The following is a 72,089-nucleotide window of genomic DNA, read 5'->3' as shown; positions in this document are numbered from 1 at the left end:
GCTGAGGATACCACTGTTATTGCTGATGAGAATGCTAGGTTGAAGACATTGCTTGAAACAGGGATGTACAAAAGTCTGAAAGGGCATCAGACATTATGTGATGTCCTTAAGAAGCAGATTCTGAACCGAAACCCTAGGAAAGAGGGTGTTGGGTTCATGAGGAAAATTAATGCAGATGGGTCTTACTGGAAACCTGAGCAGTACCCCAAAACCACATGGGTTGCTGCAAAGGAATCCTCAGCAGATCCATCCAGTCTGTCTGGCTTCACTTGTGCTAACCCAATTATCATTGATGAATCCTTTGATGCAAACTATAAACTGTTTAAGAATCAGAATGATGAAGTGTTTGCCAGGTACATTGGTACTAACTGCAGGAATGGACCGCCTATGAAGAAGATCTGGGTTCCGAAAACATGTCTGGAAAATCTTCCGGTGAATGTCTTCATGACACCTCACTTGAAGAAGACAAACCTCAGACCAAAGGCTCCATATGGTCCAAAGGCTTCGTACAGACAGAGGACTCACCTGAGTCACACTAACGCAAATGTTTTGCAGGGGAACCATACTCAGGCATATGAATATGAGAGTGGTTCATCGAACTGTCATGTTCATATGACCAAAAATTATTCTGCTTATTCCTATGAGTATTATTGTCCACCTGCTAGACTGTTTGTTAAGGTTTCAAAGCCAAAATTCTCAGATGCTGCACTTAGACTTATAGCTTCTAAGCCACCCTTGATGTGGGTGGTTAAGAAAGCTTAACTCTCTTTTGCAGGGAAAGGTCTCCAGCACAAAAACAAAATCTTCTGATGCTATTGCTGGGGACCATAAAAATCTTGTGGGGCGCAAGATAAAATGCCCAAATGGCATCATTATGTACTTCGTTCCTGAATCGCATGCTACTCTCCCCATTAGTCCTAATCTGGATCTAAGTTTTCATAACCCACTGGTTCGTCAAATGTTTATGCTTCACAACACTCTTCGTGAAGCCTATCCCCCTAACTGCACTGTAGGGTACGATACCAGCGACTTCAAAGTCTTCAGAATGGATTATTGACAGTGGGTGTACAAATCACATGACTGGCAGAAGAAGCCTTCTTATGGATTCAACTTTACGTCCATCCGACAAGAGCCACATTACATTTGCTGACACTGGTAAAAGTAAGGTATTGGGTCTAGGTAGAGTTGCAATCTCAAAGGATCAACACATGGATAAAGTTATGCTTGTTGAATCCCTTGGCTTCAACTTAATGTCTGTCTCAATGCTTTGCGATTTGAATATGATTGTAATGTTTGGCAAATATCGCTGCCTGGTGCTAATGGAATCTGACAAATCTCTAGTGTTTGAAGGGTATAGGAAAGGTGATTTGTATGTGGTAGATTTCTCAGCAGGACCACAACTTGCAGTATGTCTTCTTGCAAAAGCTTCAGAATGCTGGCTTTGGCATCGAAGGCTTGGGCATGCTGGCATGAGGAACCTCCACACCCTTGAAAAGAAAAAGCACGTCATAGGCATCGAAGGCGTCAAGTTCAAGAAAGATCACTTATGCGGTGCCTGTGAAGCAGGGAAGATGACAAGGGCAAAACATCCTTCGAAGACAATCATGACCACTACTCAACCCTTCGAATTGCTTCACATGGATCTTTTCGGTCCCACTCACTACTCAACTTTTACTACTTCTGCATGCCTCTATGGCTTCGTAATTGTTGATGATTATTCTAGATATACTTGGGTGCACATAATCCTTTACAAGACTGAAGTGCAGGATGTCTTCAGACGCTTCGCAAATCGAGCTATGAACAATTTTGGCGCCAAGATAAAGCACATCAGAAGTGACAATGGCACCGAATTCAAGAATACTGGCCTTGATACATATCTGGACACCTTGGGCATCACACATGAATTCTCAGCTCCATACACGCCACAGCAGAATGGCGTCGTCGAACGCAAGAACAGAACACTCATTGAGATGGCCAAAACAATGCTAGATGAATACAAGACTCCAAGAAAATTCTGGACTGAAGCCATTGATACTGCATGCCATATAATCAATCGTGTTTATCTTCACAAGCTTCTGAACAAGACATCCTATGAACTCCTAACTGGCAAGAAGCCAAATGTCAGTTATTTCAGAGTATTTGGCGCAAAATGCTGGATCAAGGACCCACACCACACCTCAAAGTTTGCTCCAAAGGCACATGAAGGCTTCATGCTTGGATATGGAAAGGACTCGCACTCCTACAGAGTCTTCAATCTCTTCCACTACAAAGTGGTTGAAACAGTGGATGTGCGATTTGATGAAACCAATGGATCACAAAGAGAGCAATTGCCAAATGTGCTAGATGAAGTTCCAGCAAATGAATCAATCAAGCTTATGGGAACTGGAGAAATTGTACCTTCTGAAGCTCAACCTGAAGAAGAACTTATCATCTCAGCCCCTGATCCACATGAAGACAATGCTCAGACTGAAGATATACCTTCAAATGACCACATAGATCAGCAAGAGCAAAGTCTTCGCACCACACACCCTCGTGTTGCAAATGAAGTACAAATTGACAAAATACTGGACAGCATCAATGCACCTGGTCCACTCACTCGTTCAAGGGCAACTCAGCTAACAAACTTCTGTGGGCATTTCGCATTCGTCTCAATATCAGAACCCAAGAAAGTTGAAGAAGCCTTCATGGAACCTGAATGGATTCAAGCTATGCAAGAAGAGCTTCAACAGTTTGAGCTGAATAATGTATGGGAACTGGTTAAGCGCCCTGATCCACGGAAGCACAACATAATAGGCACCAAATGGATATACCGCAACAAGCAAGATGAGCATGGTCAAGTTGTCAGAAACAAAGCTCGTCTAGTTGCTCAAGGATATACTCAAGTGGAGGGCATTGACTTCGATGAAACATTTGCTCCTGTGGCTAGGCTTGAAGCCATACGCATACTGCTGGCCTATGCAAATCATCATAACATACTTCTATATCAAATGGATGTGAAAAGTGCCTTTCTCAATGGCAAGATTGAAGAAGAAGTGTATGTTGCACAACCACCTGGCTTTGAAAATCCAAAACATCCTGATATGGTATACAAGCTCAACAAGGCACTGTATGGCCTCAAAGAAGCCCCTAGGGCCTGGTATGATACACTCAAGTACTTTCTGAAAAGCAAAGGCTTCATACCTGGTTCCCTGGATCCCACTCTTTTCACGAAGACATGTGATGGTGAACTGTTTGTGTGCCAAATATATGTGGATGACATTATCTTCGGCTGCACCAATCAGAAGTATAGTGAAGAGGTTGGATACATGATGCAAGAGCAATATCAGATGTCCATGATGGGGGAGCTGAGGTTCTTTCTCGGTCTTCAAATACGGCAACAACGCAACGGCATCTTCATATCTCAAGAGAAATATCTTAAAGAGTGCCTGAAGAAGTTCGGTATGCATGACTGCAAAGGCTTCACAACACCAATGCCAGCCAAGCATCATCTGGGTCCCGACGACAATGGTAAAGAGTTCGATCAAAAGGTATACCGCTCCATGATTGGGTCTTTGCTTTATTTATGTGCATCTAGGCCAGATATCATGCTTAGTGTTTGCATGTGTGCTCGATTTCAAGCGACACCAAAGGAGTCGCATCACTTAGCTGTGAAGCGAATTCTTCGATATTTGGCTCACACCCCAACTCTAGGATTATGGTATCCAAAGGGCTCAGAGTTTGATCTGGTTGGATTTTCGGATGCTGATTATGCTGGTGACAAAGTTGATCGCAAATCTACATCAGGCACATGTCATTTTCTGGGACGATCACTTGTATGTTGGTCTTCAAAGAAGCAGAACTGTGTATCTCTCTCCACTGCTGAATCTGAATACATTGCTGCTGGATCTTGCTGCGCTCAGCTTCTGTGGATGAAGCAAACACTCAAGGATTATGGCATTCATCTGAAGCAAGTGCCACTTTACTGCGAAAACGAAAGCGCCATCAAGATTGCCAACAACCCAGTTCAGCACTCGAAGACAAAGCACATTGAAATTCGTCATCACTTTCTCAGAGATCATGTTGTGAAGGAAGACATTGATATCATACACGTCAACACTGAAGAGCAATTGGCAGATATCTTCACAAAGCCCTTGGATGAGAAGAGATTTTGCAAGTTACGGTGTGAGCTAAATATCTTGGAATCCTCAAATGTCCTGTGATCAGGCACACATCCTAACACTTATGCATATTGATGACTTAGATGTGCAACACACGAAGTAGCGTATATCTTCAATCAATGAAGACATACATTCTAAGTGTGAATACATTAATATGGAATTTGACTTCGGAGCGCCACGATAATTGTGCGCCGTGTCTGGGTCTAATACTTCCTATACGGTGGGTAACGCCACCACCAAATGTTCCATTTTGAAGTGTTTCTCTCATGGCGTTACCTCTCAATGTCTTCACAATTGGTTTGGCTTCATTCTCTGTATGTTTTCATGATTATCTTCACTACGTTGATTATATGGATATATATGTACTGATGTTCAGTCCTCTACAGCATTCACTTATAGCTATGTCTTCTTGGTTGAATCTTTTTGAACTAAGTGAATGTGATCGGACCCTAACCTCTCTATGCTTTCTATCTCAAACTCTATCTCTCCAAGTCATATGCATTCTGTTGAAACTGTCGAATGTCTTCACCGTGTCCTTGTCAGCTGAAGACATTAAGACAACCATAAAAGTCCGTTTTTAATGCTCATTCCTCCACATAAGATCCGGAGAAGAAGGAACGACCGCCCGACAATTTAGGCGTGCGTGGGACATGGAACAAATCCCAATATTCCTCTAACTGGCCACGCGTGCCTCAAATGCGAACCGCCAGTGCCCCAAATACACGATTCACTGCGGTCATTATCTCCTTCTTCCACCCTCGCACGAACCCTAGCGCCACCGCTAGCACTCGACGACGCCGGCGACGAAGCGCTTCACTGCCGCAACCTCTCCGACGCCGTTTTCACGCCGACAGCAGACATCGCTCTCTCCGCCGTCGCCGTAGGTGTCTTCCGTTGCCAAGTTAGGGCACGGAGGATCGAACTGCTCGGCCTCAACTCTCACTTCGTCTAGCAGTTCCAAGTGTGGTAAATAAAACCTCCTTTTACATCTTCTTTTGATCCTACAGTTCAGTCACTTTCTGCCATAAGAAGTTTCTCTTCACACCAGTTAAATCTCTCGCTGCATCTCATAACATGCCTAGTATATTCACTTGTGCTTCATAAAGTAGTTAGATTCCTCACTTGTACTGATCTATGGGTTCGTACAAATCTGGAACCAACCTCTTATCTATAAGTGAATGTCTTCGCATAATGAGGTCAATGTCTTCTAAACCGATTTATCTTCAAAATCTTCTGAGAATGCATATGACCTCTTCCCCTTCCCTCGCACCTTAATGCTGTCACAGGTACATGTCCGTGGGAGAATCCTTTGGTTCTCATAGTCTGCATTCATTTGCAGAGTACTTGCAGCATCACATCAACTCGCCTGAAGCCAGTTCTAGCAAAAGGAAGCCTTTGAAGCCTTTGAACATCTTGAAGCCTTCCAAGTTATTCATGGCTTCAGAAACAGCAGCAAGGAAGGGAGGCAGACAACGACGTGGTGGAACGTCCCAAGATCTGCCTGATGAATTGGCAGAGATGTACAAAACTGATCCTGAAGAAAGCTATGGTCAGCGCAAGACACGAATCCAATGGATTCAAAGATATTGGGCAGAGAAATGGTTCCACTACCGCTTCGTCACTCAGGAATATGCGGAGAAGTGCGCCATCAAGAGACCGTGGGGAGATGTACTATACAAAAATCTCGTACCCAGGTCCAGAGACGAAGCCATTGCTCAAGGCTTCTATCCATGCATGGTGAGAGGACCACAGCCAGCTGAGGCACATCCGTCATCACTTCTCTGGTGCCGCGATGATAATCTCTTCAAGCGCAACTTTCAGTTTGCACAACAGTCAGCGAAGATAAACAAGAAAAAGTTTGGGCTTGACTTCAACCCTGGTCCCTCCTCACCAAGGGCAGATGGCACACGCAACGCCGATCCCAATATCATCGGGCCGTATGCCAATCTTGCAGGCCTCATCACTCGCATCCTAGTCCAAGGGACCGCTGTGAATGACCCTCCAGCAGATACTGAGTCAGATGACGCCCCTGCTGCTCCGAAGCCAAAGCAGAAGAAGCCAAAAGCACCAAAAGCTTCAAAGCCAGCCGCTTCTCCCAAGATCGCAAGAGTGAAGCCTTTGGCAACTGCACCTCCTGAAGCCAGTGTGCAGTCAGAAGGATTATCACGAGTGTCCAAGCCCCAAGAAGCCAAGAAGCCTCAGCCACTCATAGGCAAAGAGCTCACAGCTGCTGACATTCTGCGCTGCGAAGCCATTGATCTCTCAAGCGATGAAAATCTTGGAGATGATGCTCTTGAGCAGCTCATCAAGAGCAAGGAGGAGGCTGAAATCTTCAACAATCTGCCTCTGTTTGATGTCGCCATCATCCACAACTTCATCGATGAATGGTTTGACACACCAGACATAAGCTTCAATGATCTGCAGCTACCCATAGGCCTCAGCGTTGCCTTTCAAGGTGCAATCGCTTCAGAACTTGCAATAGCCCAGCGAATTGTAGAACTCAAGCAGAAAATTGATTATGAAAAAGCTCAGTTCAAGAAGCACGTGGCCAAGCTCAGTGTGCAAGAAGTGAAAAACTTCAAAATCATGTTGCATGAGCTGAAAGAGAGCTTCCTGAAGACGCGTGCTGAAGCTCAAGGCTCGCGAGAATGCATGAAGACTTTGGCTAATCGCTGCGTGCAAGCCTACAATGAGGCAGAAAAGCGCAAGGCACTTGGACGTCCCGGCATTGACCCCAGGATGGCCGCGAAGAAGAAAAAGAAGGCGGCTGTGCCCGAACCTGAAGCGCCAAGGTCAGAAACTGCTCCGATTGTCTTTCCCGCTGCAACGACTGGCTCGAAGCCAAAGAGTCGATCAACCGCCTCACAGCACAAGAAGACACGGACTGCAGAGGCTGAAGCTAAGAAGAGAAAACATTCTGAAGCCTCTCCTTCTGAACCCATCATCAAGAAGCGCAAGACCAAGAAATCTCCGGCTGCTCCCACAGAGCCCCTGATAGTTGAACCACTCTGCGTCCGCTATCCTGACGCAGATCGTCAGATGACAGTGCATGGGCCTGGCTGTTGGAAATATGCCCTAGAGGCAATAATAAATTAGTTATTATTATATTTCCTTGTTCATGATAATCGTTTATTATCCATGCTATAATTGTATTGATAGGAAACTCAGATACATGTGTGGATACATAGACAACACCATGTCCCTAGTAAGCCTCTAGTTGACTAGCTCGTTGATCAATAGATGGTTACGGTTTCCTAACCATGGACATTGGATGTCGTTGATAACAGGATCACATCATTAGGAGAATGATGTGATGGACAAGACCCAATCCTAAGCCTAGCACAAAGATCGTGTAGTTCGTATGCTATAGCTTTTCTAATGTCAAGTATCATTTCCTTAGACCATGAGATTGTGCAACTCCCGGATACCGTAGGATTGCTTTGGGTGTATCAAACGTCACAACGTAACTGGGTGGCTATAAAGGTGCATTATAGGTATCTCCGAAAGTGTCTGTTGGGTTGGCACGAATCGAGACTGGGATTTGTCACTCCGTGTAAACGGAGAGGTATCTCTGGGCCCACTTGGTAGGACATCATCATATGCGCAATGTGACCAAGGAGTTGATCACGGGATGATGTGTTACGGAACGAGTAAAGAGACTTGCCGGTAACGAGATTGAACAAGGTATAAGGATACTGACGATCGAATCTCGGGCAAGTAACATACCGCTAGACAAAGGGAATTGTATACGGGATTGATTAAGTCCTTGACATCGTGGTTCATCCGATGAGATCATCGTGGAACAAGTGGGAGCCATCATGGGTATCCAGATCCCGCTGTTGGTTATTGACAGGAGAACGTCTCGGTCATGTCTGCATGTCTCCCGAACCCGTAGGGTCTACACACTTAAGGTTCGGTGACGCTAGGGTTATGAAGATATGTGTATGCACTAACCCAAATATTGTTCGGAGTCCCGGATGAGATCCCGGACGTCACGAGGAGTTCCGGAATGGTCCGGAGGTAAAGATTTATATATAGGAAGTCCTGTTTCGGCCATCGGGACAAGTTTCGGGGTCATCGGTATTGTACCGGGACCACCGGAAGGGTCCCGGGGGCCCACCGGGTGGGGCCACCTATCCCGGAGGGTCCCATGGGCTGAAGTGGGAAGGGATCCAGCCCAAAGTGGGCTAGGGCGCCACTTCCCTTATGGCCCATGCGCATAGGGTGAAGGGGGAAACCCTAAGGAAGAGTCCCAAGGAGGGAAGGCACCTCCTAGGTGCCTTGGGGGGGAAGGACTCCTCCCCTGGCCGCCGCCCCCTTGGAGATTGGATCTCCTAGGGGCTGGCGCACCCCCCCCCCCCTTGGGATTCCTATATATAGTGGGGTAGGAGGGCCTCTCAAACACACTTTTTGCCTTTGGTGCAACCCCTCCCTCTCTCCCCGTTACGTCTCTCTCTCGTAGTATAGGCGAAGCCCTGCTACTGTGACGCCCTGCATCCACCACCACGCCGTCGTACTGCTGAATCTTCATCAACCTCTCCCTCTCGCCTTGCTGGATCAAGGCGTGGGAGACGTCATCGGGCTGTACGTGTGTTGAACGCGGAGGTGCCGTCCGTTCGGCACTAGGATCATCGGTGATCTGAATCACGACGAGTACGACTCCATCAACCCCGTTCACTTGAACGCTTCCGCTTAGCGATCTACAAGGGTATGTAGATGCACTCTCCTTCCCCTCGTTGCTGGTTTCTCCATAGATAGGTCTTGGTGATACGTAGGAAAATTTTGAATTTATGCTACGTTCTCCAACAGTGGCATCATGAGCTAGGTCTATTGCGTAGATTCTATGCACGAGTAGAACACAAAGTAGTTGTGGGCGTTGATTTTGTTCAATATGCTTGCCGTTACTAGTCTTATCTTGATTCGGCGGCATCGTGGGATGAAGCGGCCCGGACCAACCTGACACGTACTCTTACGTGAGACCGGTTCCACCGACAAACATGCACTAGTTGCATAAGGTGGCTAGCGGGTGTCTGTCTCTCCTACTTTAGTCGGATCAGATTCGATGAAAAAGGTCCTTATGAAGGGTAAATAACAATTGGCATATCACGTTGTGGTTTTGCGTAGGTAAGAAACGTTCTTGCTAGAAACCCATAGCAGCCACGTAAAACATGCAAACAACAATTAGAGGACGTCTAACTTGTTTTTGCAGGGTATGCTATGTGATGTGATATGGCCAAAAGGATGTGATGAATGAAATATGTGATGTATGAGATTGATCATGTTCTTGTCAACGGAATCACGACTTGCATGTCAATGACGAGACAACTTCAAGAAGACACGATGATGGAGATCATGATGATGGAGATCATGGTGTCATACCGGTGACAAGATGATCATGGAGCCCCAAGATGGAGATCAAAGGAGCTATATGATATTGGCCATATCATGTCACTATTATTTGATTGCATGTGATGTTTATCATGTTTATACATCTTATTTGCTTAGAAACGACGGTAGTAAATAAGATGATTCCTTACAACAATTTCAAGAAGTGTTCTCCCCTAACTGTGCACCGTTGCTATAGTTCGTCGCTTCGAAGCACCACGTGTTAATCGGGTGTGATAGATCCTTTCGTTCACATACAACGGGTGTAAGAAGTTTTACACATGCAAAAACACTTAGGGTTAACTTGACGAGCCTAGCATGTGAAGACATGGCCTCAGAACACAGAGACCGAAAGGTCGAACACGAGTCGTATGGAAGATACGATCAACATGAAGATGTTCACCGACGATGACTAGTCCGTCTCACGTGTTAATCGGACACGGCTTAGTTGACTTGGATCGTGTAACACTTAGATGACTAGAGGGATGTCTAATCTAAGTGGGAATTCATAAGATGAACTTAATTATCCTGAACATAGTCAAAAGGTCTTTGCAAATTATGTTGTAGCTCGCGCTTTAGTTCTACTGTTTAGATATGTTCCTAGAGAAAATTTAGTTGAAAGTTAATAGTAGCAATTATGCGGACTAGGTCCATAAACTGAGGATTGTCCTCATTGCTTCAGTAGAGGGCTTATGTCCTTAATGCACAGCTCAGTGTGCTGAACCTCGAACGTTGTCTGTGGATGTTGCGAACATCTGACATACACATTTTGATAACTACGTGATAGTTCAGTTAAACGGTTTAGAGTTGAGGCACCAAAGATGTTTTTGAAACATCGCGAAACATATGAGATGTTTTGAGGGCTGAAATTGGGATTTCAAGCTCGTGCCCACGTCAAGAGGTATAAGACCTCCGACGATTTTCTTAGCCTGGAAACTAAGGGAGAAAAGCTCAATTGTTGAGCTTGTGCTCAGATTGTCTGAGTACAACAATCATTTGAATCAAGTGGGAGTTGATCTTCCAGATAAGATAGTGATGTTTCTCCGAAGTCATTACCACCAAGCTGCTAGAGCTTCGTGATGAACTATAATATATCGAGGACATATATGATGATCCTTGAGATATTCGCGATGTTTGACACTGCAAAAGTAGAAATCAAGAAGGAGCATCAGTTGTTGATGGTTGGTGAAACCACTAGTTTCAAGAAGGGCAAGGGCAAGAAGGGATACTTCATGAAACGGCAAATCAGCTGCTGCTCTAGTGAAGAAACCCAAGGTTGAACCCAAACCCGAGACTGAGTGCTTCTGTAATTAGGGGAACAGCCACTGGAGCAGAATTACCCTAGATACTTGGTAGATAAGAAGGCTGGCAAGGTCAATAGAAGTATATTGGATGTATTATGTTAATGTGTACTTTACTAGTACTCCTAGTAGCACCAGGGTATTAGATACCGGTTCGGTTGCTAAGTGTTAGTAACTCGAAATAAAAGCTACGGAATAAATGGAGACTAGCTAAAGGTGAGCTGACGATATGTGTTGGAAGTATTTCCAATGTTGATATGATCAAGCATCGCACGCTCCCTCTACCATCGAGATTGGTGTTTGCGTTGAGCATAGACATGATTGGATTATGTCTATCGCAATACGGTTATTTATTTAAGGAGAATAATGGTTACTCTGTTTATTTGAATAATACCCTCAATGGTCTTACGCCTAAAATGAATGGTTTATTGAATCTCGATCGTAGTGATACACATGTTCATGCCAAAAGATAGTAATGATAGTACCACCTACTTGTGGCACAGCCACGTCAGTCATATCGGTATAAAACGCATGAAGAAGCTCCATGTTGATGGACCTTTGGACTCACTCATTTTTGAAAAGTTTGAGACATGCGAACGATGTCTATTGGTGTATATGCATGAAGAACCTCCATGCAAATGGACCGTTTTGTACTCGCTTGATTTTGAATCACTTGAGACATGCAAATCATACCACATGGGCAAGATGACTGAAAGCCTCGTTTCAGTAAAATGGAACAAGAAAGCAACTTGTTGGAAGTAATACATTTTTGATGTGTGCAGTCCAATGAGTGCTGAGGCATGTAGTGGATATCGTTATGTTCTTACTTCACAGATGATTTGAGTAGATCTTGAGTATATTTACTTGATGAATCATGAGTCTGAATTATTGAAAGGTTCAAATAATTTCAGTGTGAAGTTGAAAGATCGTCGTGACAAGAGGATAAAAGATCTATGATATGATCATAGAGATGAATATCTGAATTACGAGTTTGGCACAAAATTAAGACATTGTGGAAATCGTTTCACAACTAATACAGCCTGGAACACCATAGTGTGATGGTGTGTCCGAACATCATAACTGCACCCTATTGGATATGATGCATACCATGATGTCTCTTATCAAATTACCACGATAGTTTATGGGTTAGGCATTAGAGACAGCCACATTCACTTTAAATAGGGCACCACGTAATTCCGATGATATGACACCGTATGAACTATGGTTTAGAGAAACCTAAGCTGTCATTTCTTGAAAGTTTGGGGCTGCGACCTTATGTGAAAAAGGTTTCAGGTAGATAAGCTCGAACCCAAAGCGGATAAATGCATCTTCATAGGACAACCCAAAAACAGTTGGGTATACCTCCTGTCTCAGATCCGAAAGCAATAAAGGATTGTTTCTAGAATCGGGTCCTTTCACGAGGAAAAGTTTCTCTCGAAAGAATTGAGTGGGAGGATGGTGGAGACTTGATGAGGTTATTGAACCGTTACTTCAACTGGTGTATAGCAGGGCACAAAGAGTTGTTCCTGCGGCACCTACACCAATTGAAGTGGAAGCTTATGATAGTGATCATGAAACTTCAGATCAAGTCACTACCAAACCTCGTAGGATGACAAGGGTGCGTACTACTTCAGAGTGGTATGTAATCCTGTCTTGGAAGTCATGTTGCTAGACAACAATGAACCTACGAGCTATGGAGAAGCGATGGTGGGCCCGGATTCCGATAAATGGCTCGAGGCCATATAATCCGAGAGAGGATCCATATATGAAAACAAAGTGTAGACTTTGGAAGAACTACTTGATGGTCGTAAGGCTGTTAGGTACATATGGATTTTAAAAGGAAGACGGACAATGATGGTAAGTATCACCGTTAAGAAAGCTCGACTTGTCGTTAAGATGTTTTCCGACAAGTTCAAGGAGTTGACTACGGTGAGACTTTCTCGCTCGTAGCAATGCTAAGAGTCTGTTGGAATTATATTAGCGATTACTGCATTATTTATGAAATCTTGCAGATAGGATGTCAAAACATTGTTTCCTCGACGATTTTCTTGAGGAAAGGTTGTATGTGATACAACCGGAAGGTTTTGTCAATCCTGAAAGATGCTAATAAGTATGCAAAGCTCCAGCAATCCTTCTGAGGACTGGAGTAAGCATCTCGGAGTTGGAATGTATGCTTTGATGAGATGATCAAAGATTTTGGGTGTATACAAAGTTTATGAGAAACTGGTATTTCCAAAGAAGTGAGTGGGAGCACTATAGAATTTCTGATGAATATATGTTGTTGATCGGAAATGACGTAGAATTTCTGGAAAGCATGTAGGGTTATTTGGAAAGTGTTTTTCAATGGAAAGCCTGGATTAAGCTACTTGAACATTGAGCATCAAGATCTATGAGGATAGATCAAAACGCTTAATAGTACTTTCAAATGAGCACATACCTTGACATGATCTTGAAGGTGTTCAAGATGGATCAGTCAAAGAAGGAGTTCTTGCCTGAGTTGTAAGGTATGAAGTTAAGACTTAAAGCTCGACCACGGCAGAATAGAGAAAAAGGACGAAGGTCGTCCCCTATGCTTAAGACGTAGGCTCTATAGTATGCTATGCTGTGTACCGCACCTGAAGTGTGCCTTGCCATGAGTCAGTCAAGGGGTACCAGAGTGATTCAAGAATGGATCACAGGACAGCGGTCAAAGTTATCCTTAGTGACTAGTGGACTAAGGAAGTTTCTCGGTTATGGAGGTGGTAAAAAGAGTTCGTCGTAAAGGGTTACGTCGATGCAAGCTTAACACCTATCCGGATAGCTCTGAGTAGAGATACCGGATGCATAATGGAGCAACAATTTAGAATAGCTCCAAGTAGAACAGTTATTTGGAATAGCTCCAAATAGAACGTGGTAGCTACATCTAGGAGATGACATAGAGATTTGTAAAGCACACATGGATCTGAAAGATTCGGACCCGTTGACTAAAACCTCTCTCACAAGCAACATGATCAAACCTAAAACTCATTGAGCGTTAATCACATAGTGATGTGAACTAGACTACTGACTCTAGTAAACTCTTTGGGTGTTAGTCACATGGTGATGTGACCTGTGAGTGTTAATCACATGGCGATGTGAACTAGATTATTGACTCTAGTGCAAGTGGGAGACTGTTGGAAATATGCCCTAGAGGCAATAATAAATTAGTTATTATTATATTTCCTTGTTCATGATAATCGTTTATTATCCATGCTATAATTGTATTGATAGGAAACTCAGATACATGTGTGGATACATAGACAACACCATGTCCCTAGTAAGCCTCTAGTTGACTAGCTCGTTGATCAATAGATGGTTACGGTTTCCTAACCATGGACATTGGATGTCGTTGATAACGGGATCACATAATTAGGAGAATGATGTGATGGACAAGACCCAATCCTAAGCCTAGCACAAAGATCGTGTAGTTCGTATGCTATAGCTTTTCTAATGTCAAGTATCATTTCCTTAGACCATGAGATTGTGCAACTCCCGGATACCGTAGGATTGCTTTGGGTGTATCAAACATCACAACGTAACATGGTGGCTATAAAGGTGCATTACAGGTATCTCCGAAAGTGTCTGTTGGGTTGGCACGAATCGAGACTGGGATTTGTCACTCCGTGTAAACGGAGAGGTATCTCTGGGCCCACTCGGTAGGACATCATCATATGCGCAATGTGACCAAGGAGTTGATCACGGGATGATGTGTTACGGAACGAGTAAAGAGACTTGCCGGTAACGAGATTGAACAAGGTATAAGGATACTGACGATCGAATCTCGGGCAAGTAACATACCGCTAGACAAAGGGAATTGTATACGGGATTGATTAAGTCCTTGACATCGTGGTTCATCCGATGAGATCATCGTGGAACAAGTGGGAGCCATCATGGGTATCCAGATCCCGCTGTTGGTTATTGACAGGAGAACGTCTCGGTCATGTCTGCATGTCTCCCGAACCCGTAGGGTCTACACACTTAAGGTTCGGTGACGCTAGGGTTATGAAGATATGTGTATGCACTAACCCAAATATTGTTCGGAGTCCCGGATGAGATCCCGGACGTCACGAGGAGTTCCGGAATGGTCCGGAGGTAAAGATTTATATATAGGAAGTCCTGTTTCGGCCATCGGGACAAGTTTCGGGGTCATCGGTATTGTACCGGGACCACCGGAAGGGTCCCGGGGGCCCACCGGGTGGGGCCACCTATCCCGGAGGGTCCCATGGGCTGAAGTGGGAAGGGATCCAGCCCAAAGTGGGCTAGGGCGCCACTTCCCTTATGGCCCATGCGCATAGGGTGAAGGGGGAAACCCTAAGGAAGAGTCCCAAGGAGGGAAGGCACCTCCTAGGTGCCTTGGGGGGGAAGGACTCCTCCCCTGGCCGCCGCCCCCTTGGAGATTGGATCTCCTAGGGGCTGGCGCACCCCCCCCCTTGGGATTCCTATATATAGTGGGGTAGGAGGGCCTCTCAAACACACTTTTTGCCTTTGGTGCAGCCCCTCCCTCTCTCCCCGTTACGTCTCTCTCTCGTAGTATAGGCGAAGCCCTGCTACTGTGACGCCCTGCATCCACCACCACGCCGTCGTACTGCTGAATCTTCATCAACCTCTCCCTCTCGCCTTGCTGGATCAAGGCGTGGGAGACGTCATCGGGCTGTACGTGTGTTGAACGCGGAGGTGCCGTCCGTTCGGCACTAGGATCATCGGTGATCTGAATCACGACGAGTACGACTCCATCAACCCTGTTCACTTGAACGCTTCCGCTTAGCGATCTACAAGGGTATGTAGATGCACTCTCCTTCCCCTCGTTGCTGGTTTCTCCATAGATAGGTCTTGGTGATACGTAGGAAAATTTTGAATTTATGCTACGTTCCCCAACACTGGCTACATAGAGGCTCCGCACGCTGAAGACATTCCAGCAGCCATCCCTAATGGTGCTGAAGACATTGGTCCCCAAGACAATGTGCAAGGTGATGCAGCCCTTCCTTAGCTTGAGACAAGCGAACAGATCAGTATTGGTCGTCCATTGACGCCAATCACACAAGATGCGTCGTGGGCAGATCGCCCACAGGAGGAAGATGAGCCCCAACCCACTGCAACTCCACCGGCGCCTACCCTCCATAGGCTTCGCAGAGGGCCAAGGGCTCAGGCTGTTGAAGACATTCCGGCTGCATCAGCCGAAGAGCAAGCAGAAATACCGCAAGCTCCAACTCCCCCGCACCAACAAGAAGCAGTTCTCAAGGAGAACGTGCCTGAAGCTGAAAATGTTGAGGCTGCCACAAACAACGCCGAAGCAAATGTGGAGCCCTCCCCAAAAACAGCTTCAGAAGATACCGAAGCTACTGCTCCTGAACATTCTGTGCCTGAGTCTGCTGCCGGACCACAATTCCACTATCATATTGCGCACAGGCCCCAGGTCCAGAAGCCGATCCCACGACTACCAAGGTTCCCAGGTCCTGCATCAGCTCCTGGTTCCTTCAACATCAACGGCTTCAGGGCAGATAACACGTTTTTCGACCACTCCAAGAACCCTTATTCAAGGGAACGGATTGTATCAGATAGGTTCTGGAGCCATCAACAGCGCAGCTATTATTCATGCATCCTCTACAACCAAGGCCGCATCTTTCCTCACAAGCACCTTGAGGTTGAAGCTGTTGCAGGTCTGCCTGGTCTAGAAGAAGCACTGGATTGCTTCAAGCAAGTGGGTTTGCTGCCATTTATCACTGACGAAGAGCACTGGAACGAAGAGCTTCTGCTCCAGTTCTATGCCACTTTGCATATCAAAGGCTATAACAGAGATCCGAAGACATGGATCCTGGAGTGGATGACAGGCAATATCCATCATGAAGCCAATGCTTTCGACCTAATTGAGCTTACCGGCCTTCCCACTCCTGGCGAATTCTTTGAAGAAGGGTGCCAACTCCATGCTGAAGCGATTGAGAGCATATTTCAGCGTCCTGAGCCAGATATGAGTCAGATGCTCTCAATGATGAAGCCATTTCCTCCAAATGCACCCTATCCAACTAGGTTCTTTGTTGAAGACTTAGAGTACCTGCCCAGAACAATATATCACATCATAAGGTGGACTCTCTGGCCAGTCAAGGGACACTCTCGATATGCAACGATTGATGGTGCAATGAAGACTCTCATCTTCTGCATTCTTCATGGCAAATGCTTCAATGCACAGGATCTCTTCATCCGTCAATTTGTTGCGTCTGCTTTAGAACTGTTTGGCTTAAAGTCTTATGCTCCTTGGGTTATGAGGCTAATCAAGCTTCACTCTGCAATCTCCTATCAACCCTCAGCCCGCAATCATAGGATATTTTTGCCCGATATGGACACATCTGCTGAAGCAATATATCCAGAGCCGGCCAAGCAACCACTAAGTCTTCAGAATGCAGAACACCAGAGCTTCACTCAAAATATTGAAGGTGTTGAAGCTCTCTCTCGCGTGTATCCAATGGCTGGCACCACACGTGCCCCTGCCTCAACTGAAGCCACCAACAGCACAGCTGCAAAGAGACCCAAGAAGCGCACTCGTGCACTCAATGACAGAGAGCTTCTTGTGGCGCTTCACCAAAAGCAAGATAGGCATCACAACTGGCTCAAGAGGCAGATGAGAAGCATCATGCAAGACGTCAATCGCCTCAGAAATATGGCAACCAAGAATGCATTTGTCACACACGAGACCTGTCGCCGCACTTGGAAGGGCCTCACCATGATGTGCCTTGAAGCTGAACTGCATGAGGATGGCTTCACAGAGCACTTCAAATTTGACTCCACGCCTCCGAGAAGAGCGGTGATGCGCAGCACACCATCACTTGAAGAGTCAGAGTTCTCTTCTTCTGCTGCCACCGTGTCTGCCCGGATTATTGAAGAAGAAGACGACGTGACATCTTCTCCACCTGCTTCAACGCGCGTCGAATCTGCACCAAGCACGTCTGCACCGCCGCCAAACAACTCGACCGACCCTGCTGCGCCTGGGAACGCGTAGAAACCTCTATGTCTTCAAACCTTTTTGGTCCTCACTGACAAAAGGGGGAGAAGCATATGATGGTTATAGTCTTCAAGCGGGTCACTATGGGCGGGTGTCTTCATGTCTTGCTACATTTTTCTTCGTGCTTACAACTCCCGTTTTTGCTACATTTGCTTCCTTGAGTTATAACACTTAGCCTTGATGGCCGTCTGCTACCTGCTTGTCACTCCGCTATGCGAAGATAAATTCCGCATGTGCGACGATAAATTCCGCACTCATCTCATTCTGCAGACGTCCATTTTCCATTATGCATGTCATTATCTTCATATACTTTCACATGCATAGTGGATTGTCATAAGTTGAAGTGGATCTCCACAAGTACAACCTGCCATGTGCATTTGCATTCAAGAAGCAAATTACTTATATGCACATCTTCAGGGGGAGCCCTTGCAACTTATGAAGACAAATTCCTTTACAATTTCACAAATTATGCTTCCCGTTGAAAACTTCAACTAGTTTGTCTTCAATCACCAAAAAGGGGGAGATTGTAAGTGCATCTAGTGCCACCCCTAGTTGGTTTTGGAGTATTGACGACAAACCTAGTTGAGGGACTAATGTGTTTGTGAGAATTGCAGGAAAACACAGGTAGAAGTCCCTCATTGATTCGGTTTTATTACCAGAGATGACCCCTAAAAATGTACGAAGACATTGAAGACAATGGTGGTTTATGAAGATATTCATATTGAAGACAATGACATGAGAAGACTCCCTATGAAGCTTTTGAAACTCGAAGACCTAGATCCTTCGTAGTTTTATTTCATTCATGTTGCGTCATAGGAACCACCGTACTGCTAAGTGGGGTCGAAGAGAACCAGTCAGAATGACTGAAGTGATGCCTAATTCAAATCCTATGTCTTCGAGCGAAGCCTATGAGAGAAAATCTTGTCCAGAGTCAGACAAGTCAGCTTTACTTGTAGCCCAAGTAAAGTTGCCGTGTGAGTTCGAAATCCGACCGTTGGTACACGTGTCAGTTCCTTAGTGACCCAGGGTCATTTCGGACAGATCAGGTCGGGTTGCCAAGTGGCTATAAATAGTCCACCCCCACAACCTTAAATGGTTGGCTGCTCAGATTTCAGCGCACGGCTTTTGTCGTTTGAGAGCAACCCACCTCGAAGCCTTTGAAAGAAAAATTCCCAGTGAGGAGAAAAGCCCTAACCACCCAGAGCCAGAGTAAATTGGGCATCACTTAAGTCTTCGTGTCTGTGTGATTTGAAGACTTATTACACTTGAGGACTGTGCATCCTCCAGACGGTTAGGCGTCGCGTTCTGAGCATCCAAGAGAAATTGTGGATGGCCAGTGAACGAAGTCTGTGAAGGTTTGGGAGTCTACCTTGAAGACTTACTAGAGTGATTGGGCGAGGTCTGTGTGACCTTAGCTCAAGGAGAAAACGGTGAGGACTGGGTGTCTTGGACTAAGTGTCCTTGACTGGGTGTCCGGGACTGTGTGTCCTTCGGTTTAAATACCTAGCCGCTCCAACCAGACGTACAGTTGTCACAGCAACTGGAACTGGTCCAACAAATCATTGTCTTCAACGTGTCACTGGTTTCATCTTCACTTCCCTTCATTTACAGTTATTCATTGTGAAGCCATTGCATGCTTGCTTTATCTTTTGTCTTCACAACATGAATGTATGATCTGTTCGGCTTCATAACTTCTTCCTACCTGATCCTTATTACACTGAAGCTGTTTGTCATTGCGCTTTCACTCTATTGAATACATGACCATGGCTGCCCTAGTGTAATCTAACTTCCGCTGCATAGTAATAGGCATAATCTTCACTGTTTGTCTTCATAACTCTCACGTTTTGAAGTCTTTCATAAAAATCGCCTATTCACCCCCCCTCTAGTCGATATAACACACTTTCAGTATGTATGTTCATATGCATATGCAAAGAAAATGTATGTTCATATATATGATGATATGTTCATATAAAAAGGAAAATAAGAAGAGGAAGAAAGGGGAAGAAGAGGAGAGGAAGAAGAGGAGAAATAAATAAGAACAAGAAAAAAGACGAAAAAGAAGAGGAGAAGAAGAAAGGAATAGAGGAGAAGAAGAGAAAAATAGAATATATTATATATTCTCTTTTCTCCTCTATTCCTTTCTTCTTCTCCTCTTTTTTTTCTTCTTTTTTTTCTTCGACACGTGGGGGGGGGGGTCGAGAACGCCGGACATTCATGAGAGAGGCGAGGAAGAAGGGGAAGAAGAGGGAGAAGAAGAGGAGAGAAAGAAGAGGAAGTCTTCTCCTCTATTCTTTCTTCTCTTCTTTTTTCTTCTTCTTCTTCCTCTTTATTTTATCGGGAACGAGGGTCGTCGAGAGGTCGAGGAGCGGTAGAGGAGAAACCCTAAATAGAAAGTATCGTCGGTGTGAGATACATGTACCGTCGATGTCGGACACTACACCCACATCCCACAAGTGGCGCGGGCTTCGACGCCCACGTCACTTGTGGGACGTGGATGTAGTGTCCGACACCGAAGGCCACATGTATCTCACACCCATGATACTTGCTAGCTATTTAGGGTTTCCTCTACCGAAAAGAAGAGGAGAAATAAATAAGAAGAAGAAAAAAGAAGAAAAAGAAGAGGAGAAGAAGAAAGGAATAGTGGAGAAGAAGAGAAAATAGAATATATTCTATTTTCTCTTTTCTCCTCTATTCCTTTCTTCTTCTCCTCTTTTTTTCTTCTTTTCTTCTTCTTCTTCTTCTTCTTCTTCTTCTTCTTATTAGCCGGAAGTAGAGAGAGGTTTCCTAGTGTCAAAGTATTGAAGAAATCCATGCCTTCATCATTAGCCAGAAGTAACCAGGGCATGTTGGTACGAAGTTCTGCAAAGTTATTCTGGAATGGAGTCCCGGATAGAATAATCCGCTTTTTGGTACGAATTCAGCAAAGGCCTTCCAAATAGCGATATTCGGAAGGCTCTTGCTGAACTTTGTACCAAAAAGCGAATTATCCTATCTGGGACTCCGTTCCAGAACAACTTTGAAGAGCTTCGTACCATCATGCACATGTTACTTTCGCCTAATGATGAAGACATGGTTTTGTTGAATCCTTTGACACTAGGCAACCTCCCGACCCCTCGGCGATCCTCTCGAACATGATGTAGTGTCGTCGTTGTCGATATATACCCCTCCCGATAGCTTACTATGATTAGGTAGCTAGTTCTACGTTTGGCACTAATATATCCATCTGTCATGTTTGAATAATAATTGCCATGTTGTAAATATTTGTAGAAACTATGGACACCGCCCTAGACGAAGCAACAAAAGAAGCGTTGTTGAGGGACATAATCGCAGAAGGAAGTGATGCCATCTCGTTGTTTCTCAACGAAACCGATGGTCTGGAAGGAGAGGGTGAACAAGCTGGCTACGGTGACCTAATGCCGGTGCAAGAAGAAGAACATGAGGACGGCTCCGGTGATCCAATGCCGGTGCAAGAAGGAGACCGTGATGACGGCTCCGGTGACCGAACCGAGTCCGGCCAGGTATATATATTAGTTAAGCCTATGCTGACTAGCTGATTGATGCATTCATTGTTTTGGTATGTACACATATTAATTAAGTCTTTGTTCTTTTTTCTAGCCCTCCGAATCGAGCACAACTTCGGTAAAGAGACGAGGCCCGAAGAAAAAGTTGAGCTCGGATGAAAAGTTTGAGATCATAGCAATCGCGCCCGACGGCCAACCTATTGAACCCCTCCGGACAAAGAGCGCATTTGTTGCTCAGTGCGGGGTTCTGGTTAGGGACAAGATCCCGATAAGCATCCAACAATGGTTTAAGCTAGTTACAGAAGACCCTGAGGTGTCTTATGTCAATGATATGCAGAAAAATGATCTTTGGACTGAGCTGAAGTCAAATTTCACCCTACCGCCTGAGGATAATCCAGAGAACCCAGTTAAAGAGAAATTAATCAAGTCTTTTGCTCTGAAGAGGATGGCAGAACTATTCAGGAGGTGGAAGAAAGAGCTGAATAAGTTTGTCGAAAAAAATGAGACACCAGAATTCAAGGGCAGATATGAGAAGATCAGAGATCACTGGCCCGCATTTGTGGCCCACAAGACATCAGAAAAGAGTAAGAAGATGTCGGCGACAAACAAGCAAAATGCTGCGAAGAAGAAGCTTCACCATTGCACGGGGTCAGGTGGCTACCTCGTAGCCCGGCCTAAGTGGTCCAAGAGTGAGAATGATCTGGTTCATAAAGGGATCAAACCAGAGACAAATAACTGGCCAGACCGTTGCCGGACTTGGTTCTTCGGGGCTGGCGGAACCCTGGACCCTGAAACAGGGAAGTGCATTTGGACGAACGATCAAATGGACATATCAGTCAGTAAGCTTAAGCAGTATATCGAAGCAGCGCAGGAAGGGACGTTCTTTCCAGACACAGAGAACGACGAGCTCACAATGGCCCTCGGGAATCCTGAGCACCCTGGACGGACACGAGGCACGCCAGGCTCCGTTCCGTGGAAGGTTGGGTTTCCGGACGCAGGCGGTTACAAATCCCATGAGAGGAGGAAAAAAGTACAGCAGACCCAAATGCAGGCGCTGCAAGCAAGGGTGGACGCGATAGAGGAACGAGAAGCAAATCGCAGCAAACGTACTGCCGAAGCCTCCCCCGAAGCTACCCCGCCATCTCAGCGCAGAAGCAGCGTGGCTTCCACCGAGCTGCTTCAGCCAGAGCATGCCTTGATGGCTCCTGCCAGCTATCCCGTGGATGCTATCACGGAGTCTCAAAATTGCCACCTTATGACGCAATGGATGAATTTGAAGGTCAAGGCGGCTGTTGGCTCTGTTTATCCTACTGAACCCGGCGCAACTTTTCACTGCCGGCCGATTCCAGAAGGATATGCTAGGGTGATGGTGGATGAGATAACGGAGGGATTTGAGGACCTCCAGCTTGACCACCCTACCGGTGAAGGGGAGACTCGGCTGGGGTCTGCTTTGAAGACTCCATGCCTATGGCGGAAGGAGCTCATCAACCTTTCGAACTGGACGCCTCCGCCTCCTCCTCTTCCTCCGGCGAGTTAGGGCACTCCGCCTCCACCGCCTCCTCCTCCTCCGGCGAGTGACGATCAGGGCCCTCGGCCGGCTCCTTCTCCGGCGCGTGGCGGCACTCCGCCTCCTTCTCCGCCTGCACCGACGCGCCCGAGCAGCCAGCCTCCTCCTTCTCCGCCTCGTCAGCAAGGGCGGAAGAGACCTGCCGCCGCTCCAGCTGCTCCGGCGCATCGTAGTCCTTCTCCTCCGCCGCTTAAGCAAGTAAAGAAGACAACCGCTACGTCTTCTCGGTCGGCGTCTAGCAGTACAACCAGAGGCGGGAGGACATACAGATTCGGTCCTTCTCTGAAGACTCCAGGGAAGTTACCATACGAGAGGACCCAGGAGGAGAACGCCGAGATCGTGCGAGAAGAAGTGAAGAAATTCTTTGAAGGGGTGAAAGCAAAGAAACATCCACCTCCGGAGGAGAAGGTAGATCGGGTGAAAGTGAAGCGCACTCTGGCTGCCCTGACAAAACCACCGAAGTCTGATTCGCCGAAAGGAAACTATGACCGCATTATTGGAAAGGAATTTGCCGAAGCGGAGCGGTCGGGAAGTACTGTCAGTGATCAAAGGCTGAAAGAACGACGAGCTGGGAAACAAATTGCCCAGCTCGGCGAACAAGCGAAGCAATCATGCCCCCCGCTCAAGGTGCCTAGCCACAACGCCGATAATGATCCGAGGATGGTGCCCGGTTATAGCAATCTTGCAGATTACCTGCCCGATGAAGTACATTATGAACCCATGGACGTGCAAATACAAAGATACGAGTACGGGAAGCCTCTCGTCAAAGATGAAAGATCTCTATCAACGATGATGCGAAGATTGCATTATTGGTACTTGAAAATCTGCAGAGACTCTGGGGGGAGGAGTACTTTGTATGCGAGAGTTAAACCGGAGCATGACCTTGTTGGAATTGATCTGTTGCCTGTTCCATTTGAGGAGTTCTATCAGTTCTTCAATCAATTGGCCCTCGATAAAGCAACTGTCACCTGCTACTGTCTGTAAGTAGTACTACTTCTGTCATTAAGTTTCTCTATATAGCTTAGCTCTTTCATTGCATGTATTTATAATCATCCTCACTATATTATGCAGATTGAAGATCATCGAATTGAAGAAAAGACAAGTCAGTGATATTGGGTTCATTAACACATATCTCATAGATGCAACTCAGGTTAAATTTCATGCCGCAGAAACCGAGGCCAGCATGCTACAATCGTTGATAATAAATCAAAACAAAGATATAATAGTCTTTCCTTACAACTTCAAGTGAGTGTTACTGTCTTGTGCGTATTCGGTTTCCCTTATATATTAGTCAAGGTTATAGTAATGTAATTGATGAGTTATGCATGCGTGTGCAGTTTCCACTATATTCTCCTACATATTAAGCTTGAGCAGGGACTAGTAACCGTCTTAGACTCAAGACGAAAAGATCCCAAGGACTATGCAGACATGACTCAAATACTCGAGAAGTAAATTAAATCGATCATTATCCACCATATCAGCAACTTTGTTCATTTCCTGATATATCAAGTAATTGTTTTCTTTGTCCGGGAGGGTTTGGAGAAAATTCACCAGAAAAGCTCCGGGACTGCCGAAGGAGCTGCAATTTAGACACCCGAAAGTAAGTACTAGCTATAGTAGAATTTTAAGCGCATCTACTAGTCATTCAAGCGCTAGTTTCATCAATACCATTTGGCATTCTTGCTTATCAGTTTGATTAACCTCTATTTCTTGTAAAGTGGTTGTGGCAGGAACAAGGGAATGATTTCTGTGGATACTATGTTTGCGAGTCCATCCGCCACACGACCTGTGAGCGGTGCTACACTAACAAACAATATGCAGTACGTAAATAACAACATTCACAATTTTATTTTATTACCATCATTTGTGTTGAGTTTCATTCATTCATATATATATGTATTGACCCCCTTCTTTAAATTAGATGTTTCGGAAGCGGGATGAACTCCTAGCACCAGCTCGCATGCGAGGAATTCAAGAGGAATTGGCGGCATTCTTTCTTGACCACGTGATCCCTGAAGACGGAGAATTCTATGTTGACCCTGAGTCCGTATGATTATATTTGTAAGAGATAATTACTGTATATATATAGCTGGTAGTGTCAGATAGATATACGAGAACTTGTTGTTCGACCAATCTCTCGGAGAAGGAGAGGTGGTAGATATCACTTCTCTCTGTATGCATATATGTTCATCACGATCTTCTGTTTCCTTCGTTTGCTTACTAGCTAGCCAGCGTGTCTAGTCCTCTCTATACGTATGTATAGTACGTAGCGTCGACCAAGCACGGACATAAGAGAGGACACTTCTCTCTAGTAATTATAGCTAGCTAACACAATATATGAAACACCTAAATTAACCCCCCAAAACCCCCAACCCCCCCCCCCCTTTCAAAAAAAACCCAGCCACAGAAATGCTGACGCGTGGATGCCTATTGGTCCCGGTTGGTGCCACCAACCGGGACCAAAGGGTCTCCTGACTGGGCTCTGCGCACTGCCCACGTGGAGGGCCTTTAGTCCCGGTTCTGGATTGAACCGGGACTAAAGGGGGGAGGTATTAGTACCGACACTTTAGTCCCGGTTCAGGAACCGGGACTAAAGGCCCTTACGAACCGGGACTATAGGCCCTTTTTCTACCAGTGATGGTATAGTCCATGGTGATATTTCTTTACAAAAACACAAAACTAAAGTAATATGAACCAATAAACCAATAATATAGTATGAAAGAATTTTATTTTTCATATGAAAATAACTAGAATGAATTATTGCTTTAAATTTGATGGCCAAGCACTTGCTTGAGGATCTCTAGAACAACATCATGCTCCACTGTCATGAAGATTTCACGGTCAATTCTTTGTCCTTTCAGATACTCGATCATCTTCAGATGATCACTTGCTGAGAGATCTGGTATGGTCTTAAGTTTGACAAATGCAATTGGCAATGCAATAAGGATCTTTGTCAGGATCTTATTTTTCCATCTGTGCCATTTTCACTTCTGTATAGCTCTCAATTTGTTTTGTCTTTACATCCACATAAGTTTTAAGTTCTTCTTTTCTAACAGCAACCAGATCTTCAATCGCTGTTTCTTTTCCTCTCTAAGCCTTACCTTCATCATTGCCTTTAGAAGTCCTAGCCTTTTTCATAGGTGATGGGTCAGGAAGTGTGTTCATGTTTTCTGTGGGAATTTGGCTACTGTTATTCTCCACATGTTCTGTGTTGTTACCAGGAAATACATCAACATCCTCACCATATATGCCTTCAGTCCACTCGTAATTATGACCTGCAAAGCCTGGAGCTGGTAATGTTGGACTAGGCGAATTAAGCCCAGCGGCATCTAGAACTTGTTGTGTGAAGCTTTCCCCTTGTGGTAAATCTGTAGCCGGACTGGACTTCTCTTCAACCACATCAGTTGTCCTCTTACAGCCCTTCCCCTCCGCTGTTTTACCTGGGTACAGAGGAATACATTGTAAACTACAAGGAAGCAAGATCATATGCTAAATTCATTACATGTGAAACCAACGTACCATCATAAATTGCATGCAAGTCATCATAGTAAGGGAAAGCTTTGTATCTCCACTTCCGTTGTTCTTTCCTCAATTCATCCCATTTTTCATCAATGGTTGTTGGCATTTTTGTATTAGGATCAAAACCGAAGCCACTCTTCTCTACAATAGATTTGACAACAAAATATTCTCTCTTCAACCGCTGCTCTCTAAATTTTAGTTGACAAACAATGAAATTAGCTCTTGGAAACTGATTATTCAATCGTGTAGTCATGGAATTCCATCCTTCTTTCGTCCATCCATTCTGACCACGAAATCTAGCTGCATCTGCATACTCTTTCATCACAGAAACGAGCAGGTCTAGTTGAGCAGTGGTCCATGATGCTCTCTTTTTCTTGTCTGCAATTGGGAAGCAAAATGCATCAGCGTTCAAATCAGCACAAACATCAGAAAAATTTACAAGGATCCAACTCGAAATAATATCAGAGTTATCCTAACTATCTCATTCAAACAAATCAACTTTAGTAAATCTTAATATGTCCTGCATGAGGCCACACCATGGATTACACGAAACAAATATCATAGTTATCATAAATATTTGGTTAAAACAAATCAACTTCAGTAAATCCTAATATCTCGTGCATGACGCCACACCATGGATTACATTGACAAAACAAAATACTATATCCTAATGTACGCAGGCTTGTAGGCTGTCGTGGAGCTAGGCAAAAATCTGTAGTGAGCAACTGCTAATGATAGAACAAAATTGTTATGGGTGGGCCGAAACCACGCTAGCTACAAAATGCATGCTACAAATTAATGAACTGTCACCTCTAGCCCCTACCCTTGCTAAAAGTACCAGGTGTGGTTTGTCTTTTTTGAGAATCAGGTTCGAATAGGTATATTGGAATCTGAATTGTCTGAATGAAAAACAACAAAATCGCTATGGTATGACTGTTGTGCATTTCAGCAGCGAGATTGGGGTTCTACTACTTGTCTTACACAGTCTATTTACACTTCCACAGCCTGATTGGCTGTCAAAATTTGTAAGCTGGTAACCAAGCATCAACTTAGATAGCCAAAGCCTCTGTAACATACATATTTCTGAAATCGCAGCCTGATATAAGCCGACCAAGCAGCAGCTTGGCTGTCTACTTTCTTTTGGCTTCAGATATAAGCCGACCTAGATAGCCAATGCTTCTGTAACACACATATTTCTGAAAATCGCAGCAATGCAGACTGTCTTACGCCATATTTCGGGCTACTACATAAAGCTATCACCAAGCTAAGATCATCTAGGTTGCGTCTAGCCAAGCCACTAAATCTTGCTTCTCAATCTATCCAAGGAGAATCTACGCTGCCCCTTAATCGAGGACGGCCTTCTCGTCAGCAAGTTCGGACGGCATCGAGGAGATTGTGTGTCGCGGCGCCGTCCGCAGATACCAGCGGCATGCACAGTGGAGAACGGCACGGCCGTGCAGAGGAAGGAGCCGGCGGTTGGCGGGGAGAGGCGGGAAGGAGCGATGAGGGAGGATGGAGGGCAGAGTAATCACCTTTCGTCTCTCCATCTCCATCTCTTTGTTTCCCCATGGCCGCCGATGGAAGACGAAAGGGCGGCGGCGGCGGCGGCGTGAGAACGAGCCAGAGCGAGGAGCGGGGAAGGATAACGAGGGGACTCCCTTCTTTTTGCCGCTCTGTTTTTAAAAAACAGGTCGGGGGCTTTTTTTATTAAACAGAGAAAAAACTACAGTTTGCCAAATGCTACAATATTAAAACAACAGTTATTAGGGGCAAACAAACAGCTCGTTGTAAATAAAACTGTGGTAATCTCAAAAACTACAGTATTCTCAAAATGCTTAGAAAATACTTCGCTACCAAACGAGGCCTAAGCCTTCTTGTGTGTGTACAACAGCAACTACACCAGACGTGACTTTCCAAGCCTATTCTCTTCTTCTTGAGCAAACATACTTGATCGATCCAATGTCATAGCCATCAAGTCAATGCCCCAGTAACAAGACAACACTGAGCAACACCCTTGACCGCAACGAACGACGTCCTCCTTGTTTTTTTAACCAAAATAAATCCTCACGAGTCTGCACTGCACAACATCAAGCCTGACTATGGGATTTGTTAACAAGGTTCACCATCTTGGCTACATCCCCAGGCCTGACTACGGGCGCTCTTCCCCGTGACACCGTCACAATACCGCACACCGGCCACCCGGGCGCCGGCTCCCTCTGCTTGCCTGTACTATTATGTTGGCATAGGTTACATCGTGTGTCTACCCCGCTATATATGAGAGGCCTAGGATACAAGTGTCCTATTAGGACACGACTCCATATCCTATCTAAACACAATACAACTACAAGTCCAACTGTAATCTACCTCGTACACTATATTCGACACAACTCCAACACACGCTATGGGCCGCGCTGCAAGACCTCGCCGGCAGCCTGCTGTACCTCGCCGCGAGCCTGCTAGCGCTTGTGTCCCTCGTCCCTGTGCTCTGGCTCGTCCTTGTCTGGGTGGCTCTGGTGGCGGAGTGGCTCCACAGCAACCCGGAGGGGCGCAGGCTGGTGGACGACCTGCTCCAGTCCGACCGCTGGCTGTTTCACGAGCCCTTCTATCGGCTCATGTGGCGTCTTTTCCGATACTAGCGTAGTACTGTCATGTTATCGATAGTCATCTCCCTTTGATCCATATTAGTCGTCTTAGATCCGTCTAGATAGAGAGAAAATACATTGTTGTGTATATACGAACGAAATTTTATGACTATATTAATTATTTGGTTGTTTGTACGTATATCAATTTGCCTTTTGAGTTATAACATAAAGTTTATTGGAAAATTAAAGAACTCAACTATGATTTCAAACTTGCCGGTGAAAAGAGGTTATTTGATATTAGCTCTTTAGATGAATGAAGAATCCAAACTTATGAAAATGCCAAATTATTTAAAAAAAAAGTTAAAAGATGACATGATAAAAGAATCCAAAAGCATGAGTTCACGGTTGGAGAATATGTTCTATTGCACAACTCTCGTTTCAGATTCTTTGCAGGAAAACTCCACTCCAAATGGCAGGACCCTATGTTATCGAGGAGGTTTATCGATCCGGAGCTATTAAAATAAATAATGTCGAAGGTACTAACCCAAAGGTTGTTAATGGGCAAAGAATAAAGCATTATATCTTAGGTCATGTCCAAACTATGACGTCCAAACTATGACACTGGAAGAACACATAAAAGAGACTTTCCGGAACACTCCAGAATCATGAAAAAAAGGAGGTACGTGACACGATAAGTAAACGGACTCCAAAAATCTACAAAAATATTTTCTGTTCATTTTGAAATATAACAAAAATTAGGAAAATAAGAAACAACCAGGAAGGTCACCCTGGCGGGCACAAGACACCAGGGCGCGCCTAGCAGCCAGGCGCACCCAGGTGGGTTGTGCCAACCTCGGGTACCTTCCGGACTCCATTTCTTCTTCTTTTTGCTTGTTTCCCAAGATAAAAAATCTCTATATACCCCAAGAACCTATTGACCACCGTATCGCGGAGAAATCTTCTTCCTTGTTGTTTTCTAACAGCCATCTACCATGGCCGCTTCAAGCTCCTCCAAGGACAAGTTCTTCAAGAACGTCATTAACCCATATTTGCGGGAAATGGTGCAGCACCCTCAGGCCATCCAGATGCATGAGGGGGTGCTTAACATCCGTGATGTGCAAGGCCCCAAGGGGACGGAAACCTTGGAGACCAGGCTGGTGGAGCGTGGACTCAATGCCAATCACCTCATGATCACGGACCTTATCCGTGATCTCAAGGTGGATGGCAAGTCCATGAAGGACATCGTCTTCACCCTCAATGAGCAAATTAACTTCCTCCAAAGCCAGATCTACGGTCTCCAAAACCAAGTCTTTGAATACGTTGCGAGGTTTAAAGGTATGAGTTTGGCTGCCAGTTGCAGGACCCGTGAGACTCATTCCTCCTCTTATGATGGTGGCTCTCTGCCTTGGAAACCCGAGGACAAGATCGTTACCACTTCATCACCACCACCTTCTTCTTCATCACCAAAAAGAAATTGAGTATCGGGTACGGGCACTCCCCTTGGTCCGTCAAGCTTGGGGGAGGTGACACGGTATCGTATCACCCCCATTATCTTTTGCCTTTACTTATTTTAGTTCTATCATTAGTTATCTTTTGCTTTAGATGAATAAAAGTTTAGTTTGATCCTTTCTTTTCGAGAGTTTGCTCAGTGATCTATCCTTGTAATCGTGTGCATGATACATAATAAAGTTTAGTTTTAGTTTTTACTTTCATGTTTCAATAAAAAGAAAGGAAATAAATGAAAAAAATCATATGCTAATCTTATGGTAGGTAATGACACCACATAGGGAAAAGTATAAGTAGAAAATTTCATTAGAGATTGACAAACATAGCATTGGTTAATGATGCAACTCATGAAAAAATTAATAAGGGAAGAGAAGATTCACATGCAAATACACTAACCTGGAAATCTTTTTTGATTGTGATCCCCCATCAAAATATTAAAAGCCAAAATTATTGACGTTGGACAAGGCAGACAACATAATGATTTATGCTTTTTCATATTCACATAAAAGTTATATTGTTATAGATCCTTCAACATGTGGTGCTTGCCCCCCATCTTTGCTAGCCGAAAATTCCGCACTAAATAGAGATACTACTTGTGCATCCAAAAACCCTTAAACCCAAATATTATTTTCAAGAGTCCACCATACCTACCTAAGGATTTAGTAAGATCCTTCAAGTAAGTTGTTATCGGTGCAATAAGGCAATAAAAATTGCTTCTAAAAGTGTTAGATCATTTAGTGTAAAAGAAAAAATTGAGAGTTGTACGACATTGTGATAGCAACGAATAAAAGCGACAGACTGCATAATAAAGGTTGCTATCATAAGGGGCGTGACATTCTTTTGCACTAAGGGGTTGAGCATACAAACAAATAAGCGCATGGAAACCTCTGCTTCCCTCTCCGAAGGCCCATCCTTTACTTTTATGTATTTACTTTTATGCAAGTCAAATTTTTCTCTCTATTCCTTTTTATTTTTCTCCTTCGTCAAGCATCATGCAGTGAGAAAAGATCTAGGCACATATGTCCAGTTAAATATGGGTAGCATGAGTTATTATTGTTGACATCACCCTTGAGCTGAATACGTTGGGAGGCAAAATTTTAAGCCCCTATCTTTCTATGTGTCCAGTTGAAATTTTTTGCTCATGTGTATGCGGTGAGTGTTAGCAATCATAGAAGAGTATATGATGGTTGAGTATGTGGAATTGCCTAAAGGCTCCGCTACGTGACCCTTCCTGTAAAGATGATGAATTGTAGTTGCAAAGTTGACTGAGAAATAGTTTGTTGGTTTCTAATAGAGTTTATGCTTTATACTTTGACGTTGTGATGAATTGTTACTTATTCATGAGAAGTCTATGATAAAAATTTTATGTTAAAGTTTTTGTTGTTATAATAATTCACATGATGCTTCTATATCAGTATTTTGACATTATCGACACCTCTCTCTCTAAGCATGTGGACATGTTTTTCGATTTTGGTTTTTGCTTGAGGACAAGCGTGGTCTAAGCTTTGGGGAGTTGATACGTCCATTTTGCATCATGTTTACCTAGTGTTATTTATAATGTTTTTATGCATAATAATGCTTTTTGGAGTAATTCTAATGCCTTTGCTCTCATAATATGCAAGGTACACACAAAGAGGGAGAATTCCGGCAGCTGGAAATCTGGACCTGAAAAAGCTATGTCAGGCTACCTGTTCTGCCCAACTCCATATAAGCTAAAACTTCACGAGGATTTTCTATGGAATAAATAAGAAATGTTGGAGCAAATAACCACCGGAGGGGGGCCACCTGGTGAGCACAAGACACCAGGGGGCCAGGCGTGCCCTGGTGGGTTGTGCTCAGCCCAGCCCACCTCCGGTGCCCCTCTTCTGGTATATAAGTCATTTTGACCTAGAAGAAATAAGGGGAAGACTTTCGGGATGGAGCGCCGCCATCTCGAGGCGAAACTTGGGCAGGAGCACTTTTGCCCTTCGGCGGAGCGATTCCGCCGGGGGAACTTCCCTCCCAGAGGGGGAAATCATCGTCATCATCATCACCAACAACTCTCCCATCTTGGGGAGGGAAATCTCCATCAACATCTTTAACAGCACCATCTCCTCCAAAACCCTAGTTCATCTCTTATGTTCAATCTGTATACCGGAACTATAGATTGGTGCTTGAGGCTGACTAGTAGTGTTGATTACATCTTGTAGTTGATTACTATATGGTTTATTTGGTGGAAGATTATATGTTCAGATCCAATATGCTATTTAATACCCCTTTTATCTTGAGCATGATTATCATTTGTGAGTAGTTACTTTTGTTCTTGTGGTCACCGGAGAAATCTTGTTGCAAGTAATCATGTGAACTTGATATGTGTTCGATATTTTGATAGTATGTATGTTGTGATTCCCTTAGTGGTGTCATGTGAACGTCGACTACATGACACTTCACCATATTTGGGCCTAAGGGAATGTATTGTGGAGTAGTTATTAGATGATGGGTTGAGAGAGTGACAGAAGCTTAAACCCTAGTTTATGCGCTATTCCGTAAGGGACCGATTGGATCCAAAAGTTTAATGCTATAGTTAGAATTTATTCTTAATACTTTCTCGTAGTTGCGGATGCTTGCGAGGGGGTTAATCATAGGTATGAGGTTTGCTCAAGTAAGAACAACACCTAAGCACTGTCCACCCACATATTAAATTATCAAAGTTGCGAACATGAATCGAATCAACATGATGAAAGTGACTAGAGAAATTCCCGTGTACCCTTAAGAACGCTTTGCTTATTATAAGAGACCATTTTGGCATGCCCTTTGCCTCAAGAGGATTGGGCTACCTTGCTGCACTTTTGCTACTATTATCGTTACTTGCTCGTTACAAATTATCTTGCTATCAAACTACTTTGTTACTTACAATTTCAGCACTTGCAGACATTACCTTACTGAAAACCGCTTGTCATTTCCTTCTGCTCCTCGTTGGGTTCGACACTCTTACTTATCGAAAAGGATACAATTGATCCAATGTACTTGTGGGTCATCAGGGCCCAAGCGCGCCTGGTGGGTTGTGCCCACCTCAGTGCCCCCCACAGCGCCTCTTCGCTCTATAAATTCCCAAAAAATTCAAAAACCCTAGGGGAGTTGACGAAACACACTTCCAACCACCGCAAGTTCTACAAACACCAGAACCAATCTAGACACCATCACGGAGGGGTTCATCATCCTCATTGGTGCCTCTCTGATGATGCGTGAGTAGTTCATTGTAGATCTACAGGTCCATAGTCAGTAACTAGATGGCTTCCTATCTCTCTTATGACTCTCAATACAATGGTCTCTTGGAGATCTATTTGATGCAACTCTTTTTGGGTGTGTTTGTTGGGATCCGATGAACTTTGAGTTTATGATCAGATCATTTTATCCATGAAAGTTATTTGAGTTCTTTGATCTCTTATATGCATGATTACTTATAGCCTCGTATTTATGAATCTTTGGTTTAGTTAGGGCAACTAGATCGATTTTTCTTGCCATGGGAAGAGGTGCTTTGTGATGGGTTCGGTCGTGCGGTGTTCTTTCCCAGTGATAGAAGGGGCAACAAGACATGTATTGATCGTTGCCATTAAGGATAACAAGATGGGGTCTATTCCTACATGAATAGATCTTCTCTATATCATTTCATCGTTCTTATTCCATTACTCCATCTTTTCATGAACTTAATACACTAGATGCATGTTGGATAGCGGTCGATGTGTGGAGTAATAGTAGTATATGCAGGTAGGAGTCGGTCTACTAATCTTGGATGTGATGCCTATATGATGATCATTTCCTGGATATCGTCATAATTATTTGAAGTTCTATCAACTGCCCAACAGTAATTTGTTTACCCACCGTGTTGCTATTTTCTCGAGAGAAGCCACTAGTGAAATCGATAGCCCCCGGGTCTATCCTTTATCATATTTGCCTTGAGATCTATTTTACTTGCTTTTGTTGTCAGATATATTATTCCAAAAATCCAAAAATATCTTGCTGTACTTTTTATTCACATCTTTTATTTGAGATCTATTTATCCAATCTATCACAATATTTATCCATCAACTTGCACAGATCTGACGCCGTTTACTGTAAAGGGATTGACAACCCCTTATACGCGTCGGGTTGCAAGTTTTTGTTATTTGTATGCAGGTACCATTTCCGTAGTGTTGCTTGGTTCTCCTACTGGTTCAATAACCATGGTTTCATAACTGAGGGAAATACCTACCGAAGTTGTACGGCATCATCCTTCCTCTTTGGGGAAAATACTGACGCGGATGCTACCTCTTGAGCATGCGTTGGTTTTTCCCTTGAAGAGAAAAGGGTGATGCAGCAAAGTAGCGTAAGTATTTCTGTCAATTTTTGAGAACCAAGGTATCAATCCAGTAGGAGGCCACACGCAAGTCCCTCATACCTGCGCAAACAAATATGAACCTTGCAACCAACATGATCAAGGAGTTGTCAATCCCTTCACGACCACTTGCAAAAGTGAGATCTGATAGAGATGATAATATTTTTGGTATTTTTATGTAAAAACTGAAAGTAAAGATTGCAAAGTAAAAATAGATGGAAAACTTATATGATGGAAAATAGACCCGGGGGCCATAGGTTTCACTAGTGACTTCTCTCAAGATAGCATAAATATTATAGTGGGTGAACGAATTACTGTCAAGCAATTAATAGAAAAGTGCATAATTATGAGAATATCTAGGCATGATCATGTATATAGGCATCACGTCCGTGACAAGTAGACCGACTCCTGCCTGCATCTACTACTATTACTCCACACATCGGCCGCTATCCAGCATGCATCTAAAGTATTAAGTTCATAAGAACAGAGTAACGCATTAGGTAAGATAAAATGATGTAGAGGGATAAACTCAAGCAATATGATATAAACCCCATCTTTTTATCCTCGATGGCAACAATACAATATGTGTCGTTTCCCCTTCTGTCACTGGGATCGAGCAACGCAAGATTGAACCCAAAGCTAAGCACTTCCCCCATTGCAAGAAAGATCAATCTAGTAGGCCAAACCAAACTGATAATTCGAAGAGACTTGCAAAGATAACCAATCATACATAAAAGAATTCAGAGAAGATTCAAATATTGTTCATAGATAATCTTGATCATAAACCCACAATCCATCGGATCTCGACAAACACACCGCAAAAAGAGTTACATCGAATAGATCTCCAAGAAGATCGAGGAGAACTTTGTATTGAGATCCAAAGAGAGAGAAGGATCCATCTAGCTAATAACTATGGACCCGAAGGTCTGTGGTAAACTACTCACACATCATCGGAGAGGCTATGGTGTTGATGTAGAAGCCCCCCGTGATCGACTCCCCCTCCGGCGGAGCGCCGAAAGAGGCACCAAGATGGGATCTCACAGATACAGAAGGTTGCGGCGGTGGAAATAGGTTTTCGTGGTGCCCCTGGTTGGTTTCGGGGTACACGGGTATATATATAGGAGGAAGAAGTAGGTCGGTGGAGCCACGAGGGGCCCACGAGGGTGGGGGGCGCGCCTCCCTGCCTCATGGCCTCCTCGATGATTTCTTGACATCCACTCCAAGTCCTCTAGATCACGTTTGTTCCAAAAATCACGCTCCCGGATGTTTCAATCCGTTTGGACTCCGTTTGATATTCCTTTTCTGCGAACCACTGAAATAGGCAAAAAAACAGCAATTTCCACTGGGCCTTGGGTTAATAGGTTAGTCCCAAAAATAATAAAAAAGTGTATAGTAAATCCCATTAAACATCCAAAATGGATAATATAATAGCATGGAACAATAAAAAATTATAGATATGTTGGAGACGTATCAAGCATCCCCAAGCTTAATTCCTGCTCATCTTCGAGTAGGTAAATGATAAAAATAGAATTTTTGATGTGGAATGCTACCTAGCATATTTCTCAATGTAATTTTCTTTATTGTGGCATGAATGTTCAGATCCGAAAGATTCAATATAAAAGTCTAATATTGACATAAAAATAATAATACTTCAAGCATACTAACAAAGCAATCATGTCTTCTCAAAATATCATGGCCAAAGAAAGTTATCCCTACAAAATCATATAGTGTGGCTATGCTCTATCTTCATCACATAACGGTTCACCATACGTGCATGCTACGGGAATCACAAACTTTAGAACAAGTATTTCTCAAATTCATAACTACTCAACTAGCATGACTCTAATATCACTATCTCCATATCTCAAAACAATCATCAAGTATCAAACTTCTCATAGTATTCAAGGCACTATATATGATACTTTTTATTATACCCATCTTGGATGTTCATATTAGGACTAATTTTATAGCCAAAGCAAACTACCATGCTGTTCTAAAATACTCTCAAAATAATATAAGTGAATCATGAGAGATCAATAATTTCTATAAAATAAAGCCCCCACCGTGCTCTAAAAGATATAAGTTGAGAACTAGAGCAAAACTGTTTAGCTCAAAAGATATAAGTGCAGCACATAGAGTATTCTAATAAATTACGATTCATGTGTGTCTCTCCCAAAAGGTGTGTACATCAAGGATGATTGTGGTGAACTAAAAAGCAAAGACTCAAATCATACAAGACGCTCCAAGCAAAACGCATATCATGTGGTGAATAAAAATATAGCTCCAAGTAAAGTTACCAATGGATGAAGACGAAAGAGGGGATGCCTTCTGGGGCATCCCCAAGCTTAGGCTTTTGTTTGTCCTTAAATTTTACCTTGGGGTGCTATGGTCATCCCCAAACTTAGGATCTTGCCACTCCTTGTTCCATAATCCATCAAATCTTTACCCAAAACTTGAAAACTTCACAACACAAAACTTAACAGAAAATCTCATGAGCTCCGTTAGCGAAAGAAAACAAAACACCACTTCAAGGTACTGTAATGAACTCATTCTTTATTTATATTGGTGTTAAACCTACTGTATTCCAACTTCTCTATGGTTCATAACCTCCGATACTAGCCATAGATTCATCAAAATAACCAAACAACACACGAAAAACAGAATCTGCCAAAAACAAAACAGTCTGTAGTAATCTGTATCAATCGTATACTTCTGGAACTCCAAAAATTCCAAAATAAATTTCTGTACGTGAGTAATGTGTCTATTAATAATCTGCAAAAATAATCAACTTAAAAGCACTCTCCAGTAAAAAGTTGAAGCTAATATTGTAAGCGCTAAAGTTTCTGTTTTTTACAGCAAGATCATATAAACTTCACTCAAGTCTTCCCAAAGGTTCTACTTGGCACAAACACTAATTAAAACATAAAACCACATCTAAACAGATGCTAGATGGATTATTTATTAGTAAACAGAACCAAAAAGCAAGAAACGAAAATAAAATTAGGTTGCCTCCCAAAAAGCGCTATCGTCTAACGCCCCTAGCTAGGCAAAAAGGCAAGCATAGATCTAGGTATTATCATCTTTGGCATGCAATCCATAAGTGGCTCTCGGAATAGACTCATAAGGTAATTTTATTTTCTTTCTAGGGTAGTGTTCCATGCCTTTCCTGAACGGAAAATGGAATCTAATATTCCCTTCTTTAATATCAATAATTGCACCAATCGTTCTAAGGAAAAGTCTACCAAGAATAATAGGACATGAAGGATTGCAATCTATATCAAGAACAATAAAATCTACGGGCACATAATTCCCATTTGTAACAATAAGAACATCATTAATTCTTACCATAGGTTTCTTAATGGTGGAATCCGCAAGGTGCAAGTTAAAAGAACAATCATCAAATTCATGGAAACCTAACATATCACACAAAGTTTTTGGAATTGTGGAAACACTAGCACCCAAATCACACAAAGCATAGCATTCATGATCTTTAATTTTAATTTTAATAGTAGGTTCCCACTCATCATAAAGTTTTCTAGGGATAGAAACTTCCAATTCAAGCTTTTCTTCATAAGATTGCATTAAAGCATCAACGATATGTTTAGTAAAAGCTTTAATTTGACTATAAGCATGCGGAGAATTTAGCACGGATTGCAACAAGGAAATACAATCTATTAAATAACAATTATCATAATTAAATTCCTTGAAATCCAAAATAGTGGGTTCATTACTATGTAAAGTTTTGACGTCTTCAATCCCACTTTTACAAATTTTTGGATCAAGATCTAATAACTCCGAATCATTGGGATGCCTTTTAACTAAAGTTGACTCATCTCCAGTCCCATCATTATCAAGATTCATATTGCAAAACAAATATTTAATAGAAGACACATCAATTACTTTTAGATCTTCATCCTTATTATCATAAAAACTAGAAGAACACGCTTTTACAAAGCAATCTTTTTTAGCACGCATCCTAGCGGTTCTTTCTTTGCACTCATCAATGGAAATTCTCATGGCCTTGAGAGACTCATTGATATCATGCTTAGGTGGAATGTTGGGTTTCGTAGTAATTTCAAAATTTTCCTACGCACACGCAAGATCATGGTGATGCATAGCAACGAGAGGGGAGAGTATGATCTACGTACCCTTGTAGCTCGACAACGGAAGCGTAGACACAATGTAGAGGAAGTAGTCGTACGTCTTCCCGATCCGACCGATCCAAGCACCGTTACTCCGGCACCTCCGAGTTCTTAGCACACGTACAGCTCGATGACATTCCCCGGGCTTCGATCCAGCAAAGCGTCGGGGAAGAGTTCCGTCAGCACGACGGCGTGGTGACGATGATGATGTTCTACCAGCGCATGGCTTCGCCTAAGCACTGCAACGATATGACCGAGGTGGAATATGGTGGAGGGATGCACCGCACACGGCTAAGGAACGATCACGAAGATCAACTTGTGTGTCTATGGGGTGCCCCCTGCCTCAGTATATAAAGGATGGAGGAGGAGGAGGCCGGCCAAGGCTTGGTGCGGCCAGGATGTGGAGTCCTACTAGGACTCCAAGTCCTAGTAGGAGTCCACCAAGAGGGGAGGAAGGGAGAAGGAAGTGGAGGAGAGGAAAGGCGGCCGACCCCCTTTTCCCTAGTCCAATTCGGACCAGAGGGGAGGGGGGGCGCAGCAGCCCCTTGACCCTTTCTCATCTTCCCACTAAAGCCCATCAAGGCCCATTGCTTCTCCCGTAACTACCCGGTACTCCGAAAAATACCCGAATCACTCGGAACCTTTCCGATGTCCGAATATAGTCGTCCAATATATCGATCTTTATGTCTCGACCATTTCGAGACTCCTCGTCATGTCCCTGATCTCATCCAGGACTCCAAACTCCTTCGGTACATCAAAACTCATAAACTCATAATATAACTGTCATCGAAACCTTAAGCGTGCGGACCCTACGGTTCGAGAACAATGTAGACATGACCGAGACACGTCTCCGGTCAATAACCAATAGCCGGACCTGGATGCCCATATTGGCTCCTACATATTCTACGAAGATCTTTATCGGTCAGACCGCATAACATCATACGTTGTTCCCTTTGTCATCGGTATGTTACTTGCCCGAGATTCGATCGTCGGTATCCAATACCTAGTTCAATCTCGTTACCGGCAAGTCTCTTTACTCGTTCCGTAATACATCATCTCACAACTAACATATTAGTTGTAATGCTTGCAAGGCTTATGTGATGTGCATTACCGAGAGGGCCCAGAGATACCTCTCCGACAATCGGAGTGACAAATCCTAATCTCGAAATACGCCAACCCAACATGTACCTTTGGAGACACTTGTAGAGCTCCTTTATAATCACCCAGTTACGTTGTGATGTTTGGTAGCACACAAAGTGTTCCTCCGGCAAACGGGAGTTGCATAATCTCATAGTCATAGGAACATGTATAAGTCATGAAGAAAGCAATAGCAACATACTAAATGATCGGATGCTAAGCTAATGGAATGGGTAATGTCAATCAGATCATTCAACTAATGATGTGACCTCGTTAATCAAATAACAAATCTTTTGTTTATGGTTAGGAAACATAACCATCTTCGATTAACGAGCTAGTCAAGTAGAGGCATACTAGTGACACTCTGTTTGTCTATGTATTCACACATGTATTATGTTTCCGGTTAATACAATTCTAGCATGAATTGTAAACATTTATCATGAAATAAGGAAATAAATAATAACTTTATTATTGCCTCTAGGGCATATTTCCTTCAGTCTCCCACTTGCACTAGAGTCAATAATCCAGTTCACATTGCCATGTGATTTAACAGCAATAGTTCACATCACCATGTGATTATCAACCATAGTTCACATCGTCATGTGACCAACACTCAAAGGGTTTACTAGAGTCAGTAATCTAGTTCACATATCTATGTGATTAACACCCAAAGAGTACTAAGGTGTGATCATGTTTTGCTTGTGAGATAATTTTAGTCAACGGGTCTGTCACATACAGATCCGTAAGTATTTTGCGAATTCTATGTCTACAATGCTCTGCCCGGAGCTACTCTAGCTAATTGCTCCCACTTTCAATATGTATCTAGATCGAGACTTAGAGTCATCCAGATCTGAGGTTGACCTGGACTATCTGAGGTTGACCGCTGATGCCTGGATGATGTCATGCTGACATCACAGGCCACTGTTTTGGATAATTCGAATTTAGTTAATTAAATTAATTCCAGAGTATTAGTAAAACTTCAAAAATTAATATAAAATAATCCGTAGCTCGGATGGAAAAACTTTGTACATGAAAGTTGCTCAGAACGACAAGACGAACCCGGACACGCAGCCCGTTCGTCCGCCACGCACCCCTAACATGTCAAACTCACAACTATCCCCCTCCAGCTCCTGTGTCCAAAAACGCGAAACACCGGGGATACTTTCTCGAATGTTATCCCCCTTCACCGGTATCACCTCATACCTCGTTAGGGCACCGCTAGCACCGATACTTATCATGTCATGCAACGCTATGCATCTGTTTGCTTAATATTTATTGTTTCGTCCCCCTCTTCTCTCGCTAGACACCGAGACCGACGCCGCTGCTACCCAGTACGACTACGGAGTTGACGACCCCTCTCTCTTGCCAGAGCAACCAGGCAAGCCCCCCCCCCTTGATCACCAGATATCGCCTACTCTACTCTCTATACTGCTTGCATTAGAGTAGTGTAGCATGTTATTGCTTTCCGTTAATCCTATCCTGATGCATAACCTGTCATTGTTGCTACAACTGTTGATACCTTACCTGCAATCCTAAATGCTTAGTATAGGATGCTAGTTTATCATCAGTGGCCATACATTCTTGTCCGTCTGCCATGCTATACTATCAGGCCGTGATCACTCGGGAGTTGATCACGGGTATATACCTACACTTTATACATGATACATGTGATGACTAAAGTCGGGATGGCTCGAGGAGTACCCACGAGTGATTCACGGATTGGGGGCTGAAAGTACCTTTGTCCCGACGGCCCTCTGGGTGGATCTTTGTGGCGGAGCGACAGTGCAGGTTGAGACCACCTAGGAGAGAGGTGGGCCTGGCCCTGGTCGGCGTTCGCGGTTATTTCAAAACACGTTTAACGAGATCTTGGTATTTGATCTGAGTCTGGCTACTGGCCTATACACACTAACCATCTACGCGGGGACAGTTATGGGCACTCGACGTCGTGGTATCAGCCGAAGCCTTCGTGACGTCAGCGACTGAGTGGCGCGCGCCGGATTGGACCGTAAGCCTGCTCTTGTATTAAGGGGGCTAGTTCTGCTTCCGGTCGCGTTCGCAACGTGCAGGTGTGCAAAGGGCGATGGGCCCAGACCCCTGCGCCATAGGATTTAGACCGGCGTGCTGACCTCTCTGTTGTGTCTAGGTAGGGCTGCGACGTGTTGATCTTCCGAGGCCGGGCATGACCAGAAAAGTGTGTCCGGCCAAATGGGATCGAGCGTGTTGGGTTATGTGGTGCACCCCTGCAGGGAAGTTAATCTATTCGAATAGCCGTGATCTTCGGTAACAGGACGACCTGGAGTTGTACCTTAACCTTATGACAACTAGAACCGGATACTTAATAAAACGCACCCTTCCAAGTGCCAGATACAACCGGTGGTCGCTCTCTCACAGGGCGATGAGGGGAGGATCATCGGTTAGGGTTATGCTATGCGATGCTACTTGGAGGACTTCAGTCTACTCTCTTCTACATGCTGCAAGACGGAGGCTGCCAGAAGCGTAGTCTTCGACATGATTAGCTATCCCCCTCTTATTCTGGCATTCTGCAGTTCAGTCCACCGATATGGCCTTTACACATATACCCATGCTTATGTAGTGTAGCTCCTTGCTTGCGAGTACTTTGGATGAGTACTCACGGTTTCTTCTCCTTCTTTTCCCTCTATCCCTTCTACCTGGTTGTTGCAACCAGATGTTGGAGCCCAGGATCCAGACGCCACCGTCGACGACGACTCCTACTACACCGGAGGTGCCTACTACTACGTGCTGCCCGCTGACGACGACCAGGAGTAGTTAGGAGGATCCCAGGCAGGAGGCCTGCGCCTCTTTCGATCTGTATCCCAGTTTGTGCTAGCCTTCTTAAGGCAAACTTGTTTAACTTATGTCTGTACTCAGATATTGTTGCTTCTGCTGACTCGTCTACGAGCAAGCTCTTGTATTTGAGCCCTCAAGGCCCCTGGCTTGTAATATGATGCTTGTATGACTTATTTTATTTGTAGAGTTGTGTTGTGATATCTTCCCGTGAGTCCCTGATCTTGATCGTACACATTTGCGTGTATGATTAGTGTACGATCAAATCGGGGGCGTCACAACGTTCCCCAACAGTGGCATCCGAGCCAGGTTTTATGCGTTGATGTTATATGCACGAGTAGAACACAAGTGAGTTGTGGGCGATATAAGTCATACTGCTAACCAGCATGTCATACTTTGGTTCGGCGGTATTGTTGGATGAAGCGGCCCGGACCGACATTACGCGTACGCTTACGCGAGACTGGTTATACCGACGTGCTTTGCACACAAGTGGCTGGCGGGTGTCAGTTTCTCCAACTTTAGTTGAACCGAGTGTGGCTACGCCCGGTCCTTGCGAAGGTTAAAACAACACTAACTTGACAAACTATCATTGTGGTTTTGATGCGTAGGTAAGAACGGTTCTTGCTCAGCCCGTAGCAGCCACGTAAAACTTGCAACAACAAATTAGAGGACGTCTAACTTGTTTTTGCAGGGCATGTTGTTGTTGGGGAACGTAGTAATTTCAAAAAATTTCCTACGCACACGCAAGATCATGGTGATGCATAGCAATGAGAGGGGAGAGTGTTGTCTACGTACCCACGCAGACCGACTGCGGAAGCGTTGACACAACGTAGAGGACGTAGTCGTACGTCTTCCCGATCCGACCGATCCAAGCACCGTTACTCCGGCACCTCCGAGTTCTTAGCACACGTACAGCTCGATGACGCTCCCCGGGCTCCGATCCAGCAAAGCTTCGGGGATGAGTTCCGTCAACACAACGGCGTGGTGACGATGATGATGTTCTACCGACGCAGGGCTTCGCCTAAGCACTACAACGATATGATCGAGGTGGAATATGGTGGCAGGGGGCACCGCACACGGCTAAGGAACGATCACGTGGATCAACTTGTGTGTCCTCGGGTGCCCCCTGCCTCCGTATATAAAGGAGCCAGGGGGAGGGGTGCGGCCGGCCAAGGAGGGCGCGCCAAGGGAGTCCTACTCCCTCTGGGAGTAGGATTCCCCCCCCCCCCAATCCTAGTTGGAATAGGATTCCTTGAGGGGGGAAAGAGAGAGAGGGGGCCGGCCACCTCTCCTTGTCCTAATAGGACTAGGGGAGGGGGGAGGCGCGCGGCCCACCTTGGGCTGCCCCTTTCTCCTTTCCACTAAAGCCCACTAAGGCCCATATAGCTCCCGGGGGGTTCCGGTAACCTCCCGGTACTCCGGCAAAATCCCGATTTCACCCGGAACACTTCCGATATCCAAACATAGGCTTCCAATATATCAATCTTTATGTCTCGACCATTTCGAGACTCCTCGTCATGTCCATGATCACATCCGGGACTCCGAACAATCTTCGGTACATCAAAATGCATAAACTCATAATAATTGTCATCGTAACGTTAAGCGTGCGGACCCTACGGTTCGAGAACCATGTAGACATGACCGAGACACGTCTCCGGTCAATAACCAATAGCGGGACCTGGATGCCCATATTGGCTCCTACATATTCTACGAAGATCTTTATCGGTCAGACCGCATAACAACATACGTTGTTCCCTTTGTCATCGGTATGTTACTTGCCCGAGATTCGATCGTCGGTATCCAATACCTAGTTTAATCTCATTACCGGCAAGTCTCTTTACTCGTTCTGTAATACATCACCCGCAACTAACTCATCAGTTGCAATGCTTGCAAGGCTTATGTGATGTGCATTACCGAGAGGGCCCAGAGATACCTCTCCGACAATCGGAGTGACAAATCCTAATCTCGAAATACGCCAACCCAACATCTACCTTTGGAGACACCTGTAGAGCTCCTTTATAATCACCCAGTTATGTGACGTTTGGTAGCACACAAAGTGTTCCTCCGGTAAACGGGAGTTGCATAATCTCATAGTCATAGGAACATGTATAAGTCATGAAGAAAGCAATAGCAACATACTAAATGATCGGGTGCTAAGCTAATGGAATGGGTCATGTCAATCAGATCATTCAACTAATGATGTGACCTCGTTAATCAAATAACAACACTTTGTTCATGGTTAGGAAACATAACCATCTTTGATTAACGAGCTAGTCAAGTAGAGGCATACTAGTGACACTAAGTTTATGTGTTCACACATGTATTATGTTTCCGGTTAATACAATTCTAGCATGAATAATAAACATTTATCATGATATAAGGAAATAAATAATAACTTTATTATTGCCTCTAGGGCATATTTCCTTCAGTTGTGATGTGATATGGTCAAGACGTCATGAGATATAAGTTGTTGTATAAGATGATCATGTTTTGTTGAAGTTATCGACAACTGGCAGAAGCCTTATGATTATCTCTTTATTGCATAAGATGCAAGCGCCAAATAATTGCTTTACTTTATCGCTATGCGATAGCAATAGTTGCAAGAGCAATTGTTGACGAGACGACCATGTGACGAGACATTGATATAGATCAAGATGATGGAGATCATGGTGTCATGCCGGTGACGATGGAGATCATGACGATGCGCTGGAGATGGAGATCAAAGGCACAAGATGATGATGGCCATATCATGTCACATATTATGATTGCATGTGATGTTTATCTTTTATACATCTTATTTTGCTTAGTTCGGCGGTAGCTTTATAAGATAATCTCTCACTAAATTATCAATGTATAAGTGTTCTCCCTGAGTATGCACCGTTGCGAAAGTTCTTCGTGCTGAGACACCACGTGATGATCGGGTGTGATAGACTCTACGTTCAAATACAACGGGTGCAAAACAGTTGCACACGCGGAATACTCAGGTTAAACTTGACGAGCCTACCATATAACAAATATGGCCTCGGAACACGGAGACCGAAAGGTCGAGCGTGAATCATATAGTAGATATGATCAACATAGTGATGTTCACCATTGAAACTACTCCATCTCACGTGATGATCGGACATGGCTTAGTTGATATGGATCACGTGATCACTTAGAAGATTAGAAGGATGTCTGTCTAAGTGGGAGTTCTTAAGTAATATGATTAATTGAACTTTAATTTATCATGAACTTAGTCCTGGTTGTATTAGCATATCTATGTTGTAGATCAATAGCTCGCGATATTGCTTCATGTTTAATTTTTATATGTTCCTAGAGAAAACTAAGTTGAAAAATGTTAGTAGCAATGATGCGGATTGGATCCGTGATCTGAGGATTATCCTCATTGCTGCACAGAAGAATTATGTCCTTGATGCACCGCTAGGTGACAGACCTATTGAAGGAGCAGAAGCAGACATTCTGAACGTTTGGCTAGCTCAATATGATGACTACTTGATAGTTTAGTGCACCATGCTTAACGGCTTAGAATCGGTATTTCAAAGACGTTTTGAACGTCATGGAACATATGAGATGTTCCAGGAGTTGAAGTTAATATTTCAAGCAAATACCCGAGTTGAGAGATATGAAGTCTCCAACAAGTTCTATAGCTAAAGGATGGAGGAGAATAGCTCAAGGAGTGAGCATGTGCTCAAATTGTCTGGGTACTACAATCGCTTGAATCAAGTGGGAGTTAATCTTCCAGATAAAATAGTGATTGACAGAATTCTCTAGTCACCATCACCAAGTTAGTAGAACTTCGTGATGAACTATAATATGCAAGGGATAACGGAAACGATTCCCAAGCTCTTCGTGATGTTGAAATCGACAAAGGTAGAAATCAAGAAAAGCATCAAGTGTTGATGGTAAACAAAACCACTAGTTTCAAGTAAAGGGACAAAGGGAAGAAAGGGGAACTTCAAGAAGAACGGCAAGCAAGTTGCTGCTCAAGTGAAAAACCCAAGTCTGGATCTAAGCCTGAAACTGAGTGCTTCTACTGCAAAGGGACTGGTCACTGGAAGCGGAACTACCCCAAGTAATTGGCGAATAAGAAGGATGGCAAAGTGAACATAGGTATATTTGATATACATGTTATTAATGTGTACTTTATTAGTGTTTATAGCAACCCCTCAGTATTTGATACTAGTTCAGTTGCTAAGAATAGTAACTCGAAACGGGAGTTGCAGAATGAACAGAGACTAGTTAAGGGTGAAGTGACGATGTGTATTGGAACCGGTTCCAAGATTGATATGAGCATCATCGCACACTCCCTATACTTTCGGGATTAGTGTTGAACCTAAAATAAATGTTATTTAGTGTTTGCGTTGAGCATGAATATGATTGGATCATGTTTATTGCAATAATAAAGTTATTATTTATTTTCTTATATCATGATAAATGTTTATTATTCATACTAGAATTGTATTAACCGGAAACTTAGTACATGTGTGAATACATAGACAAACAGAGTGTCACTAGTATGCCTCTGCTTGACTAGCTCGTTAATTAAAGATGGTTAAGTTTCCTAGCCATAGACATGAGTTGTCATTTGATGAACGGGATCACATCATTAGAGAATTGTGTGATTGACTTGACCCATCCGTTAGCTTAGCACTATGATCGTTTAGTTCATTGCTATTGCTTTCTCCATAACTTATACATCACTGCTGCAGGTTCATGAATTGGGAGCATTTCAAGTTCATCAATTTGTATTTTTTTAATGATATGTGAATTTTTTATCAACTTGAATAAAATTTCAAGTTCATGAATTGGGAGCATTTCATGTTCATGAATTGGGAGCATTTCAAGTTCATCAATTTGTATTTTTTAACAATATGTGATTTTTTTATCAACTTGAATAAAATTTCATGAATTTGAAAAAAATCATGAATTTAAGAAAAAGTTCATAAATTTGAAAAATATTCATGAATTTTTTAAAAAAATCATGATTTGATTTTTTAATGTATTCAAGCAAATGGAAAAGAAAATACAAAAAGAAAAAAACAAATAAAACCGAAGATACCAGACATAGAAGACGGGCAAGAAGAACAAAAAATAAATTAACTAGGCACAACAAAGTTGCTTTTCCAGTTGGTTAGATGGTGTGGAAGTATATTAGGAGGTCCGGAGTTCGAACACCTTGCTTTCCCAGTTGGTTAGATCATGTGGAAGTACACCAGGAGGTCAGGAGTTCAAACCCCACTTTGACGCACCTATTTTTCGAAGGTTAAAAAAAGGTAAAAAAGAATAGCTAATGAGCACATACAGCGTGGCTATGATTTGCCAAAGATTCATATTGACTTTTATAAGTTTAGTTAGGGTGTTGTACCGAAGTGGGACTCTGAATCTAAAAAATAACACACAAATGACCATCCAAAGCAAAACAAAGGCCCCTAACTTTAGGCCGCTGCACTGTCAAGCAAGACCTTAACAACTTCTACAATGCCACAATAAGGTCACTCTCGTCAAACGCGCATTCATGGAATGTCGCGACAAGCAGCAACGTTAATCAACGGGCATGAGGAAGCTCCCAAACAGCCATAGTAGCATGGTGTGGTTCCCTCTTTCTCCTTAGAACATGAATACGATGATCAAAAGCTCCAGTAGGGTTGGAGACAAATAGTGGTGGAAAAAGGAAACTCAAACACACATAGGCAAAGATCACATATTCACATTCTGGAGGTGCCCAACACACCAAAACAAAAAGTGTCTTGTGGAACATACACAAATTACAAATTGAATGAAAGGTGGCTGGCACAAACAGTTACATTCAATTAAGGAGGGTGGAAACTATTAAGAACATCGGTCTCATTTGCAGCTAAATATGTACTGTAGCACACACACATCAGTTTGATTTTGTTTCATCTCTATATGAAGCCAAGCCTGGAGCCCCAGGATGAACGCAGGGGCCAACTTCACCGATGGGGGTGTTGTACCGAAGCGGGGCTCTGAATCTAAGAAATAACACACAAACGAAAAAATGTGGTCTGTCAAGAATTTGGAGACGGTGATGAGTGCGGCGAACGACATGTAGATGAACACGCGCCTACACCACTGGGCAGGCTCCGACGCCACCACCATGTTATGATGCTCGACGACGTCGGCCATGGATGCGTGCAGTGGCGATTCTATGTGTTGGCTGTGGGTCAGCTGACTTCACAACTTAAAAAAAACGAACTAAAGCACGGTACATTGTGAAGAGAAAAATTAAAACATTAGCAATTACCCCACACTGTAGATTCTTGGGGCAATCGTGTAAAAAGTACTAGCCAGTATGTACTTTCGTAGGATCTACAGCTGTAGAGATAAATTTAGGCGAAAAGTCATTTATTCCTTCAACTCGTGGTACGGTACCAAGCCAAATACTTCTTGTCGGGGATGGCTACGAAACCAACACGGACACAGGCACGCACGTCATGTTTGATTCCAACACCGACGAAATTGACTTAGGTATTGCCGTACGTATATTGGGATAAGTTGATCAGCCATCACAAGAGTCCCTAAGAATTAGCCACGCAGCCGTCGTACAACTGTCAGATCCTAAAGGCTAGGACAAGGAGTAACGTGTACAAACAGTCAACATATACAGCATGCCTCAGCACCGACAGTCGAAATCACACGGGCCGGTCGGACACGACGAGACCGGAACATGGCCGACGTTCACCTGAATCTAGACGGCGGCGCGATGGCGGCACAGGCGGAGCCCGTCGAGTGCAGTAGGCGTGTGTTCATATGCTTGGTGGGTTGCCTCACCATCGCGCTCGGCATCATCCTAGCATGGATGTTCGTGTATGAGAAATCCCTTCGGCCATTGTCAACCGCGGCCAAGCTCTTCGTCGCGCTTCTGACCGGTGCCGTCTCCTTCTGCTTTGCCCGCTCTTTCGGCAAGTTTGCTCTTCTCCTCTTTGAGTGGTACCACGGCAATCCTGAGGGAGAGAGGCTTGTGGATAGCTTGATCCAATCCGATCGGCCCTTGATCCACATGTTGTAGACGCATAGTGTTTTGTTTTCTTTTTTGAGGTTTTGTAGATGCATAGCTTGATCATCTTTTCATCATTAATTTTCAAACACTGTGTTAATTAGCGTGTAGAATATATATACCCGTTATTAAAGTGTAATGATTTTTTGTTTAATTCTTTGTATGTGCAATGAGACTGTTCCACATGTTGCACAAACGTATTTTTTGATGAACACCACGCTCATCTGCTCCACCTGTTGCCAACAATCACATCTCCTCCACCTGCTTCCTCGCCGCCTCCTACAATGCCTAGGGCGTCAGAATTTCACCATCACCTTTTTTTGCACCTACAAATCTGGATCTCGTACTAAATGGTAGTCCTCTCAGAGTCTCTCTCCATCACACGATATCTGGACGCAACAAGAGGACTCACTTCTCATGTGGACACGACGGCAAGACAATTAAGCAAACACCTCTCAGGCAGCATGCCTAAGAACAGAGCGCACACAAACACCAGCGATTTCCAGCTCCCGTTTCAGTGGGGTTGCCGTCCTATTTCCAGTAGCTAGCTACTCACCTCGTCAAGACACTGGTGGGAGTTCCACAAATGGGATCAGCCGCGCCATTGCCGGCGCCAACCGCTGTTTTCCCTCGACATCGCCCACAACCCCATGTCAGATCGCAGAACAGGTGAGCAAGTCGACCACAGGCACATTAGCCCTGGTCTATAACATCTGACCAGTGGCTCCGTTACACACTTTATTATAGATAAATGTTACAGCAAAGAAATAAGCAGAGAGCAGGCTTAGATTAACTAACACTTCCTTCTTTCCCTATCTTTCTTCGATCCCAGAACAGCCCCAAAGTGCACCAAAATCCTCAGGGCTTAACAGTTAACAACGTTCCCCTGTAAACTAGATTGCTAGTTTAGGCTTTTGTTTTTCTTTCTCGGTCGTTTAAGCCTTGTCTTGGCGGTCCTTCCTGCAATAGTCAATGCATGTTTTTCGCACATGTGACACTTTGTTTCCTCCTAGACATTTACAAAAAACACTTCTCTACACTCAAAGTTCATGCCAACCATCAGACTATATGCATGGCACATGAACTTCTAAAAAAATACAGATACCCTAGGACTCTACTGGTTTTGAAGATGGCCATTTCCTTTGTTTGACAGCTGAAACTTGACATGAGAATCACCAACACCATTCGTGTAACAAATATATTCTCTCTGTTGACATGAGAATCACCAACACCATTCGTGCATATCTACATGAGCGAATTGACTATGTACTTCAAGGGATGTTGTTTTATGTTCTCCGCGTAATGCTTCGGCACCATGAATCTGCAGAATTTCAAGATTCACGCACATTAATTGAAGCCAACAGACTCACGCGTTCAAGCAATCCTGCCCGGCTACAGTGCGTCAATACCTGGACAGAATTGGAGCCATGCGAAAAATATGGCGATCCCTGCTGCGACTAAGAGGACCAGCCAGTGTTTGAAGTGAGTGGATAATAACAAGGACTTCAATGCAGTCAGCTTATTTGCCCACTGCATCCAGAAAGCAACTGTTAGATCATGTAGGGAGTCACACACACACACACACACGCACGCACGCACGCACGCATGCACACACACACCATATGTTTCTTAGGTATGTAATTATTAAATGACACAGTCTATGATCTTCATTCCGAAAAATTGAACGGTGTTATTTTCAAAACAGACACTCAAAAAAGCCTATGACAAGGTGAATTGATCTGTTCTCCAACAGTCTCTCGGAAGGACGGTCTAATTGCTGGTATTTTATATTTAGTATGCGGTAATAATTGGTGTGCATTTAGCGCCCCCTAATAGCGTAGGAAAACAATCAAATGATAAGTGACAATAAGCTTTGGTTATGCAGAAAAAATATTGCATATGACAATAAAAAATTTCTAAGTCAATGCAGATATTTTACATGGCCTTGCTACAGAGGAAATTCTCACCAGTAGAAAATAGGGCTTTGGTTGATGCCTGGGTAAGGCCATTAATTCTGGTTCACTCACGAACCGGGACCGAACGGGGCATCAGTCCCGGTTCGTGAGGCCATGGCGCCGGCCGGGCCACAGGGGCCATTGGTCCCGGTTCGTCTGACCCCTTTGGTCTCGGTTCCAGACACGAACCGGGACCAATGGGCCTCGCTCCCCCACAACCTTTAGTCCCGGTTGGTGTCTGGAACCGGGACCAAATGTGGTCCTTTAGTCCCGGCTTTAGCCACCAACAGGGAATAAAGAGTGGCCTATATATACCCCCACCCCTGCCTGCGAGCAGAGCCACTGCTCTGTTTTTTGGCCGGCCGTGAGAGAGCTTTATGGTGCTCTAGCTCACCTTCTATGCAGATGAGGTGTTCGATGAAATGCCCAACCTAGACTTAAGCTTTCTCCTCTTGAAGCTCCTTGCCCAAACTCCATTTCTCTCAAGATTTGTCTAGGTTTGGCGGTATGTCATGTCCCGTCCCCGTCCTCGGCCGTCGTCGATCGTCCGCGCCAATCTCGTCGCCGGCACCACCGTGGTGAGCCTCTTGTTTTTATATTCTTTCTAAAAGAAAAAAGTTCTTACTTATATGATTTATATAGATAATTGTATAATTTTCTTACTTTTATTATTGTTTGTTATTATATAGTGCGATGGTTTTGATATCCGCCTCCGTCGGCCCTCGTCCTGTCTATGATTCATATGTGGTATATATATTATCTTTTATAACTATTTGGTTTATTTAGTGTTTATGACAATTATGCCGACCAACGTGACATAGATGTTTTATCTAGGAGGTATGTGAAACGGAAATTCCAACCGACCCTATTGTCGAGAGGTTAAATTTAGTTGAAGAAGAAAACAATTACTTGAAGAAAAATTTGAAAAGAATTGAGGAGGAGAAGATGAGATTGGAGTTGCATGTTGCGGATGTCGTCGATGATCACAAGATCAAGATGGATGCAATGCGCTTGAAGATTAGAAAGATTAGAAAATATGCCATTCATACCGAGGCTTTGTATCATTACGTCGTTGGATCAATTGTTACCTTAGTTGCGATTATGATCGCATTTATTGTTGCATTGAAATGTTTTACATAGTTTCAATGTATTGTTTAATTAGATGTGTTAGAATAAATCCGAGGCATACCATTGATCATCCGAGGACCAAACAATCACACGAGCACAACACCGAGATTTGTTAACGAGGTTCACCGATATGGCTACATCCCCGGGGCCTGACTATGGGCGCTCCTCCCCATGACACCATCACAATACCGCACCCAGCCGCCCTGGACACCGGCACATGCCGCCGGCTCCCCCTGCGTTCCGGTGCTATTATGCTGGCATAGGTTACATCGTGTGTCTACCCCCGCTATATATGAGAGGCCTAGAATACAAGTGTCCTACTTGGACACGACTCCATATCCTATCTAAACACAATACAACTACAAGTCCAACTGTAACCTACCTTGTACACTATATTCGACACACCTCCATCAAACTCCACCTTGGCGAATATACTCCACCACCCTGGATTTGTTCATGCGTCAAACTTTCATGTACATTGGACTTGAGCTTATCCCATGAGTACCGCTGCTACTCCAAAGACTCCATATGACTCCACCTGCAACTTGTAGTCCCTTCTTTTCTTGCCATGGTCAACACTCGAGCAAAATTAAGTTCTTTGTTACTCTAGTTTGTGCTCCAACTTCCAGAGTATTCATCCACGACATCACACACCGGTCACTGACCTGCGTGAAAGTGAACAACTCACATATTGGGTGTCACACATAAGAGTTACCTGAACTCAACGTCACCGCTCTTTTCTTGACCGCCTGTCTGAAATTTGAAGGAATTTCACCATTGCTTGTAGTCATCCCGAGTCAAATTCGCAGTTGTCTCATCACATGTATGACCACCAGAGGCCTGGCCCGTCTCCATCCCCCGTGCATGCCGCACGCCTCGCCGCTATTACCGCGTTGAGCCTCCGCTGTCCCGGTCGAGTCTCAAGGGTCGCAAATCCACACCACTCAACACCCACTGCATAGTACCACCGATCATCGCCGACCGATGACGAGTTTCATGCTTCCATCAGACTACTAGGCTCCAGTCCAAACTGCATGTCACTCGCTTTTCCCAGCTGAATAGGCTTCGACTCTCTGTCGACTTACGCCGTAGCCCCTCAATCCAGCTCCACCTTCAACATGACTCCATGGTGGTTGTACGTGCCACCCCGCGCCCCGTTGACTCCAAGCTCCATGTGTACATGACCTTGAATCAACCCCGCGCCATAGTCCTGTCGAAGCCACACAAGCCTCGGGCCTACGCCACGTGTTTCCACGCCCAGAAGTTAGTCACCATCAGCATCACGCTCATATGTCATCGTCGCCGATCCCGCACCGTCTTCTGTACCAATCGACTCACGTCGATCCGTCAGACCGCCTAGTCCGACCCAGCCGAACTCATTCGACTGTACGACACACTCAAGGCTCTCAAACCGTCTTCCGTGAATTTTCATCCATCACATGACAATTCCACCTTAGCTGACACGACTTCCTGCAACTCCTTCAAGCATCTCTATCGCGCCAACTGAACTTTTCACGATGCAATAATACATGAAGCAAACCCGTTGTCACCTCCCAGTACTAATAGCAATTTAACCAAACAATTTTGGCCTTCACGTGGTGTAGCTCCAAGGCTCAATCTCCAATGCTGGTTGTTGCTTTGTCAATGTCCCTGCTAGCTTCAACGGATACGTATCCATGAATGTTTCTCCGCCGATTGGGTCTGCCATGTGTCATTTTTTTGTCAAACAAATCTCTTGACTCGATCGGATCTGCACTGCAGTCGTTCCATGCAGCGTGCCAATTGCCTAGCTAGCTTTTTCGTGCGTGGCCGCGTGTACCTGCCAGCCCCGCCTGGGCCAGCCCGTACTGTGTGCGCGCCTACTTCGCACGCGCTGCCTAGGGTTGTCGCTATGTCAGCTGCCAACCAACCGATCGCGATCCTTCCGCCGCGACGCTTCCAATATTCGCCGACGACCGCGGTACAAGATAACTTTCATAGAAAAACTTGCTTCTGATCCGAGCAGTAGCTTCGGCCGAAGACTGATTCTTCCGCACTCGACGAACTCAACGGCAATCTTCCTCTGAATCAATAATTCACAGCCTCCAAACAATCTAGCTCTGATACCACTTGTTAGAATAAATTTGAGGCATACCGTTGATCATCCGAGGACCAAAAAATCACACGAGCACAACACCGAGATTTGTTAACGAGGTTCACCGATATGGCTACATCCCCGGGGCCTGACTATGGGCGCTCCTCCCCATGACACCGTCACAATACCGCACCCGGTCGCTCTGGACACCGGCACATGCCGCCAGCTTACCCTGCATTCCCGTGCTATTATGTTGGCATAGGTTACATCGTGTGTCTACCCCCGCTATATATGAGAGGCCTAGGATACAAGTGTCCTACTTGGACACGACTCCATATCCTATCTAAACACAATACAACTACAAGTCCAAATGTAACCTACCTAGTACACTATATTCGACACAACTCCAACAAGATGCTCTAAAGAGTTATTGTTGTTCAATGAGAACTATATATGTATGAACTTTATGTATTTATTTTTTCAGTAATAACATTTGATCACTACTGTACTTTGGTTTTAATGTGATGATAAACTTCTATTAATTTGGTCACTTCTCTATTCATGATATTCTGTAATGGTTTTTGACACACTTAATTATATATAATGCACGCAGATGAACCGGCAATGGATGTACGGTGACAGACGCACCTCCGAGTACATTAAGGGCGTTCATAATTTTCTCGAAGTGGCTGAGGCAAACAAGTAGAATGGTTTTATGTATTGTCCAGCCCTAGATGTGGGAATACGAAGTCTTACTCTAACTGGAAAATCCTTCACACCCACCTGCTTGAGAAGGGTTTCATGCCACACCATAATGTTTGGACCAATCACGGAGAAAGATGAGTTATGATGGAAGACAATGAAAAAGAAGAGGCTGATGACAACTATGTGCCCCCTGAATACGGTGATGCTGCAACGGGGGAAGCTGAAGATTAAGAGGAACCAGACGATGTGCTCGATGATGATTTTTGCCGGGTCATTGTTGATGCAAAGTGACAATGCGAAAGTGAAAAGGAGAGTTGAAGTTCGATCACATGTTAGAGGATCACAAAAAAGGGTTGTACCCAAATTACGAAGATGGCAACACAAAGCTCGGTACCATCCTAGAATTGCTGCAGTAGAAGGCAGACAATGGTGTATCTGACAATGGATTTGAGAAGCTACTGAAAATCTGCCGCCGACGTCGTCAGGCTGCTCCACCTCACCGTCGCCGCCACCGCCGCCCTCGACGCAATCTGCCCCGACGCCGGCGACGCTTCCCCGCGCCCCTGCCCGCCCCGACGTGCCCTAGCTGACGCGCCCGTGCCCTCGCCCTCGCCACGCGCGTGCGTACCCCCCTGAGCCCGCCGTCCTCGTCGCCACGCTCCCACCCTCCACAGTGAGCCCCCCTTCCCAATGTCCCCTGCTCCCCGTCGCCGCTGCTCCATGTTCGCCGGCGGGCAGCACCATGCTCTGTTTTTTCATGCATATGTGTATATGTTCATGTATATATGTTTTTCATGTATATGTGTATACGTTCATGTATATGTTCATGTATGAGATGAGATAGATAGATAGATAAATTTTCATGTGTATATGTTCATGTATGAGATGTATATGTTCACTTTTGTATACAAACTTCGTTGTTTTTCATATGTACGAAAATGTAGAGTGAAAACGAAAACAAACGTATAAGAAAAAACAAAGGAAAAAAATGAAGAAGGAAAAGAAAACCGCCCGGCCCGGCCACCACCGCATTTTCCACCGAGTCCATGTCGCACCAAGCACCCGCGGCGAAGCAAGTATTTTTTGAAGGTAGTTTTTTTGTTAAATGAAAATTTGGGCATCGACTCTATCATCAAGTTGGCATCGGCTCTATCTATCAACATGGCCAAGGGAGCACCCCGGCCCCCTATCATCGTGTTGGCATCGGCTCCCCGAGAGCTTTCCAACGGATCCAAAATCGTCTCAATCGGAGCTCTTGTGCTCAAGTAACTTCGACATGAGGGGGGACATCGATCAACCCCCTCTCACCCGGCCAACTCTCCGGACCGGGACTGAAAATGTGTTATCAAGGCCACCCCAAACCCTAGAAGAGTTGTCGAGGCCACCCAATTTCACCAAGTTAAAAGAGCATTGTCGAGGCCACCCCAAACCCTAGAAGCATTGTCGAGGCCACCCCAAACCCTAGAAGCGTTATCAAGGCCACCCCAAACCCTAGAAGCGTCGTTGATCTATTGTTGCCGGCATAGGTCAATGGGGGAGAATGTATGGATAGTTTGATCTCATGCATAGCGTTTATTTTTTGCAAAGTGTCCTCTCCTATGAGAAAGAGTGTTGTCGATCTCCTACCCCCTCCCGCCCCTACCCGATAAACTCTCAAGACCACCCAAACCCTAGAAGAGAAAGAGCGTTGTTGGGGGATATAATCCGCGATGGAGGTGATGCCTTGTCGTTTCTCAACGACACCGATGGTCAGGAAGGAGATGATGAAGGCTCCGGTAATCCAACAATGGAGGAGGAAGGAGATCATGACGGCTCCGGTGACCGAATGGCGGAGGAAGAAGGAGATCATGATGACAGCTCCGGTGATCGAACGGAGGAGGGAGCTGTTGCAAAGTCCGGCGAGGTATATATATTAATTAAGCTTGTGTTGATTAATTGATGCATTAATTGTTTTGGTATGTACATATATTAACGCTTCTTTCTTCTTTTATAGCCCTCCGGATCGAGCCAAACTTCCGTAAAGATACGAGGCCCGAAGAAAAGGTTGCGCCAGGATGAAAGGTTCACGATCACAGAAATCGCGGACGATGGCCAACCCAATTGAACCCAAGCGGACCAAATTAAGATGCATTTGTTGGTCAATGCGGAGCGATTGTTAGGGACAGCTTCCCGATCAGCGTCCAGCAATGGAATAAGAGTAAGGACGACCCTGAAGTTTCTTATGTCTAGGATAGACAGAAATATGATCTTTGGACCTCGCTGAAGGCAAATTTCACCCTACAGTCAAGGCGTGTGCTCTTAAAAAGATGGAAGGTCTATTCAGGAACTGGAAGAAAGAGTTGAGCACAAAGTTTGTCAATAAAGGGAATACTCCAGAATTCACCGGCCATTATGAGAAGATAAGAGATCACTGGCCCGCATTTGTGGCCTACAAGAATTCGAAGAAGGGTAAGAAATGGTCAGAGACAAACAAGAAAAATGCTGCAAAGAAGAAGAATCACCATCACACGGGTCAGGTGGCTACTACAAAGCCCGGCCATTGTGGGACAAAGCTGAGCAAGACCTGCTTGCTAAAGGGGTCCAACCAGCAACATTGAACTGGCCAGACCATTCAAGGACTTGGTTCTTCGGGGTTGGGGGGACTTTGGACCTAGAAACAGGGGAGTGTCGTTGGACGGACGAGAAACTTGCAATACCCATCAAGAAGCTTCAGGATTATATCACCGCAGCGCAGGAAGGGACGTTCATTCAAGACAGAGAGAAGGACGAGCTGACCGAGGCCCTCATGAATCCTGAGCACCCTAGACAAACACGAGGCACACCAGGCTTCGTTCCGTGGGTGGTTGGGTTTCCCGACGCAGGCGGTTATAGAAGCTGAGAGAGAAAGAGGAAAGCGGAGCTGAGCAAAATGCAGAAGCTCAATGCAAGAATAGCGAAGCTAGAGGAACTTGCAGTTGCCGGCCAACCATCTCAGCGGCACAAACCTACTCCACCATCTCAGCGGAGAAGCAGCGTGGCTTCCACGGAGCTCGTTCAACCTGATTTCACGGCTCCTCGCTACCCCGTGGAAACTATCACGGAGGCCTAAAATTGCGAGCTTATGATGAAATGGCAGAACCTGACTTTGAAGGCGGGTGTCGGCTCTGTTGCACCTCCTCAAGCTGACGGAACTTTTCACTGCCATCCGATTCCACATGGCTATACTGTTGTGACGGTGGATGAAATAATGGAGGGATTTGAGGAGCTAGAGTTTGACCACCCTACAGGTGAAGGGGAGAATCAGTTGGTTTATGCCTTGAGAAGTACATGTCTATGGAGGAAGGAGCACATCAAGCTTCCAAACTGGACGCCTCCTCCTCCTCCTCCTCCTCCGGCGAGTGATCACGGCACTCCGCCTCCTTCGGCGTGTGAGGGCACTCCACCTCCTCCAACGTGTCGTAGCACTCCGCCTCCTCCGAAGTGTCAGCGGACTCCGCCGCGTCAGCAAAGGCGGAAGAGAGAAGCCGCCGCTCCGGCGGCTAGCAATACAAGCAGAGTCGGGAAGCAATTCAAATATGGTCCAAGTCTCAAGGCTCTCGAGAAGTTACCATATGAGAAGACCGAGAAGGAAAAAGAGGAAATCTGTGCTGCCCAAGTGAGGGACTTTTTGCAAAGAAACCTCCACCTCCGAAGGAGATGCTAGACCCGGTGAAATTGAAGCGCATTATTGATGCCCTGAAGTGACCACCACCGCCTTCACCGGATTCCAACTATGTCCGCTGTCTTAAAAAGACATATGAAGATGCGCGGCGGTCGAGAAGTACTTCCAGTGATGCAAGGTTAGCAGAACGAAGAAGTGGGAAAAATTCCCTAGCTCGGTGAACAGGCGAACCAATCGTGCCCCCTGCTCAAGGCGTCTAGCGATATCGTCGCTAATCATCTCAGGATACTGCCCGGTACCAATCCTGCTGATTACCTGAGCGATGATGTAGAGTTTCAAATAATGGAGGTGGACGAATTCAGATACCAGTATAGGAAGCCTCTCGTCAAACCTGGTCGTCCTCCTCTAACAACGATGACGCGGAGATTGCATGAATTGTACATGAAAACCTGCAGCGAGTCTGGGAAGGATAGTTTGATGTTGAGAATTAAAGAGGAGCACGACCTCGTTGGAACTGAGTTGTTGCCTGTTGAATTTGTGGAGTTATTCCAGTTATACAATCAATTGGCCCTCGACAAACAACTCGTGACTTGCTACTGTCTGTAAGTACTACTTCTGTAATTAAGTCTCTATATATAGCTCAGCTCTTTCATTGCATGTATACATAATTATCTTCACTATATTATGCAGATTATGACATCGGGTTCATTAACCCAAATACCATAAATGAATGGTCGGTTAAAAACAGAGTCACAAATACCGAGGACAACTTGCTACAATCGTTGCTTAAAAATTAAAACGAAGAGAAAATACTCTTTCCTTACAACTTCAAGTGAGTGTTACTGTCTTGTGCATATTCGGTTTCCCTTACTCGAGGTTATAGTAATGTAATTGATGAGTTATATGCATGCATGAGAAGCTTCCACTTTATTCTGCTAGAGATTAAGCTTGACCCGGAAGTACTAACTGTCTTAGACTCGAGACGAAAAGACCCCCATGACTATGCGGACATGACTGAAATGCTCCAGAAGTAAGTTCAATCGATCATTATCGCACCATATCGGAAACTTTGGTCATTTCCTAATATCAAGTAATTATTTTCTTTGTCCGGCAGGGTTTGGAAAGAGTTCACCGGAATTGTTCCGGGACTACCGAGGGAGCTGTGATTTACACACCCGAAAGTAAGTACTACTAGCTAGTTCCGCGCATCTCTTATTGATTCTAATTTCATCAATACCATTTATCATGCTTGATTATCAGTTTGATTGAACTCTATTTCTCATAAAGTGCTTGTGGCAGGAAGCCGAGAATGATTTTTGTGGATACTACGTTTGCGAGTTCATCTACAACGCGACCTCTCAGCGGGGCCACTCTGACAAACAATATCAAGTACGTAAACAATACTATTCACAATTTTATTTTATTAGCATCATTTATGTTGAGTTTCATTCATATATATGTATTGACCCCCTTCTTTAAATTATATCTGGCAGATGCAGGATGAACTCCTACCGCATGATCGCATACGAGCAATTCAAGAGGAATTGGCGGGATTCTTTCTTGACCACGTCATACATAAAGCCGGAGAATACCATGTGAAAATTGATATAGACTTTAGATGTTAGGGATTGTAAGAGATCTTATATTGTTGTTCGACCAATCTCTTGCAGAAAGAGAGGCCACTTCTCTCTGTATATGTTCATGACGATCTTGTGTACTTAATGGTTCCTTCACTTGCTTACTAGCTAGCGTGTTGAGTTCTCTCTATACGTATAGTAGCTAGTGTCGACCAAGCACAGAGATAAAGAGAGGTCACTTCTCTCTATTAGCTAGCTAACACAATATGATACCCCTAAATTAACCCTCCAAAACCCCTAACCCACCCCCTTTAAAAAAACCCAGCTACTGACGTGTGGATGCCTTTTGGTCACCAACCGGGACTAAAGGTCCTCCTGCCTGGGCGGCCCGAAGCGGCCACGTGGATCCCCTTCTGTCCCGGTTTGTAAGCGAACCGACACTAAAGGTTTTGGGCTTTAGTCCCGACTCTTTAGTCCCGGTTCTGGAACCGGGGCTAAAGGGCCTCTGGAACCGAGATAAATGGGCCGTTTTCTACTTTTGTCTACAGGGACCTGCTACGCGCTGGAAAATGTAGCTCGGGAGATCCTCAATAACACAGTCATGAAGAATATTGTATTTTGGCAAAACAAATACCAACAAAATCCTACATCTTTTTTTTCTAGAAAATTTGATATTATTAGGTTACTACTAGTTTCATTTAAAATTCCTACCAGCGCAAAGCGCATGTTTACTATTACATGTTATGGCAGGGAACATACGAATTAAAGTAGGATGATGAAAGTCATAAGGCCAGTCATGATGAAAAAGTGATGGTCCGTGGGTTTAGAGAATACGTACCTGACCTACTGGTGAACTTCTAGCAATACCAATGTTACTTAGTTCATTAACAATTGTCGCTATTGCAGGTCTTCGCTTTCGGTCGTCCTCCACACATTTTAACGCTATTTCGATGCATGTCCTCACTTCTTCAGTTACATGGGACGACATTGTTGCCTGAAGCCTCACTCTCCATTTTTCACGTACCTGCATAATTGAAACATAATACGAGAAGAGGCAACAGGGGTAAGGGGCAATAAAATATTTGTGGAATAATGTTTTCCATGATATCGTTTCCCTTTCCTTACATGTTTAATAAATTCTCTTGGAGGGGTGTGTGGGCAATTGAAGTAGCCCTCCTTTCCTGCCATTATTTGAATGATTATGACCCCGAGACTATATATGTCAAACTTCGGACTGATTTTTTGTTTGTCGATGTATTCCGGTGGCATGTATCCACTGCATTTCATCAAACAATTATTTTTCTAGAAGCTCGAGAAAGAAGTTCATTGATCATTTCTGGGTTATTAGTTTACCGTGTTCCTTTAATATCTCTGGATTCTGTCATATAGGTTTGTGTTGAATCAAAAAGTCTTGACAAACCAAAATCACCAATTTTTGCCTCCATGTCCTTATCCAACAAAATATTAGCAGGTTTTATGTCCAAATGGTAAATTGGATTATCAGCACTATGAAGGTAATGTAGACCCTCACAAATTCCTTTTATTATTTTATAACATTTGTTCCAATCAAGTATGCAAGGTTCAGCTGTGAATCATGTGTACGCATACAAGGGTGAGTAAATAAACCATGTCCCTCACCCTGTAGTACATTATGTACTAGAAATTTTAAATTCAATTTAATTAATGCAGGTGGAGCAGAATCATACCAGAAAGTTGATTGTCAAGGCTTCCACCCTGCTTGTGTTCAAAACAAATCGCTCTTTCTACTACACTAGCAGAAACATGTTTTCCTTCGTGCTCAACAAATATTTGTGATGTATGGTGGCAGTAGCCAACTAACCGTACAATATTTTTGTGTTGCACCCTCATTAGATTATTAACCTCATTCTTAAATTGCTCATCTTCAATCCATAACATTTGATGAAGTTTCTTAACAGCAATCTCTTCTCCATTGTCCAACAATCCCTGTTAAAAATCTCAATTTTTATGGCATGTCATTCTTGTAGTTAACGGCAAGGCTCATATGAAAGTTAGAGGATGAAGTAATAACCATACCTTGTAAACAATTCCATATCCACCATGACCAATTATATTCTTCTTGGAAAAACCATTTGTAATATGTTTTAAGAAATCAAATGCAAACTCCTCTGTCTTGTATAGCTCACCTATAGATGAGCACTCAACAATATCAATCTTATTCAGTCTTTGTATGATCTCATTTATAGTAGGCCTCTTCACTCGATTGAACTCCACACAGCTTAGAGCTATTTCGATGCATGTTCTAACTTCGTGTGAAGTATGCTTGGATATTGTGCCTTGCATCCTATCTACCCAGAATTCATAGACCTGCAGAATTGAAACACAATTCCTTGGCAATGCATGACTAGATGTATAGCATAACCTTTTTTTTTTGCGGGGAATGTATAGCACAACCTAATTAATATTAGTGAAAATGGTTATATTTCATTATATAGTTATTTTCCTTACAGGCTCAATAAACTCTTCAGGAGGAATATCTGCACATTTCGGATAGCTTTCCTTCCCTGCCATTATTTGCAAGATTATAACGCCCAGACTGAATACATCAAACTTTGGTGTGATTTGCCGTTTACTGATGTATTCTGGTGGCATGTATAAACTGCGTAGTACAACAAGAATTCATTTTCTCAAAAAGTTCATCAAAGAATTTAATTATTTCCCATATGTGTTAAACATACCTTGTTCGCATAACTTCTGATGTGTTGAAGGTTTCCGTTGTATCCAAGAATCCAGAGAAACCAAAACCTCCAATTTTGGGCATCATTTCGTTATCCAGCAAAATCTTTGTAGGTTTTAATTCCAGATGGTAAATAGGATACTCGAATCCTTTGTGAAGGTAATGTAAACCCTCGCAGATACCCTTAATTATTTTGTAACATGTGTGCCAAACAAGCGCACATGGTTCATCTATAGAAGTAAACAAAATGTGCATTACGAGGATGTAAAGTTTAGGGATCATTAATTGTTCATGCCTGCAAAAATGATAATGTAAGTAGAGCATAATCATACTAGAAAGATGCTTGTCAAGGGTTCCTCCCTCCAAGTATTCCGAGCATAAATATATTTCTTCTACTCTGGCAGAAACATGCTTTCCATTGTGCTCAAGAAGCACCTGTGCTGTATGATGGCAGTAACCAACCAACGGTATGGTATTTTGATGTTTGACCCTCAAAAGATTACTAAACTCGCTTTTGAATTCCTCGTCATCAAGAACCGGCATGGGATGAAGCTTCTTCACAGCAATGCATTCACCATTGTCCTGTACTCCCTGTTAAAAAATATCTATTAAGTCACTTTATGCTAACCAATAGTGTTGTTAATTTGTTAAGCATTTAATATTATGGATGATAGAAACTAATGGATCAAGACTGTTCTTCTCCTCTGCCACCTCTAGATCTCAGGTAAGCTAATTGTAAGAAATTACATGCATGCATCAGTACTGCTCTGGATTGCAACCAGTATGACGAGAAAATACTGGCAATTGGACAGAACTGTTGTTGCGAGTTACAGCTGAAATTTTAACAGGCGGCAAAGATGGGCTCATCTCCGCCGATGACCGTGATCCTTCCATCCTTCATGTCCGCACCGATCATTTCGATACCTGAGGCCCGTTGTTGTTCACGTCAGAAACGAATTCAGGAACAAAACTGGAAAGAAGAGAAGTAGTAATAGTACCATAGAGAACGGAGACTGCTTTTATCGCCTTCTGCTTCTGTCGGTCGTCCTTCATCTCGACCATCAACACGATCTTCTGCAATCGTCATACAACAAAAACGAGATGAGCAAAATCTGTAATCCTCAGAGAACAAACGAGGAAGCAACGGGGGCCTGCAAATCAGCATCTATCGGGCATGCAACATCTACAGATCAGCAAGAGTTCTCAGCTATAATCACCTTCATCGCGGGATTCGCGGCCATCAAACCAACGCCAATGGAGGTAGATAGATTTGAGAGAGAGGAAAGTGGAAGCCAAAACAGATCTGAGCCGACTGGAAGAGGACTACGAGGAGTCAATTATTGGCGTCGAAAATATCTTGCTGCCGGGCCTGCGAGGAGACTAGTGTTTCCGTGGCCTGTGCTGTGCTACGTGATCTTTTCCGAGGTGGACGCTAGGCGCCGGTCGACCTGCGTAGCGAGCCCACCAGTCATATATGGGGCTATTAGTAAGCGCCGCTATAGCTTTTTAAGCAGGGTACCGTTAAATGATAATATTCATGTATAATAGTTAGCTAATAGCCAAAAAATGCCAACGATGACCGATCATCATGGTGGACCGTTTCAAAATACAATTTTCCACAAAGCAAAAAAATTCGAATTTTTTTGGTGAACAAACATACGCATATTATGCTATTGGGCCTGGATTTTATTTTTTTGTACAGCCTACAAATCACAACATTTTCAAACGAATTTTGCACACGTTCATGCGGAACACATATATGTTTCCACGGATTTTTTTATTTTTTTTAAACTTTTAAATAGGCTTTTTGATTTTTTTTAAAAATATCATCCAGCATGATGGCCGAGCACCAAAAGTCCGCACTCGCTAATAGCCGGCTATACAGACCCGGACCCACGTGTATAGTCAGTGGCGGAACTAGCCCACTAGGGCAGGGTGGGCCAACAGTGCAATTGTACATATAATTTTCATTTTCCTTTTAATTTTTAGTTTTTTCCCTATAGTATAAAGCCCATTTTCCAATGTTAGGGTGGGTCGTGGTCCACCCTGTCCACCCTCTACCTCCGCCACTATGTATAGTGGTGCACCAGCAACCCGGATGTGCGTGGGTTGCTTGATGTGCTGATCCAGTCTGACAAGTGGCCGTATCGTGATTCACAGGACATCGATCCGTTCTACTCCCTCCGTTCCTAAATATAAGTCTTTCAAGAGATTCCAATAAGTGACTATATACAAATCAAAATGAGTGAATCTACACTTTAAAATATGTCTACATACATCCGTATGTTGTAGTCCATTTGAAATGTCTAAAAAGACTTATATTTAGAAACGGAGGGACTACACTGCATTTTTTTATGAACACGACGCTCATCTCCTCCACCTGTTGCCAACAGCCATGTCTCACCACTTCGTCGCTTCCTCCGCCATCTCCTCTGACGTCAGCAAGTCCGCCGCCACTAGTTCCTCCACAAACGTATTTTTATGAACAATTTTGCTAAGTCGACTTCGTTATGTCCCAGTTGATGCTATGCGCCTTTGATGTTGCATGGAGATTTGTATAAAAAAATTATTTTCAGTTTTTTTCATTTTCTTCTTGTATAGTATATCATTTGACTAAGACTTGGTAGTTTTTTTTTTGCGAATAAGACGTGTATTAATCAAGGATCCAGCGAATTACAATTCACTTTACACAAGTCCACAACCTGTGAGGGACCAGAGCCCAACCAAACTACTGTTCTACCTTCAATTCTTGCAAATTTAGCTAAATAATCGCTAACCACATTTTGATTACGATTTATATGAAATAAACTAGTTGCATGAAGGGACATCAAGTGTTTAATCCCATTCACCAAGGAGACAAATATAGACCTGTCCGTGTCTTTGTCCTTAACCATATTCACCGCCACTACGGAATCCATTTCCACACAAATTGGCAGCTCCAATCGCTGGATAGCAAGAGAAATACCCTCCATGCAAGCACATAGTTCGGCCTCAAGTGCATCTCGGCAGGAGAAGAGCACCCTGCGAGAAGAGAAAATATTTTTTCCAAGACAATCACGCAGAACCATGCTAAGTCTTAGTCGACTAAGACTTAGCCACAACCTTTTATGAACACAACGCTCTTCTCCTCCACCCATTGCAGCGACTTAGTCGAGTCGCGTGGGGACATGCAGAACACGGAAGAAGAGCCAGTGGACGACGCAGTGGTCGACCATGACCCACTCGGGATCGCGACGGCGAGGAGCGGTTGGGGCGACGAGGTGGTCGCCAATGCCAAACATGCCGACGATGGTGAAGAAGAAGCGCCGCCACTGGCCGTAGTTGCCGGCGTGCAGGTCCAGGGTGATGGGGACGTGATGACGAATATCGATCGTCTGCAGCACCGAGGATGGAAATGCGCCAGGGGCCAGCGAAGGCGGGGCAACGACCGGAGCCGCGGCCGCAGCGTCAGCGAGGGCAGTGTGGAGAACGCCGGCGGTGTGCGGCGCATCATCGTCAGAGGAGTGGGGAGAGGTGAGGGGATTGGTGTCCATGGCAGCGGAAGAGGGAGGGTGGTTGGGCGCGAAGGGATTGGCTTCTTCGGCGTCTGATACCATGTTGACGAGAGAGAGAAGGAAGAGGATCGAACACAGCGATCGCATTGCATCAGTAGGACACTTATACAGAGGGGAACAGCGGGCGTGGGCGCACGATGGTGATCGTGGCCAGGCCGCGTTCGAGAGGAGGCGATCGTGTGCGCTTTGACTAACAAAACTGCACCCACGTTTGCTACTACTACTCTACGGTACAAGTGCGTATAATACATGAGGTTCAACATTTTCCACCTGCTTCCTCGCCCCTGAGCGTCACCAAGTCCACCATCACCTTTTCCTGCACCTCCAAATCCAGATCTGGTACTAAATGATAGTCCTCTCAGAGTCTCTCTTGATCTTACGATATCTGGACACAACAAGAGGACTCAATTCTCAAGTGGACACGACGGCAAGACAATTAAGCAAACACCTCTCAGGCAGCATGGCTAAGAACAGAGCATACAAACACCAGTGATTTCGAGCTCCCCTTTCAGGCCTCATTTGGTACAAGGGGATTGAGAGGGGTTTCCAGAGGAGATCCCCGCGGGGCCCAAAAACCGCTGAAAACCCCGACGGCCCATTTGTTTCACGTGGTTTGCACAGCCCAATCCCTTCCATTCCCCTTCAGGCCTCATTTGGTACAAGGGGATTTGAGAGGTTTTGGGAGGCGGGGATTCAGGAGGATTTGGTGAATCCCTTTCTTCCACCCAATCCCCTCAATTCCTCTCACATCCCCAAGCTTCCAATCCCCTTCCATAAAAAACTTGTTTGGTAGGCGGGGTTTGATATAATAAACTGATGGCAACAGTGCAGTTAAAAGCCCAATCTTTGCAAAAGTTTAACAACTCTAACCATGTTCTGTTACAAGAACATGTCCTCACAATATTCTGTTACACGCACAACAGGTTACTCCCAGATTATAACTTGCTCCCAGATTATTCTGTTACAAGAACAACATGCCCTCACAATATTCTGTTACAACTAAAGTTTGACATAGGGTGGTAGCCATGTTTGTATTTCAGTAGCTGCATTTCATGTTGCCATTGCCAATTGAGCTCTTTCCTTTGTTACCATCTAACTCCCGCCTGGGCAGCAGCAAATACTCATAATAACTCTGCATGAAAACATCAATCTTGAGTCCACATAAAAAAAGCCAAAAACAACATCATCAGCACACACATCTACAAGAAGTGGCGGAGCTACCTCCCGGCTACTTGGGGCAGCTGCCCGGGCTCACCCATGCGTTCTCGTTTGAATAATAGCAGTAAATGAAGAGCTAATCACCATTTTATAGGGGCAAACAACTGATAAACAACAGCTCCGTGTACTTTGCCCTGGCTCGCTGGTCGAGCTGGCTCCGCCACTGTCTACAAGTTGGAAATTGTACAAAGAGTTCGGACTTTCAAAAAGTAAAACTAAAAATCATCAGCACACACATATCTACAAGTTGGAAACATCGATCTAGATGCAATATGCCCTAAGGTAGAACTACATTTACTATTTTACTTGACTTCAAGAGCTATCAAGTAGGGTATATTAATTCGGTAAAGAAACAAGGCCATGAGGCTAAGAAGCTTGTTTACCAAAACTTAGGCATGGCAACTGACTCCCAAGACGGAGGCAACTCGTCCACCCCAACAAGAATCGAAACAGCGGGTCTCTGTCAAAATAAGAACAAGTTAGCAAGGTCCATTACATAATTTTGTTCAACAGAAATGGACCATGTTCTTATAAATAGCATTCGTGCTATAAGGAACAAGTTAGCAAGGTCCGAGATCATTATTTCTAAAATTCATCAATTGTTTCTAAAATGGTCCGTACATATCTTGCTACCAAGACTAAATTGGTACACGGGTTCAGATTGCTACTGCAAGTAATGACAACAAAACTGATTCTCAAATGATTTCTGATGGCGAGAACATGAAAAGAAAAGGTTACATCTTACCGGGGAAAATGCCAGCTCTTCAGTATAGGTGTGAAGGAGCTGATGGCTGCGAGGCGTGGAGAAGGATGATGGTGGCAGAGCGTGGAGGAGGCTGCAAGGTCCATGGAGGGAGAACAAGTTAGCAAGGTCCAGTACATAGATTCAGTTCAACGGAAATGGACCAAGTTAGCTAGCTAGCTAGATGAAAAGATAGTAATGAACTACAAGTACTAGTATGCATGATGCTCCCACATACTAGTAAGCTAATGCAACGCAGAACAGGAATCACAAACAAAAAAGTGATCAGTGCTCCCACATAACCAGCATGAGATGTACAATGTACTAGTTCATCCGTCCCTATAGACTCTATCAGCACAACTAGATCAGAATATTGGTAAGCAATGCAGAGTACCATTTACAAACAAAAGAACAGGGGATGGGTGCAAATATCATCATCATAAGTTATTCTAGACTGCTATCTTATTTCTAGGAACGGAGCAAATGGCATCACACAAGATATTTAGGCATTAAAAGCATAGCATTAACCAGAAATAGTATGTTGCAATTCCAGGAGCAAATGGATGATATGCAGAGCAACATTACTAGTCCCACCTCATTAACTAGAAATGAAACTGCATGATACATACTTCTGGATGAGTCATTGTAGTTTACAGATCATGTGATTAACCTTTTTTTTTAACACTCACACCGTAGAACAATTGTTCTACAGTAAATTTTATAAAATAACAAGTGTGATTAAGCTTATTCAATAAACATATCTTAAATTTTTAGGATCGGCGTGCAATCAATTGATGGAATTCAATCGCCAATTGCAGCATCAAACTAAACTGTAATTGTACTTAAATTTCTCTATGTTTCCTTTTATGATGCAATTCAGTTCGGTTCAAAAGCTAAAAAAGTACACTATGCATTATGCTAGCACTTAATTCACACCCATGCATGATGCGATTCAGTTCGGTTGTCCCACACATTATGCTACCACCCTATGTCAAACTTTGGTTGTAACAGAATATTGTGAGGGCCTGTTGTTCTTGTAACTGAATAATCTGGGAGCAAGTTATAATCTGGGAGTAACCTGTTGTCCGTGCAACAGAATATTGTGAGGACATGTTCTTGTGACAGAACATGGTTAGAGTTGTTAAACTGTTGCAAAGATTGGGTTTTTAACCGCACTGTTGCTATCAGTCTATTATATCAAACCCCGCCTACCAAACAAGTTTTTTATGGAAGGGGATTGGAAGCTTGGGGATGTGAGAGGAATTGAGGGGATTGGGTGGAAGAAAGTGAAGGAAATATGCCCTAGAGGCAATAATAAAGTTATTATTTATTTCCTTATATCATGATAAATGTTTATTATTCATGCTAGAATTGTATTAACCGGAAACATAATACATGTGTGAATACATAGACAAACAGAGTGTCACTAGTATGCCTCTACTTGACTAGCTCGTTAATGAAAGATGGTTATGTTTCCTAACCATGGACAAAGAGTTGTTATTTGATTAATGGGATCACATCATTAGGTGAATGATCTGATTGAAATGACCCATTCCATTATCTTAGCACCCGATCGTTTAGTATGTTGCTATTGCTTTCTTCATGACTTATACATGTTCCTATGACTATGAGATTATGCAACTCCCGTTTGCCGGAGGAACACTTTGTGTGCTACCAAACGTCACAACGTAACTGGGTGATTATAAAGGAGCTCTACAGGTGTCTCCAAAGGTACATGTTGGGTTGGCGTATTTCGAGATTAGGATTTGTCACTCCGATTGTCGGAGAGGTATCTCTGGGCCCTCTCGGTAATGCACATCACATAAGCCTTGCAAGCATTGCAACTAATGAGTTAGTTGTGAGATGATGTATTACGGAACGAGTAAAGAGACTTGCCGGTAACGAGATTGAACTAGGTATTGAGATACCGACGATCGAATCTCGGGCAAGTAACATACCGATGACAAAGGGAACAATGTATGTTGTTATGCGGTCTGACCGATAAAGATCTTTGTAGAATATGTAGGAGCCAATATGAGCATCCAGGTTCCGCTATTGGTTATTGACCGGAGATGTGTCTCGGTCATGTCTACATTGTTCTCCAACCGTAGGGTCCGCACGCTTAACGTTACGATGACAGTTTCATTATGAGTTTATGTATTTTGATGTACCGAAGGTTGTTCGGAGTCCCGGATGTGATCATGGACATGACGAGGAGTCTCGAAATGGTCGAGACATAAAGATCGATATATTGGAAGCCTATATTTGGATATCGGAATCGTTCCGGGTGAAATCGGGATTTTACCGGAGTACTGGGGGGTTACCGGAACCCCCTGGGGGTTATTGGGCCTACATGGGCCCTAAGGGAGAAGAGGAAAGGAGGCAAGAGGTGGCCGCGCGCCCCTCCCCTCCCTAGTCCGAATAGGACAAGGAGAGGGGGGCGGCGCCCCCCCCCCCCTTTCCTTTCCCTCTTCCTCCTCTTTCCCCCTTCTCCTTCTCCAACTAGGAAAGAAGGGAGTCCTACTCCCGATGGGAGTAGGACTCCCCCTTGGCGCGCCCTCCTTGGCCAGCCGCCCCCTCCCCTTGGCTCCTTTATATACGGGGGCAAGGGGGTACCCTAGAACACACAAGTTGATCTTCGTGATCGTTCCTTAGCCGTGTGCGGTGCCCCCCTCCACGATATTCCACCTCGGTCATATTGTAGCGGTGCTTAGGCAAAGCCCTGCGACAGTTGAACATCAAGATCGTCACCACACCGTCGTGCTGACGGAACT

The 72,089-nt window shown here is 44.2% G+C and overlaps 2 protein-coding genes and 1 long non-coding RNA gene across 8 annotated transcripts; 1 reads left to right on the top strand and 2 right to left on the bottom strand.

The window, feature by feature from the left end:
- Positions 1-25,708: 25,708 nt before the first annotated feature.
- Positions 25,709-28,031, bottom strand: LOC147956854 (uncharacterized). Its single transcript, XM_087531491.1, has 4 exons — positions 27,995-28,031; positions 26,463-26,840; positions 26,045-26,383; positions 25,709-25,842 (listed from the first exon to the last, which is right to left on the bottom strand). The coding sequence occupies exons 1-4, from the start codon at positions 28,029-28,031 to the stop codon at positions 25,709-25,711; spliced, it is 888 nt and encodes a 295-aa protein (XP_087387617.1).
- Positions 28,032-50,406: 22,375 nt separating this feature from the next.
- On the top strand, positions 50,407-53,119 carry LOC147956853 (uncharacterized). Its single transcript, XR_015609828.1, has 4 exons — positions 50,407-50,675; positions 51,334-52,539; positions 52,651-52,708; positions 52,796-53,119. It is a non-coding gene; the product is annotated as an uncharacterized LOC147956853 (long non-coding RNA).
- On the bottom strand, positions 50,719-65,250 carry LOC125520376 (cysteine-rich receptor-like protein kinase 44). 6 transcript variants are annotated; one of them, XM_087532394.1, is made up of 12 exons: positions 65,019-65,250; positions 64,800-64,875; positions 64,633-64,725; positions 64,134-64,392; positions 63,803-64,031; positions 63,573-63,723; positions 63,141-63,431; positions 62,792-63,050; positions 62,211-62,266; positions 61,924-62,109; positions 51,416-51,536; positions 50,719-51,327 (listed from the first exon to the last, which is right to left on the bottom strand). In XM_087532394.1, the coding sequence occupies exons 3-12, from the start codon at positions 64,693-64,695 to the stop codon at positions 51,293-51,295; spliced, it is 1,650 nt and encodes a 549-aa protein (XP_087388520.1). In that variant the 5' UTR covers positions 64,696-64,725; positions 64,800-64,875; positions 65,019-65,250; the 3' UTR covers positions 50,719-51,292. The 6 variants fall into 6 exon arrangements, 5 of the variants coding, with proteins under 5 accessions (XP_087388520.1, XP_087388519.1, XP_087388521.1 ...); XM_087532393.1 differs by having other exon boundaries at positions 63,803-64,392; positions 64,549-64,725; XM_087532395.1 differs by having other exon boundaries at positions 63,803-64,392; positions 64,617-64,725.
- Positions 65,251-72,089: the final 6,839 nt, after the last annotated feature.

The sequence above is a fragment of the Triticum urartu genome, chromosome 7A, assembly GCF_056163025.1.
Source record: "Triticum urartu cultivar PI428250 chromosome 7A, HENAU_Tu73, whole genome shotgun sequence".
NCBI lineage: Eukaryota > Viridiplantae > Streptophyta > Magnoliopsida > Poales > Poaceae > Triticum > Triticum urartu.
The sequence above is the reverse complement of the archived record's forward strand: the minus strand, read 5'-3'. Positions and strand labels throughout refer to the sequence as shown.

Excerpts from the sequence above, each read along its gene's own strand:
- LOC125520376 (XM_048685300.2), bottom strand. The coding sequence starts at position 64,695 with ATGGAAGGATCACGGTCATCGGCGGAGATGAGCCCATCTTTGCCGCCT. Across the intron at positions 63,724-63,802 it reads TCAGAAGTTATGCGAACAAG|TTTATACATGCCACCAGAAT; the intron begins GTATGTTTAACA and ends TGTACTACGCAG. Across the intron at positions 51,537-61,923 it reads GAAGTTCACCAGTAGGTCAG|TGGGCAAATAAGCTGACTGC; the intron begins GTACGTATTCTC and ends TTCTGGATGCAG.
- LOC147956854 (XM_087531491.1), bottom strand. The coding sequence starts at position 28,031 with ATGGGGAAACAAAGAGATGGAGATGGAGAGACGAAAG. Across the intron at positions 26,841-27,994 it reads TGGAGATGGAGAGACGAAAG|ACAAGAAAAAGAGAGCATCA; the intron begins GTGATTACTCTG and ends TCCCAATTGCAG. Across the intron at positions 26,384-26,462 it reads CTTGCATGCAATTTATGATG|GTAAAACAGCGGAGGGGAAG; the intron begins GTACGTTGGTTT and ends CTCTGTACCCAG.